Here is a 72,089-nt window from a genome sequence, read left to right as displayed (position 1 = left end):
ATGATGTGAAATTGTGCTTCATGCAACATAATTCTGGGTGCCATTTACAAACCATTAGTTCTATTGACTCCATTCCTTTTTGTGGTTGTATGGGCTGTTGATTGGAGAACACTACAACAAACCTAACCTCTCTAGGACATTCAGAAGCCAAGTTATAAGCCCACAAATGTGTAACTGGACTACTTCTTTAAAGTGACACCAGATCTGGTGACCTTTGGGACATGGTTTGACCCCCTTAGGAAAGTGCTATCATCATGAAACGTTCAGATCACTTACAACTCAATAGATTCTACCTTCCTGTAACGTTTCAGCCTGATTGGACCTTGTTTTCACACAAATGAACCCAGAATGATGTGAAATTGTGCTTAGTGCAGCATAATTCTGGGTGACATTTAAAAACCATAAGTGCTAATGACTCCATTCCTTTTTGAGGTTGTAGGGGATGTTGATTGGAGTACACTAAAACAAACCTGACCTCTTTAGGACATTCAGAAGCCAAGTTATAAGCCCACAAAGGTGTAACTGGACTACTTCTTTAAAGTGACACCAGGCCCGGTGACCTTTGGGACATGGTTTTACCCCCTATAGGAATGTGCGATCATCTTGAAACGTTCAGATCACTTACAACTCAATAGATTCTACCTTCTTGTAGCGTTTCAGCCTGATTGGACCTTGTTTTCACACAAATGGAACCAGAATGATATGAAATTGTGCTTCGTGCAACATAATTCTGGGTGCCATTTACAAACCATAAGTGCTAATGACTCCATTCCTTTTTGTGGTTGTAGGGGCTGTTGATTGGAGAACACTAAAACAAACCTAACCTCTCTAGGACATTCAGAAGCCAAGTTATAAGCCCACAAAGGTGTAACTGGACTACTTCTTTAAAGTGACACCAGGCCAGGTGACCTTTGGGACATGGTTTTACCCCCTATAGGAATGTGCGATCATCTTGAAACGTTCAGATCACTTACAACTCAATAGATTCTACCTTCTTGTAGCGTTTCAGCCTGATTGGACCTTGTTTTCACACAAACGAACCCAGAATGATGTGAAATTGTGCTTCGTGCAACATAATTCTGGGTGCCATTTAAAAACCATAAGTGCTAATGACTCCATTCCTTTTTGAGGTTGTAGGGGATGTTGATTGGAGTACACTAAAACAAACCTGATCTCTCTAGGACATTCAGAAGCCAAGTTATAAGCCCACAAATGTGTAACTGGACTACTTCTTTAAATTGACACCAGATCCGGTGACCTTTGGGACATGGTTTGACCCCCTTAGGAAAGTGCTATCATCATGAAACGTTCAGATCACTTACAACTCAATAGTTTCTACCTTCCTGTAACGTTTCAGCCTGATTGGCCCTTGTTTTCACACAAATGAACCCAGAATGATGTGAAATTGTGCTTCGTGCAACATAATTCTGGGTGCCATTTACAAACCATAAGTGCTAATGACTCCATTCCTTGTTGTGGTTGTAGGGGCTGTTGATTGGAGTACACTAAAACAAACCTGACCTCTCTAGGACATTCAGAAGCCAAGTTATAAGCCCACAAAGGTGTAACTGGACTACTTCTTTAAAGTGACATCAGGCCCGGTGACCTTTGGGACATGGTTTTACCCCCTATAGGAATGTGCGATCATCTTGAAACGTTCAAATCACTTACAACTCAATAGATTCTACCTTCTTGTAGCGTTTCAGCCTGATTGGACCTTGTTTTCACACAAATGGACCCAGAATGATGTGAAATTGTGCTTCGTGCAACATAATTCTGGGTGCCATTTACAAACCATAAGTGCTAATGACTCCATTCCTTTTTGTGGTTGTAGGGGCTGTTGATTGGCGTACACTAAAACAAACCTGATCTCTCTAGGACATTCAGAAGCCAAGTTATAAGCCCACAAATGTGTAACTGGACTACTTCTTTAAATTGACACCAGATCCGGTGACCTTTCGAACATGGTTTGACCCCCTTAGGAATGTGCAATCATCTTGAAACGTTCAGATCACTTACAACTCAATAGATTCTACCTTCTTGTAACAGTTCAGCCTGATTGGACCTTGTTTTCACACAAGTGGACCCAGAATGATGTGAAATTGTGCTTCGTGCAACAGAATTCTGGGTGCCATTTACAAACCATAAGTGCTAATGACTCCATTCCTTTTTGTGGTTGTAGGGGCTGTTGGTTGGAGTACATTAAAACAAACCTGATCTCTCTAGGACATCCAGAAGCCAAGTTATAAGCCCACAAATGTGTAACTGGACTACTTCTTTAAATTGACACCAGATCCGGTGACCTTTGGGACATGGTTTGACCCCCTTAGGAAAGTGCTATCATCATGAAACGTTCAGATCACTTACAACTCAATAGATTCTACCTTCCTGTAACGTTTCAGCCTGATTGGACCTTGTTTTCACACAAATGAACCCAGAATGATGTGAAATTGTGCTTAGTGCAGCATAATTCTGGGTGACATTTAAAAACCATAAGTGCTAATGACTCCATTCCTTTTTGAGGTTGTAGGGGATGTTGATTGGAGTACACTAAAACAAACCTGACCTCTTTAGGACATTCAGAGGCCAAGTTATAAGCCCACAAAGGTGTAACTGGACTACTTCTTTAAAGTGACACCAGGCCCGGTGACCTTTGGGACATGGTTTTACCCCCTATAGGAATGTGCGATCATCTTGAAACGTTCAGATCACTTACAACTCAATAGATTCTACCTTCTTGTAGCGTTTCAGCCTGATTGGACCTTGTTTTCACACACATGGAACCAGAATGATATGAAATTGTGCTTCGTGCAACATAATTCTGGGTGCCATTTACAAACCATAAGTGCTAATGACTCCATTCCTTTTTGTGGTTGTAGGGGCTGTTGATTGGAGTACACTAAAACAAACCTGACCTCTCTAGGACATTCAGAAGCCAAGTTATAAGCCCACAAAGGTGTAACTGGACTACTTCTTTAAAGTGACATCAGGCCCGGTGACCTTTGGGACATGGTTTTACCCACTATAGGAATGTGCCATCATCATGAAACGTTCAGATGACTTACAACTCAATAGATTCTACCTTCTTGTAGCGTTTCAGCCTGATTGGACCTTGTTTTCACACAAATGGACCCAGAATGATGTGAAATTGTGCTTCGTGCAACATAATTCTGGGTGCCATTTACAAACCATAAGTGCTAATGACTCCATTCCTTTTTGTGGTTGTAGGGGCTGTTGATTGGAGTACACTAAAACAAACCTGATCTCTCTAGGACATTCAGAAGCCAAGTTATAAGCCCACAAATGTGTAACTGGACTACTTCTTTAAATTGACACCAGATCCGGTGACCTTTCGGACATGGTTTGACCCCCTTAGGAAAGTGCTATCATCATGAAACGTTCAGATCACTTACAACTCAATAGATTCTACCTTCCTGTAACGTTTCAGCCTGATTGGACCTTGTTTTCACACAAATGAACCCAGAATGATGTGAAATTGTGCTTCGTGCAACATAATTCTGGGTGCCATTTACAAACCATAAGTGCTAATGACTCCATTCCTTTTTGTGGTTGTAGGGGCTGTTGATTGGAGAACACTAAAACAAACCTAACCTCTCTAGGACATTCAGAAGCCAAGTTATAAGCCCACAAAGGTGTAACTGGACTACTTCTTTAAAGTGACACCAGGCCAGGTGACCTTTGGGACATGGTTTTACCCCCTATAGGAATGTGCGATCATCTTGAAACGTTCAGATCACTTACAACTCAATAGATTCTACCTTCTTGTAGCGTTTCAGCCTGATTGGACCTTGTTTTCACACAAACGAACCCTGAATGATGTGAAATTGTGCTTCGTGCAACATAATTCTGGGTGCCATTTAAAAACCATAAGTGCTAATGACTCCATTCCTTTTTGAGGTTGTAGGGAATGTTGATTGGAGTACACTAAAACAAACCTGATCTCTCTAGGACATTCAGAAGCCAAGTTATAAACCCACAAATGTGTAACTGGACTACTTCTTTAAATTGACACCAGATCCGGTGACCTTTGGGACATGGTTTGACCCCCTTAGGAAAGTGCTATCATCATGAAACGTTCAGATCACTTACAACTCAATAGATTCTACCTTCCTGTAACGTTTCAACCTGATTGGACCTTGTTTTCACACAAATGAACCCAGAATGATGTGAAATTGTGCTTCGTGCAACATAATTCTGGGTGCCATTTACAAACCATAAGTGCTAATGACTCCATTCCTTGTTGTGGTTGTAGGGGCTGTTGATTGGAGTACACTAAAACAAACCTGACCTCTCTAGGACATTCAGAAGCCAAGTTATAAGCCCACAAAGGTGTAACTGGACTACTTCTTTAAAGTGACATCAGGCCCGGTGACCTTTGGGACATGGTTTTACCCCCTATAGGAATGTGCGATCATCTTGAAACGTTCAAATCACTTACAACTCAATAGATTCTACCTTCTTGTAGCGTTTCAGCCTGATTGGACCTTGTTTTCACACAAATGGACCCAGAATGATGTGAAATTGTGCTTCGTGCAACATAATTCTGGGTGCCATTTACAAACCATAAGTGCTAATGACTCCATTCCTTTTTGTGGTTGTAGGGGCTGTTGATTGGAGTACACTAAAACAAACCTGATCTCTCTAGGACATTCAGAAGCCAAGTTATAAGCCCACAAATGTGTAACTGGATTACTTCTTTAAATTGACACCAGATCCGGTGACCTTTCGAACATGGTTTGAACCCCTTAGGAATGTGCGATCATCTTGAAACGTTCAGATCACTTACAACTCAATAGATTCTACCTTCTTGTAACAGTTCAGCCTGATTGGACCTTGTTTTCACACAAGTGGACCCAGAATGATGTGAAATTGTGCTTCGTGCAACAGAATTCTGGGTGCCATTTACAAACCATAAGTGCTAATGACTCCATTCCTTTTTGTGGTTGTAGGGGCTGTTGGTTGGAGTACATTAAAACAAACCTGATCTCTCTAGGACATCCAGAAGCCAAGTTATAAGCCCACAAATGTGTAACTGGACTACTTCTTTAAATTGACACCAGATCCGGTGACCTTTGGGACATGGTTTGACCCCCTTAGGAAAGTGCTATCATCATGAAACGTTCAGATCACTTACAACTCAATAGATTCTACCTTCCTGTAACGTTTCAGCCTGATTGGACCTTGTTTTCACACAAATGAACCCAGAATGATGTGAAATTGTGCTTAGTGCAGCATAATTCTGGGTGACATTTAAAAACCATAAGTGCTAATGACTCCATTCCTTTTTGAGGTTGTAGGGGATGTTGATTGGAGTACACTAAAACAAACCTGACCTCTTTAGGACATTCAGAGGCCAAGTTATAAGCCCACAAAGGTGTAACTGGACTACTTCTTTAAAGTGACACCAGGCCCGGTGACCTTTGGGACATGGTTTTACCCCCTATAGGAATGTGCGATCATCTTGAAACGTTCAGATCACTTACAACTCAATAGATTCTACCTTCTTGTAGCGTTTCAGCCTGATTGGACCTTGTTTTCACACAAATGGAACCAGAATGATATGAAATTGTGCTTCGTGCAACATAATTCTGGGTGCCATTTACAAACCATAAGTGCTAATGACTCCATTCCTTTTTGAGGTTGTAGGGGCTGTTGATTGGAGTACACTAAAACAAACCTGACCTCTCTAGGACATTCAGAAGCCAAGTTATAAGCCCACAAAGGTGTAACTGGACTACTTCTTTAAAGTGACATCAGGCCCGGTGACCTTTGGGACATGGTTTTACCCACTATAGGAATGTGCGATCATCTTGAAACGTTCAGATGACTTACAACTCAATAGATTCTACCTTCTTGTAGCGTTTCAGCCTGATTCGACCTTGTTTTCACACAAATGGACCCAGAATGATGTGAAATTGTGCTTCGTGCAACATAATTCTGGGTGCCATTTACAAACCATAAGTGCTAATGACTCCATTCCTTTTTGTGGTTGTAGGGGCTGCTGATTGGAGTACACTAAAACAAACCTGACCTCTCTAGGACATTCAGAAGCCAAGTTATAAGCCCACAAAGGTGTAACTGGACTACTTCTTTAAAGTGACATCAGGCCCGGTGACCTTTGGGACATGGTTTTACCCACTATACGAATGTGCGATCATCTTGAAACGTTCAGATGACTTACAACTCAATAGATTCTACCTTCTTGTAGCGTTTCAGCCTGATTGGACCTTGTTTTCACACAAATGGACCCAGAATGATGTGAAATTGTGCTTCGTGCAACATAATTCTGGGTGCCATTTACAAACCATAAGTGCTAATGACTCCATTCCTTTTTGTGGTTGTAGGGGCTGTTGATTGGAGTACACTAAAACAAACCTGATCTCTCTAGGACATTCAGAAGCCAAGTTATAAGCCCACAAATGTGTAACTGGACTACTTCTTTAAATTGACACCAGATCCGGTGACCTTTCGGACATGGTTTGACCCCCTTAGGAAAGTGCTATCATCATGAAACGTTCAGATCACTTACAACTCAATAGATTCTACCTTCCTGTAACGTTTCAGCCTGATTGGACCTTGTTTTCACACAAATGAACCCAGAATGATGTGAAATTGTGCTTCGTGCAACATAATTCTGGGTGCCATTTACAAACCATAAGTGCTAATGACTCCATTCCTTTTTGTGGTTGTAGGGGCTGTTGATTGGAGAACACTAAAACAAACCTAACCTCTCTAGGACATTCAGAAGCCAAGTTATAAGCCCACAAAGGTGTAACTGGACTACTTCTTTAAAGTGACACCAGGCCAGGTGACCTTTGGGACATGGTTTTACCCCCTATAGGAATGTGCGATCATCTTGAAACGTTCAGATCACTTACAACTCAATAGATTCTACCTTCTTGTAGCGTTTCAGCCTGATTGGACCTTGTTTTCACACAAACGAACCCAGAATGATGTGAAATTGTGCTTCGTGCAACATAATTCTGGGTGCCATTTAAAAACCATAAGTGCTAATGACTCCATTCCTTTTTGAGGTTGTAGGGGATGTTGATTGGAGTACACTAAAACAAACCTGATCTCTCTAGGACATTCAGAAGCCAAGTTATAAGCCCACAAATGTGTAACTGGACTACTTCTTTAAATTGACACCAGATCCGGTGACCTTTGGGACATGGTTTGACCCCCTTAGGAAAGTGCTATCATCATGAAACGTTCAGATCACTTACAACTCAATAGATTCTACCTTCCTGTAACGTTTCAGCCTGATTGGACCTTGTTTTCACACAAATGAACCCAGAATGATGTGAAATTGTGCTTCGTGCAACATAATTCTGGGTGCCATTTACAAACCATAAGTGCTAATGACTCCATTTCTTGTTGTGGTTGTAGGGGCTGTTGATTGGAGTACACTAAAACAAACCTGACCTCTCTAGGACATTCAGAAGCCAAGTTATAAGCCCACAAAGGTGTAACTGGACTACTTCTTTAAAGTGACATCAGGCCCGGTGACCTTTGGGACATGGTTTTACCCCCTATAGGAATGTGCGATCATCTTGAAACGTTCAAATCACTTACAACTCAATAGATTCTACCTTCTTGTAGCGTTTCAGCCTGATTGGACCTTGTTTTCACACAAATGGACCCAGAATGATGTGAAATTGTGCTTCGTGCAACATAATTCTGGGTGCCATTTACAAACCATAAGTGCTAATGACTCCATTCCTTTTTGTGGTTGTAGGGGCTGTTGATTGGAGTACACTAAAACAAACCTGATCTCTCTAGGACATTCAGAAGCCAAGTTATAAGCCCACAAATGTGTAACTGGACTACTTCTTTAAATTGACACCAGATCCGGTGACCTTTCGAACATGGTTTGAACCCCTTAGGAATGTGCGATCATCTTGAAACGTTCAGATCACTTACAACTCAATAGATTCTACCTTCTTGTAACAGTTCAGCCTGATTGGACCTTGTTTTCACACAAGTGGACCCAGAATGATGTGAAATTGTGCTTCGTGCAACAGAATTCTGGGTGCCATTTACAAACCATAAGTGCTAATGACTCCATTCCTTTTTGTGGGTGTAGGGGCTGTTGATGGGAGTACAATAAAACAAACCTGATCTCTCTAGGACATTCAGAAGCCAAGTTATATGCCCACAAAGGTGTAACTGGACTACTTCTTTAAAGTGACACCAGGCCCGGTGACCTTTGGGACATGGTTTGACCCCCTATAGGAATTTGCGATCATCAAGAAACGTTCAGATCACTTACAACTCAATAGATTCTACCTTCTTGTAGCGTTTCAGCCTGATTGGACCTTGTTTTCACACAAATGGACCCAGAATGATGTGAAATTGTGCTTCGTGCAACATAATTCTGGGTGCCATTTACAAACCATAAGTGCTAATGACTCCATTCCTTTTTGTGGTTGTAGGGGCTGTTGATTGGCGTACACTAAAACAAACCTGATCTCTCTAGGACATTCAGAAGCCAAGTTATAAGCCCACAAATGTGTAACTGGACTACTTCTTTAAATTGACACCAGATCCGGTGACCTTTCGGACATGGTTTGACCCCCTTTGGAAAGTGCTATCATCATGAAACGTTCAGATCACTTACAACTCAATAGATTCTACCTTCCTGTAACGTTTCAGCATGATTGGACCTTGTTTTCACACAAATGAACCCAGAATGATGTGAAATTGTGCTTCGTGCAACATAATTCTGGGTGCCATTTAAAAACCATAAGTGCTAATGACTCCATTCCTTTTTTTGGTTGTAGGGGCTGTTGATTGGAGTAAACTAAAACAATTCTGATTTCTCTAGGACATTCAGAGGCCAAGTTATAAGCCCACAAAGGTGTAACTGGACTACTTCTTTAAATTGACACCAGATCCGGTGACCTTTGGGACATGGTTTGACACCCTTAGGAAAGTGCTATCATCATGAAACGTTCAGATCACTTACAACTCAATAGATTCTACCTTCCTGTAACATTTCAGCCTGATTGGACCTTGTTTTCACACAAATGAACCCAGAATGATGTGAAATTGTGCTTCGTGCAACATAATTCTGGGTGCCATTTAAAAACCATACGTGCTAATGACTCCATTCCTTTTTGAGGTTGTAGGGGCTGTTGATTGGAGTACACTAAAACAAACCTGATCTCTCTAGGACATTCAGAAGCCAAGTTATAAGCCCTCAAAGGTGTAACTGGACTACTTCTTTAAAGTGACACCAGGCCCGGTGACCTTTGGGACATGGTTTGACCCCCTATAGGAATGTGCGATCATCATGAAACGTTCAGATCACTTACAACTCAATAGATTCTACCTTCCTGTAACGTTTCAGCCTGATTGGACCTTGTTTTCACACAAATGAACCCAGAATGATGTGAAATTGTGCTTCGTGCAACATAATTCTGGGTGCTATTTACAAACCATAAGTGCTAATGACTCCATTCCTTTTTGTGGTTGTAGGGGCTGTTGATTGGAGTACACTAAAACAAACCTGATCTCTCTAGGACATTCAGAAGCCAAGTTATAAGCCCACAAATGTGTAACTGGACTACTTCTTTAAATTGACACCAGATCCGGTGACCTTTCGGACATGGTTTGACCCCCTTAGGAAAGTGTTATCATCATGAAACGTTCAGATCACTTACAACTCAATCGATTCTACCTTCCTGTAACGTTTCAGCCTGATTGGACCTTGTTTTCACACAAATGAACCCAGAATGATGTGAAATTGTGCTTCGTGCAACATAATTCTGGGTGCCATTTAAAAACCATAAGTGCTAATGACTCCATTCCTTTTTGTGGTTGTAGGGGCTGTTGATTGGAGTATACTAAAACAAACCTGATCTCTCTAGGACATTCAGAAGCCAAGTTATAAGCCCACAAAGGTGTAACTGGACTACTTCTTTAAATTGACACCAGATCCGGTGACCTTTGGGACATGGTTTGACCCCCTTAGGAAAGTGCTATCATCATGAAACGTTCAGACCACTTACAACTCAATAGATTTTACCTTCCTGTAACATTTCAGCCTGATTGGACCTTGTTTTCACACAAATGAACCCAGAATGATGTGAAATTGTGCTTCGTGCAACATAATTCTGGGTGCCATTTAAAAACCATACGTGCTAATGACTCCATTCCTTTTTGAGGTTGTAGGGGCTGTTGATTGGAGTACACTAAAACAAACCTGATCTCTCTAGGACATTCAGAAGCCAAGTTATAAGCCCACAAAGGTGTAACTGGACTACTTCTTTAAAGTGACATCAGGCCCGGTGACCTTTGGGACATGGTTTTACCCCCTATAGGAATGTGCGATCATCTTGAAACATTCAGATCACTTACAACTCAATAGATTCTACCTTCTTGTAGCGTTTCAGCCTGATTGGACCTTGTTTTCACACAAATGGACCCAGAATGATGTGAAATTGTGCTTCGTGCAACATAATTCTGGGTGCCATTTACAAACCATAAGTGCTAATGACTCCATTCCTTTTTGTGGTTGTAGGGGCTGTTGATTGGAGTACACTAAAACAAACCTGATCTCTCTAGGACATTCAGAAGCCAAGTTATAAGCCCACAAATGTGTAACTGGACTACTTCTTTTAATTGACACCAGATCCGGTGACCTTTCGGACATGGTTTGACCCCCTTTGGAAAGTGCTATCATCATGAAACGTTCAGATCACTTACAACTCAATAGATTCTACCTTCCTGTAACGTTTCAGCCTGATTGGACCTTGTTTTCACACAAATGATCCCAGAATGATGTGAAATTGTGCTTCGTGCAACATAATTCTGGGTGCCATTTAAAAACCATAAGTGCCAATGACTCCATTCCTTTTTTGGTTGTAGGGGCTGTTGATTGGAGTATACTAAAACAATCTGATCTCTCTAGGACATTCAGAAGCCAAGTTATAAGCCCACAAAGGTGTAACTGGACTACTTCTTTAAATTGACACCAGATCCGGTGAGCTTTGGGACATGGTTTGACCCCCTTAGGAAAGTGCTATCATCATGAAACGTTCAGATCACTTACAACTCAATAGATTCTACCTTCCTGTAACGTTTCAGCCTGATTGGACCTTGTTTTCACACAAATGAACCCAGAATGATGTGAAATTGTGCTTCGTGCAACATAATTCTGGGTGCCATTTAAAAACCATACGTGCTAATGACTCCATTCCTTTTTGAGGTTGTAGGGGCTGTTGATTGGAGTACACTAAAACAAACCTGATCTCTCTAGGACATTCAGAAGCCAAGTTATAAGCCCTCAAAGGTGTAACTGGACTACTTCTTTAAAGTGACACCAGATCCGGTGACCTTTGGGACATGGTTTGACCCCCTATAGGAATGTGCGATCATCATGAAACGTTCAGATCACTTACAACTCAATAGATTCTACCTTCCTGTAACGTTTCAGCCTGATTGGACCTTGTTTTCACACAAATGAACCCAGAATGATGTGAAATTGTGCTTAGTGAAGCATAATTCTGGGTGCCATTTAAAAACCATAAGTGCTAATGACTCCATTCCTTTTTGAGGTTGTAGGGGATGTTGATTGGAGTACATTAAAACAAACCTGATCTCTCTAGGACATTCAGAAGCCAAGTTATAAGCCCACAAATGTGTAACTGGACTACTTCTTTAAATTGACACCAGATCCGGTGACCTTTGGGACATGGTTTGACCCCCTTAGGAAAGTGCTATCATCATGAAACTTTCAGATCACTTACAACTCAATAGATTATACCTTCCTGTAACGTTTCAGCCTGATTGGACCTTGTTTTCACACAAATGAACCCAGAATGATGTGAAATTGTGCTTCGTGCAACATAATTCTGGGTGCCATTTACAAACCATAAGTGCTAATGACTCCATTCCTTTTTGTGGTCGTAGGGGCTGTTGGTTGGAGTACATTAAAACAAACCTGATCTCTCTAGGACATTCAGAAGCCAAGTTATAAGCCCACAAATGTGTAACTGGACTACTTCTTTAAATTGACACCAGATCCGGTGACCTTTGGGACATGGTTTGACCCCCTTAGGAAAGTGCTATCATCATGAAACGTTCAGGTCACTTACAACTCAATAGATTCTACCTTCCTGTAATGTTTCAGCCTGATTGGACCTTGTTTTCACACAAATGAACCCAGAATGATGTGAAATTGTGCTTCGTGCAACATAATTCTGGGTGCCATTTACAAACCATAAGTGCTAATGACTCCATTCCTTTTTGTGGTTGTAGGGGCTGTTGGTTGGAGTACATTAAAACAAACCTGATCTCTCTGGGACATTCAGAAGCCAAGTTATAAGCCCACAAATGTGTAACTCGACTACTTCTTTAAATTGACACCAGATCCGGTGACCTTTGGGACATGGTTTGACCCCCTTAGGAAAGGGCTATCATCATGAAATGTTCAGATCACTTACAACTCAATAGATTCTACCTTCCTGTAACGTTTCAGCCTGATTGGACCTTGTTTTCACACAAATGAAGCCAGAATGATGTGAAATTGTGCTTAGTGCAGCATAATTCTGGGTGCCATTTAAAAACCATAAGTGCTAATGACTCCATTCCTTTTTGAGGTTGTAGGGGATGTTGATTGGAGTACACTAAAACAAACCTGACCTCTCTAGGACATTCAGAAGCCAAGTTATAAGCCCACAAAGGTGTAACTGGACTACTTCTTTAAAGTGACACCAGGCCCGGTGACCTTTGGGACATGGTTTTACCCCCTATAGGAATGTGCGATCATCTTGAAACGTTCAGATCACTTACAACTCAATAGATTCTACCTTCTTGTAGCGTTTCAGCCTGATTGGACCTTGTTTTCACACAAATGGACCCAGAATGATGTGAAATTGTGCTTCGTGCAACATAATTTTGGGTGCCATTTACAAACCATAAGTGCTAATGACTCCATTCCTTGTTGTGGTTGTAGGGGCTGTTGATTGGAGTACACTAAAACAAACCTGACCTCTCTAGGACATTCAGAAGCCAAGTTATAAGCCCACAAAGGTGTAACTGGACTACTTCTTTAAAGTGACATCAGGCCCGGTGACCTTTGGGACATGGTTTTACCCCCTATAGGAATGTGCAATCATCTTGAAACGTTCAGATCACTTACAACTCAATAGATTCTACCTTCTTGTAGCGTTTCAGCCTGATTGGACCTTGTTTTCACACAAATGGACCCAGAATGATGTGAAATTGTGCTTCGTGCAACATAATTCTGGGTGCCATTTACAAACCATAAGTGCTAATGACTCCATTCCTTTTTGTGGTTGTAGGGGCTGTTGATTGGAGTACACTAAAACAAACCTGACCTCTCTAGGACATTCAGAAGCCAAGTTATAAGCCCACAAAGGCTTAACTGGACTACTTCTTTAAATTGACACCAGATCCGGTGACCTTTGGGACATGGTTTGACCCCCTTAGGAAAGTGCTATCATCATGAAACGTTCAGATCACTTACAACTCAATAGATTCTACCTTCCTGTAACATTTCAGCCTGATTGGACCTTGTTTTCACACAAATGAACCCAGAATGATGTGAAATTGTGCTTAGTGCAGCATAATTCTGGGTGCCATTTAAAAACCATAAGTGCTAATGACTCCATTCCTTTTTGAGGTTGTAGGGGATGTTGATTGGAGTACACTAAAACAAACCTGATCTCTCTAGGACATTCAGAAGCCAAGTCATATGCCCACAAATGTGTAACTGGACTACTTCTTTAAATTGACACCAGATCCGGTGACCTTTGGGACATGGTTTGACCCCCTTAGGAAAGTGCTATCATCATGAAACGTTCAGATAACTTACAACTCAATAGATTCTACCTTCATGTAACGTTTCAGCCTGATTGGACCTTGTTTTCACACAAACGAACCCAGAATGATGTGAAATTGTGCTTCGTGCAACATAATTCTGGGTGCCATTTACAAACCATAAGTGCTAATGACTCCATTCCTTTTTGTGGTTGTAGGGGCTGTTGATTGGAGTACACTAAAACAAACCTGATCTCTCTAGGACATTCAGAAGCCAAGTTACAAGCCCACAAATGTGTAACTGGACTACTTCTTTTAATTGACACCAGTTCCGGTGACCTTTGGGACATGGTTTGACCCCCTTAGGAAAGTGCTATCATCATGAAACGTTCAGATCACTTACAACTCAATAGATTCTACATTCCTTTAACGTTTCAGCCTGATTGGACCTTGTTTTCACACAAATGAACCCAGAATGATGTGAAATTGTGCTTCGTGCAACATAATTCTGGGTGCCATTTAAAAACCATAAGTGCTAATGACTCCATTCCTTTTTGTGGTTGTAGGGGCTGTTGATTGGAGTATACTAAAACAAACCTGATCTCTCTAGGACATTCAGAAGCCAAGTTATAAGCCCACAAAGGTGTAACTGGACTACTTCTTTAAATTGACACCAGATCCAGTGACCTTTGGGACATGGTTTGACCCCCTTAGGAATGTGCTATCATCATGAAACGTTCAGATCACTTACAACTCAATAGATTCTACCTTCCTGTAATGTTTCAGCCTGATTGGACCTTGTTTTCACTCAAATGAACCCAGAATGATGTGAAATTGTGCTTCGTGCAACATAATTCTGGGTGCCATTTAAAAACCATAAGTGCTAATGACTCCATTCCTTTTTGTGGTTGTAGGGGCTGTTGATTGGAGTATACTAAAACAAACCTGATCTCTCTAGGACATTCAGAAGCCAAGTTATAAGCCCACAAAGGTGTAACTGGACTACTTCTTTAAATTGACACCAGATCCGGTGACCTTTGGGACATGGTTTGACCCCCTTAGGAAAGTGCTATCATCATGAAACGTTCAGATCACTTACAACTCAATAGATTCTACCTTCCTGTAACATTTCAGCCTGATTGGACCTTGTTTTCACACAAATGAACCCAGAATGATGTGAAATTGTGCTTCGTGCAACATAATTCTGGGTGCCATTTAAAAACCATAAGTGCTAATGACTTCATTCCTTTTTGTGGTTGTAGGGGCTGTTGATTGGAGTACATTAAAACAAACCTGATCTCTCTAGGACATTCAGAAGCCAAGTTATAAGCCCTCAAAGGTGTAACTGGACTACTTCTTTAAAGTGACACCAGGCCCGGTGACCTTTGGGACATTGTTTGACGCCCTTTAGGAATCTGCGATCATCATGAAACGTTCAGATCACTTACAACTCAATAGATTCTACCTTCTTGTAACGTTTCAGCCTGATTGGACCTTGTTTTCACACAAATGGACCCAGAATGATGTGAAATTGTGCTTCGTGCAACATAATTCTGGGTGCCATTTACAAACCATAAGTGCTAATGACTCCATTCCTTTTTGTGGTTGTAGGGGCTGTTGGTTGGAGTACATTAAAACAAACCTGATCTCTCTAGGACTTTCAGAAGCCAAGTTATAAGCCCACAAATGTGTAACTGGACTACTTCTTTAAAGTGACACCAGTCCCGGTGACCTTTGGGACATGGTTTTACCCCCTATAGGAATGTGCGATCATCTTGAAACGTTCAGATCACTTAAAACTCAATAGATTCTACCTTCTTGTAGCGTTTCAGCCTGATTGGACCTTGTTTTCCCACGAATGGACCCAGAATGATGTGAAATTGTGCTTCGTGCAACATAATTCTGGGTGGCATTTACAAACCATAAGTGCTAATGACTCCATTCCTTTTTGTGGTTGTAGGGGCTGTTGATTGGAGTACATTAAAACAAACCTGATCTCTCTAGGACATTCAGAAGCCAAGTTATAAGCCCACAAATGTGTAACTGGACTACTTCTTTAAAGTGACACCAGGCCCGGTGACCTTTGGGACATGGTTTTACCCCCTATAGGAATGTGCGATCATCTTGAAACGTTCAGATCACTTACAACTCAATAGATTCTACCTTCTTGTAGGGTTTCAGCCTGATTGGACCTTGTTTTCACACAAATGGACCCAGAATGATGTGAAATTGTGCTTCGTGCAACATTATTCTGGGTGCCATTTACAAACCATAAGTGCTAATGACTCCATTCCTTTTTGAGGTTGTAGGGGCTGTTGATTGGAGTACACTAAAACAAACCTGATCTCTCTAGGACATTCAGAAGCCAAGTTATAAGCCCTCGAAGGTGTAACTGGACTACTTCTTTAAAGTGACACCAGGCCCGGTGACCTTTGGGACATGGTTTGACCCCCTATAGGAATGTGCGATCATCATGAAATGTTCAGATCACTTACAACTCAATAGATTCTACCTTCCTGTAACGTTTCAGCCTGATTGGACCTTGTTTTCACACAAATGAACCCAGAATGATGTGAAATTGTGCTTCGTGCAGCATAATTCTGGGTGCCATTTAAAAACCATAAGTGCTAATGACTCCATTCCTTTTTGAGGTTGTAGGGGATGTTGATTGGAGTACACTAAAACAAACCTGACCTCTCTAGGACATTCAGAAGCCAAGTTATAAGCCCACAAAGGTGTAACTGGACTACTTCTTTAAAGTGACACCAGGCCCGGTGACCTTTGGGACATGGTTTTACCCCCTATAGGAATGTGCGATCATCTTGAAACGTTCAGATCACTTACAACTCAATGGATTCTACATTCTTGTAGCGTTTCAGCCTGATTGGACCTTGTTTTCACACAAATGGACCCAGAATGATGTGAAATTGTCCTTCGTGCAACATAATTCTGGGTGCCATTTACAAACCATAAGTGCTAATGACTCCATTCCTTTTTGGGGTTGTAGGGGATGTTGATTGGAGTACACTAAAACAAACCTGATCTCTCTAGGACATTCAGAAGCCAAGTTATAAGCCAACAAATGTGTAACTGGACTACTTCTTTAAATTGACACCAGATCCAGTGACCTTTGGGACATGGTTTGACCCCCTTAGGTAAGTGCTATCATCATGAAACGTTCAGATCACTTACAACTCAATAGATTCTACCTTCCTGTAACATTTCAGCCTGATTGGACCTTGTTTTCACACAAATGAACCCAGAATGATGTGAAATTGTGCTTAGTGCAGCATAAATCTGGGTGCCATTTAAAAACCATAAGTGCTAATGACTCCATTCCTTTTTGAGGTTGTAGGGGATGTTGATTGGAGTACACTAAAACAAACCTGATCTCTCTAGACATTCAGAAGCCAAGTTATAAGCCCACAAATGTGTAACTCGACTACTTCTTTAAATTGACACCAGATCCGGTGACCTTTGGGACATGGTTTGACCCCCTTAGGAAAGTGCTATCATCATGAAACGTTCAGATAACTTACAACTCAATAGATTCTACCTTCCTGTAACGTTTCAGCCTGATTGGACCTTGTTTTCACACAAATGAACCCAGAATTATGTGAAATTGTGCTTTGTGCAACATAATTCTGGGTGCCATTTACAAACCATAAGTGCTAATCACTCCATTCCTTGTTGTGGTTGTAGGGGCTGTTGATTGGAGTACACTAAAACAAACCTGACCTCTCTAGGACATTCAGAAGCCAAGTTGTAAGCCCACAAAGGTGTAACTGGACTACTTCTTTAAAGTTACACCAGGCCCGGTTACCTTTGGGACATGGTTTTACCCCCTATAGGAATGTGCGATCATCTTGAAACGTTCAGATCACTTACAACTCAATAGATTCTACCTTCTTGTAGCGTTTCAGCCTGATTGGACCTTGTTTTCACACAAATGGACCCAGAATGATGTGAAATTGTTCTTCGTGCAACATAATTCTGGGTGCCATTTACAAACCATAAGTGCTAATGACTCCATTCCTTTTTGTGGTTGTAGGGGCTGTGTATTGGAGTACACTAAAACAAACCTGATCTCTCTAGGACATTCAGAAGCCAAGTTATAAGCCCACAAATGTGTAACTGGACTACTTCTTTTAATTGACACCAGATCCGGTGACCTTTGGGACATGGTTTGACCCCCTATAGGAATGTGCGATCATCTTGAAACGTTCAGATCACTTACAACTCAATAGATTCTACCTTCTTGTAGCGTTTCAGCCTGATTGGACCTTGTTTTCAAACAAATGGACCCAGAATGATGTGAAATTGTGCTTCGTGCAACATAATTCTGGGTGCCATTTACAAACCATAAGTGCTAATGACTCCATTCCTTTTGTGGTTGTAGGGGATGTTGATTGGAGTATTCTAAAACAAACCTGATCTCTCTAGGACATTCAGAAGCCAAGTTATAAGCCCACAAAGTGTAACTGGACTACTTCTTTAAATTGACACCAGATCCAGTGACCTTTGGGACATGGTTTGACCCCCTTAGGAAAGTGCTATCATCATGAAACGTTCAGATCACTTACAACTCAATAGATTCTACCTTCCTGTAACATTTCAGCCTGATTGGACCTTGTTTTCACACAAATGAACCCAGAATGATGTGAAATTGTGCTTAGTGCAGCATAAATCTGGGTGCCATTTAAAAACCATAAGTGCTAATGACTCCATTCCTTTTTGTGGTTGTAGGGGCTGTTGATTGGAGTATACTAAAACAAACATGATCTCTCTAGGACATTCAGAAGCCAAGTTATAAGCCCACAAAGGTGTAACTGGACTACTTTAAATTGACACCAGATCCGGTGACCTTTGGGACATGGTTTGACCCCCTTAGGAAAGTGCTATCATCATGAAACGTTCAGATCACTTACAACTCAATAGATTCTACCTTCCTGTAACATTTCAGCCTGATTGGACCTTGTTTTCACACAAATGAACCCAGAATGATGTGAAATTGTGCTTAGTGCAGCATAAATCTGGGTGCCATTTAAAAACCATAAGTGCTAATGACTCCATTCCTTTTTGAGGTTGTAGGGGATGTTGACTGGAGTACACTAAAACAAACCTGATCTCTCTAGGACATTCAGAAGCCAAGTTATAAGCCCACAAATGTGTAACTGGACTACTTCTTTAAATTGACACCAGATCCGGTGACCTTTGGGACATGGTTTGACCCCCTTAGGAAAGTGCTATCATCATGAAACGTTCAGATAACTTACAACTCAATAGATTCTACCTTCCTGTAACGTTTCAGCCTGATTGGACCTTGTTTTCACACAAATGAACCCAGAATTATGTGAAATTGTGCTTTGTGCAACATAATTCTGGGTGCCATTTACAAACCATAAGTGCTAATCACTCCATTCCTTGTTGTGGTTGTAGGGGCTGTTGATTGGAGTACACTAAAACAAACCTGACCTCTCTAGGACATTCAGAAGCCAAGTTATAAGCCCACAAAGGTGTAACTGGACTACTTCTTTAAAGTGACACCAGGCCCGGTTACCTTTGGGACATGGTTTTACCCCCTATAGGAATGTGTGATCATCATGAAACGTTCAGATCACTTACAACTCAATAGATTCTACCTTCTTGTAGCGTTTCAGCCTGATTGGACCTTGTTTTCACACAAATGGACCCAGAATGATGTGAAATTGTTCTTCGTGCAACATAATTCTGGGTGCCATTTACAAACCATAAGTGCTAATGACTCCATTCCTTTTTGTGGTTGTAGGGGCTGTGTATTGGAGTACACTAAAACAAACCTGATCTCTCTAGGACATTCAGAAGCCAAGTTATAAGCCCACAAATGTGTAACTGGACTACTTCTTTTAATTGACACCAGATCCGGTGACCTTTGGGACATGGTTTGACCCCCTATAGGAATGTGCGATCATCTTGAAACGTTCAGATCACTTACAACTCAATAGATTCTACCTTCTTGTAGCGTTTCAGCCTGATTGGACCTTGTTTTCAAACAAATGGACCCAGAATGATGTGAAATTGTGCTTCGTGCAACATAATTCTGGGTGCCATTTACAAACCATAAGTGCTAATGACTCCATTCCTTTTGTGGTTGTAGGGGATGTTGATTGGAGTATTCTAAAACAAACCTGATCTCTCTAGGACATTCAGAAGCCAAGTTATAAGCCCACAAAGTGTAACTGGACTACTTCTTTAAATTGACACCAGATCCAGTGACCTTTGGGACATGGTTTGACCCCCTTAGGAATGTGCTATCATCATGAAACGTTCAGATCACTTACAACTCAATAGATTCTACCTTCCTGTAATGTTTCAGCCTGATTGGACCTTGTTTTCACTCAAATGAACCCAGAATGATGTGAAATTGTGCTTCGTGCAACATAATTCTGGGTGCCATTTACAAACCATAAGTGCTAATGACTCCATTCCTTTTTGTGGTTGTAGGGGCTGTTGATTGGAGTACACTAAAACAAACCTGATCTCTCTAGGACATTCAGAATACAAGTTATAAGCCCACAAATGTGTAACTGGACTACTTCTTTTAATTGACACCAGATCCGGTGACCTTTGGGACATGGTTTGACCCCCTTAGGAAAGTGCGATCATCATGAAACGTTCAGATCACTTACAACTCAATAGATTCTACCTTCCTGTAACGTTTCAGCCTGATTGGACCTTGTTTTCACACAAATGAACCCAGAATGATGTGAAATTGTGATTCGTGCAACATAATTCTGGGTGCCATTTAAAAACCATAAGTGCTAATGACTCCATTCCTTTTTGTGGTTGTAGGGGCTGTTGATTGGAGTACACTAAAACAAACCTGATCTCTCTAGGACATTCAGAAGCCAAGTTACAAGCCCACAAATGTGTAACTGGACTACTTCTTTTAATTGACACCAGTTCCGGTGACCTTTGGGACATGGTTTGACCCCCTTAGGAAAGTGCTATCATCATGAAACGTTCAGATCACTTACAACTCAATAGATTCTACATTCCTTTAACGTTTCAGCCTGATTGGACCTTGTTTTCACTCAAATGAACCCAGAATGATGTGAAATTGTGCTTCGTGCAACATAATTCTGGGTGCCATTTAAAAACCATAAGTGCTAATGACTCCATTCCTTTTTGTGGTTGTAGGGGCTGTTGATTGGAGTATACTAAAACAAACCTGATCTCTCTAGGACATTCAGAAGCCAAGTTATAAGCCCACAAAGGTGTAACTGGACTACTTCTTTAAATTGACACCAGATCCAGTGACCTTTGGGACATGGTTTGACCCCCTTAGGAATGTGCTATCATCATGAAACGTTCAGATCACTTACAACTCAATAGATTCTACCTTCCTGTAATGTTTCAGCCTGATTGGACCTTGTTTTCACTCAAATGAACCCAGAATGATGTGAAATTGTGCTTCGTGCAACATAATTCTGGGTGCCATTTAAAAACCATAAGTGCTAATGACTCCATTCCTTTTTGTGGTTGTAGGGGCTGTTGATTGGAGTATACTAAAACAAACCTGATCTCTCTAGGACATTCAGAAGCCAAGTTATAAGCCCACAAAGGTGTAACTGGACTACTTCTTTAAATTGACACCAGATCCGGTGACCTTTGGGACATGGTTTGACCCCCTTAGGAAAGTGCTATCATCATGAAACGTTCAGATCACTTACAACTCAATAGATTCTACCTTCCTGTAACATTTCAGCCTGATTGGACCTTGTTTTCACACAAATGAACCCAGAATGATGTGAAATTGTGCTTCGTGCAACATAATTCTGGGTGCCATTTAAAAACCATAAGTGCTAATGACTCCATTCCTTTTTGTGGTTGTAGGGGCTGTTGATTGGAGTACATTAAAACAAACCTGATCTCTCTAGGACATTCAGAAGCCAAGTTATAAGCCCTCAAAGGTGTAACTGGACTACTTCTTTAAAGTGACACCAGGCCCGGTGACCTTTGGGACATTGTTTGACGCCCTTTAGGAATCTGCGATCATCATGAAACGTTCAGATCACTTACAACTCAATAGATTCTACCTTCTTGTAACGTTTCAGCCTGATTGGACCTTGTTTTCACACAAATGGACCCAGAATGATGTGAAATTGTGCTTCGTGCAACATAATTCTGGGTGCCATTTACAAACCATAAGTGCTAATGACTCCATTCCTTTTTGTGGTTGTAGGGGCTGTTGGTTGGAGTACATTAAAACAAACCTGATCTCTCTAGGACTTTCAGAAGCCAAGTTATAAGCCCACAAATGTGTAACTGGACTACTTCTTTAAAGTGACACCAGTCCCGGTGACCTTTGGGACATGGTTTTACCCCCTATAGGAATGTGCGATCATCTTGAAACGTTCAGATCACTTAAAACTCAATAGATTCTACCTTCTTGTAGCGTTTCAGCCTGATTGGACCTTGTTTTCCCACGAATGGACCCAGAATGATGTGAAATTGTGCTTCGTGCAACATAATTCTGGGTGGCATTTACAAACCATAAGTGCTAATGACTCCATTCCTTTTTGTGGTTGTAGGGGCTGTTGATTGGAGTACATTAGAACAAACCTGATCTCTCTAGGACATTCAGAAGCCAAGTTATAAGCCCACAAATGTGTAACTGGACTACTTCTTTAAAGTGACACCAGGCCCGGTGACCTTTGGGACATGGTTTTACCCCCTATAGGAATGTGCGATCATCTTGAAACGTTCAGATCACTTACAACTCAATAGATTCTACCTTCTTGTAGGGTTTCAGCCTGATTGGACCTTGTTTTCACACAAATGGACCCAGAATGATGTGAAATTGTGCTTCGTGCAACATTATTCTGGGTGCCATTTACAAACCATAAGTGCTAATGACTCCATTCCTTTTTGAGGTTGTAGGGGCTGTTGATTGGAGTACACTAAAACAAACCTGATCTCTCTAGGACATTCAGAAGCCAAGTTATAAGCCCTCGAAGGTGTAACTGGACTACTTCTTTAAAGTGACACCAGGCCCGGTGACCTTTGGGACATGGTTTGACCCCCTATAGGAATGTGCGATCATCATGAAATGTTCAGATCACTTACAACTCAATAGATTCTACCTTCCTGTAACGTTTCAGCCTGATTGGACCTTGTTTTCACACAAATGAACCCAGAATGATGTGAAATTGTGCTTAGTGCAGCATAATTCTGGGTGCCATTTAAAAACCATAAGTGCTAATGACTCCATTCCTTTTTGAGGTTGTAGGGGATGTTGATTGGAGTACACTAAAACAAACCTGACCTCTCTAGGACATTCAGAAGCCAAGTTATAAGCCCACAAAGGTGTAACTGGACTACTTCTTTAAAGTGACACCAGGCCCGGTGACCTTTGGGACATGGTTTTACCCCCTATAGGAATGTGCGATCATCTTGAAACGTTCAGATCACTTACAACTCAATGGATTCTACCTTCTTGTAGCGTTTCAGCCTGATTGGACCTTGTTTTCACACAAATGGACCCAGAATGATGTGAAATTGTGCTTCGTGCAACATAATTCTGGGTGCCATTTACAAACCATAAGTGCTAATGACTCCATTCCTTTTTGGGGTTGTAGGGGATGTTGATTGGAGTACACTAAAACAAACCTGATCTCTCTAGGACATTCAGAAGCCAAGTTATAAGCCAACAAATGTGTAACTGGACTACTTCTTTAAATTGACACCAGATCCGGTGACCTTTGGGACATGGTTTGACCCCCTTAGGAAAGTGCTATCATCATGAAACGTTCAGATCACTTACAACTCAATAGATTCTACCTTCCTGTAACATTTCAGCCTGATTGGACCTTGTTTTCACACAAATGAACCCAGAATGATGTGAAATTGTGCTTAGTGCAGCATAAATCTGGGTGCCATTTAAAAACCATAAGTGCTAATGACTCCATTCCTTTTTGAGGTTGTAGGGGATGTTGATTGGAGTACACTAAAACAAACCTGATCTCTCTAGACATTCAGAAGCCAAGTTATAAGCCCACAAATGTGTAACTCGACTACTTCTTTAAATTGACACCAGATCCGGTGACCTTTGGAACATGGTTTGACCCCCTTAGGAAAGTGCTATCATCATGAAACGTTCAGATAACTTACAACTCAATAGATTCTACCTTCCTGTAACGTTTCAGCCTGATTGGACCTTGTTTTCACACAAATGAACCCAGAATTATGTGAAATTGTGCTTTGTGCAACATAATTCTGGGTGCCATTTACAAACCATAAGTGCTAATCACTCCATTCCTTGTTGTGGTTGTAGGGGCTGTTGATTGGAGTACACTAAAACAAACCTGACCTCTCTAGGACATTCAGAAGCCAAGTTATAAGCCCACAAAGGTGTAACTGGACTACTTCTTTAAAGTGACACCAGGCCCGGTTACCTTTGGGACATGGTTTTACCCCCTATAGGAATGTGCGATCATCTTGAAACGTTCAGATCACTTACAACTCAATAGATTCTACCTTCTTGTAGCGTTTCAGCCTGATTGGACCTTGTTTTCACACAAATGGACCCAGAATGATGTGAAATTGTTCTTCGTGCAACATAATTCTGGGTGCCATTTACAAACCATAAGTGCTAATGACTCCATTCCTTTTTGTGGTTGTAGGGGCTGTGTATTGGAGTACACTAAAACAAACCTGATCTCTCTAGGACATTCAGAAGCCAAGTTATAAGCCCACAAATGTGTAACTGGACTACTTCTTTTAATTGACACCAGATCCGGTGACCTTTGGGACATGGTTTGACCCCCTATAGGAATGTGCGATCATCTTGAAACGTTCAGATCACTTACAACTCAATAGATTCTACCTTCTTGTAGCGTTTCAGCCTGATTGGACCTTGTTTTCAAACAAATGGACCCAGAATGATGTGAAATTGTGCTTCGTGCAACATAATTCTGGGTGCCATTTACAAACCATAAGTGCTAATGACTCCATTCCTTTTGTGGTTGTAGGGGATGTTGATTGGAGTATTCTAAAACAAACCTGATCTCTCTAGGACATTCAGAAGCCAAGTTATAAGCCCACAAAGTGTAACTGGACTACTTCTTTAAATTGACACCAGATCCAGTGACCTTTGGGACATGGTTTGACCCCCTTAGGAATGTGCTATCATCATGAAACGTTCAGATCACTTACAACTCAATAGATTCTACCTTCCTGTAATGTTTCAACCTGATTGGACCTTGTTTTCACTCAAATGAACCCAGAATGATGTGAAATTGTGCTTTGTGCAACATAATTCTGGGTGCCATTTACAAACCATAAGTGCTAATGACTCCATTCCTTTTTGTGGTTGTAGGGGCTGTTGATTGGAGTACACTAAAACAAACCTGATCTCTCTAGGACAGTCAGAAGCCAAGTTATAAGCCCACAAATGTGTAACTGGACTACTTCTTTTAATTGACACCAGATCCGGTGACCTTTGGGACATGGTTTGACCCCCTTAGAAAAGTGCTATCATCATGAAACGTTCAGATCACTTACAACTCAATAGATTCTACCTTCCTGTAACGTTTCAGCCTGATTGGACCTTGTTTTCACACAAATGAACCCAGAATGATGTGAAATTGTGCTTCGTGCAACATAATTCTGGGTGCCATTTAAAAACCATAAGTGCTAATGACTCCATTCCTTTTTGTGGTTGTAGGGGCTGTTGATTGGAGTATACTAAAACAAACATGATCTCTCTAGGACATTCAGAAGCCAAGTTATAAGCCCACAAAGGTGTAACTGGACTACTTTAAATTGACACCAGATCCGGTGACCTTTGGGACATGGTTTGACCCCCTTAGGAAAGTGCTATCATCATGAAACGTTCAGATCACTTACAACTCAATAGATTCTACCTTCCTGTAACATTTCAGCCTGATTGGACCTTGTTTTCACACAAATGAACCCAGAATGATGTGAAATTGTGCTTAGTGCAGCATAAATCTGGGTGCCATTTAAAAACCATAAGTGCTAATGACTCCATTCCTTTTTGAGGTTGTAGGGGATGTTGACTGGAGTACACTAAAACAAACCTGATCTCTCTAGGACATTCAGAAGCCAAGTTATAAGCCCACAAATGTGTAACTGGACTACTTCTTTAAATTGACACCAGATCCGGTGACCTTTGGGACATGGTTTGACCCCCTTAGGAAAGTGCTATCATCATGAAACGTTCAGATAACTTACAACTCAATAGATTCTACCTTCCTGTAACGTTTCAGCCTGATTGGACCTTGTTTTCACACAAATGAACCCAGAATTATGTGAAATTGTGCTTTGTGCAACATAATTCTGGGTGCCATTTACAAACCATAAGTGCTAATCACTCCATTCCTTGTTGTGGTTGTAGGGGCTGTTGATTGGAGTACACTAAAACAAACCTGACCTCTCTAGGACATTCAGAAGCCAAGTTATAAGCCCACAAAGGTGTAACTGGACTACTTCTTTAAAGTGACACCAGGCCCGGTTACCTTTGGGACATGGTTTTACCCCCTATAGGAATGTGTGATCATCATGAAACGTTCAGATCACTTACAACTCAATAGATTCTACCTTCTTGTAGCGTTTCAGCCTGATTGGACCTTGTTTTCACACAAATGGACCCAGAATGATGTGAAATTGTTCTTCGTGCAACATAATTCTGGGTGCCATTTACAAACCATAAGTGCTAATGACTCCATTCCTTTTTGTGGTTGTAGGGGCTGTGTATTGGAGTACACTAAAACAAACCTGATCTCTCTAGGACATTCAGAAGCCAAGTTATAAGCCCACAAATGTGTAACTGGACTACTTCTTTTAATTGACACCAGATCCGGTGACCTTTGGGACATGGTTTGACCCCCTATAGGAATGTGCGATCATCTTGAAACGTTCAGATCACTTACAACTCAATAGATTCTACCTTCCTGTAATGTTTCAGCCTGATTGGACCTTGTTTTCACTCAAATGAACCCAGAATGATGTGAAATTGTGCTTCGTGCAACATAATTCTGGGTGCCATTTACAAACCATAAGTGCTAATGACTCCATTCCTTTTTGTGGTTGTAGGGGCTGTTGATTGGAGTACACTAAAACAAACCTGATCTCTCTAGGACATTCAGAATACAAGTTATAAGCCCACAAATGTGTAACTGGACTACTTCTTTTAATTGACACCAGATCCGGTGACCTTTGGGACATGGTTTGACCCCCTTAGGAAAGTGTGATCATCATGAAACGTTCAGATCACTTACAACTCAATAGATTCTACCTTCCTGTAACGTTTCAGCCTGATTGGACCTTGTTTTCACACAAATGAACCCAGAATGATGTGAAATTGTGCTTAGTGCAGCATAATTCTGGGTGACATTTAAAAACCATAAGTGCTAATGACTCCATTCCTTTTTGAGGTTGTAGGGGATGTTGATTGGAGTACACTAAAACAAACCTGACCTCTCTAGGACATTCAGAAGCCAAGTTATAAGCCCACAAAGCTGTAACTGGACTACTTCTTTAAATTGACACCAGATCCGGTGACCTTTGGGACATGGTTTGACCCCCTTAGGAAAGTGCTATCATCATGAAACGTTCAGATAACTTACAACTCAATAGATTCTACCTTCATGTAACGTTTCAGCCTGATTGGACCTTGTTTTCACACAAACGAACCCAGAATGATGTGAAATTGTGCTTCGTGCAACATAATTCTGGGTGCCATTTACAAACCATAAGTGCTAATGACTCCATTCCTTTTTGTGGTTGTAGGGGCTGTTGATTGGAGTACACTAAAACAAACCTGATCTCTCTAGGACATTCAGAAGCCAAGTTACAAGCCCACAAATGTGTAACTGGACTACTTCTTTTAATTGACACCAGTTCCGGTGACCTTTGGGACATGGTTTGACCCCCTTAGGAAAGTGCTATCATCATGAAACGTTCAGATCACTTACAACTCAATAGATTCTACATTCCTTTAACGTTTCAGCCTGATTGGACCTTGTTTTCACACAAATGAACCCAGAATGATGTGAAATTGTGCTTCGTGCAACATAATTCTGGGTGCCATTTAAAAACCATAAGTGCTAATGACTCCATTCCTTTTTGTGGTTGTAGGGGCTGTTGATTGGAGTATACTAAAACAAACCTGATCTCTCTAGGACATTCAGAAGCCAAGTTATAAGCCCACAAAGGTGTAACTGGACTACTTCTTTAAATTGACACCAGATCCAGTGACCTTTGGGACATGGTTTGACCCCCTTAGGAATGTGCTATCATCATGAAACGTTCAGATCACTTACAACTCAATAGATTCTACCTTTCTGTAATGTTTCAGCCTGATTGGACCTTGTTTTCACTCAAATGAACCCAGAATGATGTGAAATTGTGCTTCGTGCAACATAATTCTGGGTGCCATTTAAAAACCATAAGTGCTAATGACTCCATTCCTTTTTGTGGTTGTAGGGGCTGTTGATTGGAGTATACTAAAACAAACCTGATCTCTCTAGGACATTCAGAAGCCAAGTTATAAGCCCACAAAGGTGTAACTGGACTACTTCTTTAAATTGACACCAGATCCGGTGACCTTTGGGACATGGTTTGACCCCCTTAGGAAAGTGCTATCATCATGAAACGTTCAGATCACTTACAACTCAATAGATTCTACCTTCCTGTAACATTTCAGCCTGATTGGACCTTGTTTTCACACAAATGAACCCAGAATGATGTGAAATTGTGCTTCGTGCAACATAATTCTGGGTGCCATTTAAAAACCATAAGTGCTAATGACTTCATTCCTTTTTGTGGTTGTAGGGGCTGTTGATTGGAGTACATTAAAACAAACCTGATCTCTCTAGGACATTCAGAAGCCAAGTTATAAGCCCTCAAAGGTGTAACTGGACTACTTCTTTAAAGTGACACCAGGCCCGGTGACCTTTGGGACATTGTTTGACGCCCTTTAGGAATCTGCGATCATCATGAAACGTTCAGATCACTTACAACTCAATAGATTCTACCTTCTTGTAAAGTTTCAGCCTGATTGGACCTTGTTTTCACACAAATGGACCCAGAATGATGTGAAATTGTGCTTCGTGCAACATAATTCTGGGTGCCATTTACAAACCATAAGTGCTAATGGCTCCATTCCTTTTTGTGGTTGTAGGGGCTGTTGGTTGGAGTACATTAAAACAAACCTGATCTCTCTAGGACTTTCAGAAGCCAAGTTATAAGCCCACAAATGTGTAACTGGACTACTTCTTTAAAGTGACACCAGTCCCGGTGACCTTTGGGACATGGTTTTACCCCCTATAGGAATGTGCGATCATCTTGAAACGTTCAGATCACTTAAAACTCAATAGATTCTACCTTCTTGTAGCGTTTCAGCCTGATTGAACCTTGTTTTCCCACGAATGGACCCAGAATGATGTGAAATTGTGCTTCGTGCAACATAATTCTGGGTGGCATTTACAAACCATAAGTGCTAATGACTCCATTCCTTTTTGTGGTTGTAGGGGCTGTTGATTGGAGTACATTAAAACAAACCTGATCTCTCTAGGACATTCAGAAGCCAAGTTATAAGCCCACAAATGTGTAACTGGACTACTTCTTTAAAGTGACACCAGGCCCGGTGACCTTTGGGACATGGTTTTACCCCCTATAGGAATGTGCGATCATCTTGAAACGTTCAGATCACTTACAACTCAAGAGATTCTACCTTCTTGTAGGGTTTCAGCCTGATTGGACCTTGTTTTCACACAAATGGACCCAGAATGATGTGAAATTGTGCTTCGTGCAACATAATTCTGGGTGCCATTTACAAACCATACGTGCTAATGACTCCATTCCTTTTTGGGGTTGTAGGGGATGTTGATTGGAGTACACTAAAACAAACCTGATCTCTCTAGGACATTCAGAAGCCAAGTTATAAGCCAACAAATGTGTAACTGGACTACTTCTTTAAATTGACACCAGATCCGGTGACCTTTGGGACATGGTTTGACCCCCTTAGGAAAGTGCTATCATCATGAAACGTTCAGATCACTTACAACTCAATAGATTCTACCTTCCTGTAACATTTCAGCCTGATTTGACCTTGTTTTCACACAAATGAACCCAGAATGATGTGAAATTGTGCTTAGTGCAGCATAAATCTGGGTGCCATTTAAAAACCATAAGTGCTAATGACTCCATTCCTTTTTGAGGTTGTAGGGGATGTTGATTGGAGTACACTAAAACAAACCTGATCTCTCTAGACATTCAGAAGCCAAGTTATAAGCCCACAAATGTGTAACTCGACTACTTCTTTAAATTGACACCAGATCCGGTGACCTTTGGGACATGGTTTGACCCCCTTAGGAAAGTGCTATCATCATGAAACGTTCAGATAACTTACAACTCAATAGATTCTACCTTCCTGTAACGTTTCAGCCTGATTGGACCTTGTTTTCACACAAATGAACCCAGAATTATGTGAAATTGTGCTTTGTGCAACATAATTCTGGGTGCCATTTACAAACCATAAGTGCTAATCACTCCATTCCTTGTTGTGGTTGTAGGGGCTGTTGATTGGAGTACACTAAAACAAACCTGACCTCTCTAGGACATTCAGAAGCCAAGTTATAAGCCCACAAAGGTGTAACTGGACTACTTCTTTAAAGTGACACCAGGCCCGGTTACCTTTGGGACATGGTTTTACCCCCTATAGGAATGTGCGATCATCTTGAAACGTTCAGATCACTTACAACTCAATAGATTCTACCTTCTTGTAGCGTTTCAGCCTGATTGGACCTTGTTTTCACACAAATGGACCCAGAATGATGTGAAATTGTTCTTCGTGCAACATAATTCTGGGTGCCATTTACAAACCATAAGTGCTAATGACTCCATTCCTTTTTGTGGTTGTAGGGGCTGTGTATTGGAGTACACTAAAACAAACCTGATCTCTCTAGGACATTCAGAAGCCAAGTTATAAGCCCACAAATGTGTAACTGGACTACTTCTTTTAATTGACACCAGATCCGGTGACCTTTGGGACATGGTTTGACCCCCTATAGGAATGTGCGATCATCTTGAAACGTTCAGATCACTTACAACTCAATAGATTCTACCTTCTTGTAGCGTTTCAGCCTGATTGGACCTTGTTTTCAAACAAATGGACCCAGAATGATGTGAAATTGTGCTTCGTGCAACATAATTCTGGGTGCCATTTACAAACCATAAGTGCTAATGACTCCATTCCTTTTGTGGTTGTAGGGGATGTTGATTGGAGTATTCTAAAACAAACCTGATCTCTCTAGGACATTCAGAAGCCAAGTTATAAGCCCACAAAGTGTAACTGGACTACTTCTTTAAATTGACACCAGATCCAGTGACCTTTGGGACATGGTTTGACCCCCTTAGGAATGTGCTATCATCATGAAACGTTCAGATCACTTACAACTCAATAGATTCTACCTTCCTGTAATGTTTCAGCCTGATTGGACCTTGTTTTCACTCAAATGAACCCAGAATGATGTGAAATTGTGCTTCGTGCAACATAATTCTGGGTGCCATTTACAAACCATAAGTGCTAATGACTCCATTCCTTTTTGTGGTTGTAGGGGCTGTTGATTGGAGTACACTAAAACAAACCTGATCTCTCTAGGACAGTCAGAAGCCAAGTTATAAGCCCACAAATGTGTAACTGGACTACTTCTTTTAATTGACACCAGATCCGGTGACCTTTGGGACATGGTTTGACCCCCTTAGAAAAGTGCTATCATCATGAAACGTTCAGATCACTTACAACTCAATAGATTCTACCTTCCTGTAACGTTTCAGCCTGATTGGACCTTGTTTTCACACAAATGAACCCAGAATGATGTGAAATTGTGCTTCGTGCAACATAATTCTGGGTGCCATTTAAAAACCATAAATGCTAATGACTCCATTCCTTTTTGTGGTTGTAGGGGCTGTTGATTGGAGTATACTAAAACAAACATGATCTCTCTAGGAAATTCAGAAGCCAAGTTATAAGCCCACAAAGGTGTAACTGGACTACTTCTTTAAATTGACACCAGATCCGGTGACCTTTGGGACATGGTTTGACCCCCTTAGGAAAGTGCTATCATCATGAAACGTTCAGATCACTTACAACTCAATAGATTCTACCTTCCTGTAACATTTCAGCCTGATTGGACCTTGTTTTCACACAAATGAACCCAGAATGATGTGAAATTGTGCTTAGTGCAGCATAAATCTGGGTGCCATTTAAAAACCATAAGTGCTAATGACTCCATTCCTTTTTGAGGTTGTAGGGGATGTTGACTGGAGTACACTAAAACAAACCTGATCTCTCTAGGACATTCAGAAGCCAAGTTATAAGCCCACAAAGGTGTAACTGGACTACTTCTTTAAAGTGACACCAGGCCCGGTTACCTTTGGGACATGGTTTTACCCCCTATAGGAATGTGTGATCATCATGAAACGTTCAGATCACTTACAACTCAATAGATTCTACCTTCTTGTAGCGTTTCAGCCTGATTGGACCTTGTTTTCACACAAATGGACCCAGAATGATGTGAAATTGTTCTTCGTGCAACATAATTCTGGGTGCCATTTACAAACCATAAGTGCTAATGACTCCATTCCTTTTTGTGGTTGTAGGGGCTGTGTATTGGAGTACACTAAAACAAACCTGATCTCTCTAGGACATTCAGAAGCCAAGTTATAAGCCCACAAATGTGTAACTGGACTACTTCTTTTAATTGACACCAGATCCGGTGACCTTTGGGACATGGTTTGACCCCCTATAGGAATGTGCGATCATCTTGAAACGTTCAGATCACTTACAACTCAATAGATTCTACCTTCTTGTAGCGTTTCAGCCTGATTGGACCTTGTTTTCAAACAAATGGACCCAGAATGATGTGAAATTGTGCTTCGTGCAACATAATTCTGGGTGCCATTTACAAACCATAAGTGCTAATGACTCCATTCCTTTTGTGGTTGTAGGGGATGTTGATTGGAGTATTCTAAAACAAACCTGATCTCTCTAGGACATTCAGAAGCCAAGTTATAAGCCCACAAAGTGTAACTGGACTACTTCTTTAAATTGACACCAGATCCAGTGACCTTTGGGACATGGTTTGACCCCCTTAGGAATGTGCTATCATCATGAAACGTTCAGATCACTTACAACTCAATAGATTCTACCTTCCTGTAATGTTTCAGCCTGATTGGACCTTGTTTTCACTCAAATGAACCCAGAATGATGTGAAATTGTGCTTCGTGCAACATAATTCTGGGTGCCATTTACAAACCATAAGTGCTAATGACTCCATTCCTTTTTGTGGTTGTAGGGGCTGTTGATTGGAGTACACTAAAACAAACCTGATCTCTCTAGGACATTCAGAATACAAGTTATAAGCCCACAAATGTGTAACTGGACTACTTCTTTTAATTGACACCAGATCCGGTGACCTTTGGGACATGGTTTGACCCCCTTAGGAAAGTGCGATCATCATGAAACGTTCAGATCACTTACAACTCAATAGATTCTACCTTCCTGTAACGTTTCAGCCTGATTGGACCTTGTTTTCACACAAATGAACCCAGAATGATGTGAAATTGTGCTTAGTGCAGCATAATTCTGGGTGACATTTAAAAACCATAAGTGCTAATGACTCCATTCCTTTTTGAGGTTGTAGGGGATGTTGATTGGAGTACACTAAAACAAACCTGACCTCTCTAGGACATTCAGAAGCCAAGTTATAAGCCCACAAAGCTGTAACTGGACTACTTCTTTAAATTGACACCAGATCCGGTGACCTTTGGGACATGGTTTGACCCCCTTAGGAAAGTGCTATCATCATGAAACGCTCAGATCACTTACAACTCAATAGACTCTACCTTCCTGTAACGTTTCAGGCTGACTGGACCTTGTTTTCACACAAATGAACCCAGAATGATGTGAAATTGTGCTTCGTGCAACATAATTCTGGGTGCCATTTACAAACCATAAGTGCTAATGACTCCATTCCTTTTTGAGGTTGTAGGGGCTGTTGATTGGAGTACACTAAAACAAACCTGACCTCTCTAGGACATTCAGAAGCCAAGTTATAAGCCCGCAAAGGTGTAACTGGACTACTTCTTTAAAGTGACAGCAGGCCCGGTGACCTTTGGGACATGGTTTTACCCCCTATAGGAATGTGCGATCATCTTGAAACATTCAGATCACTTACAACTCAATAGATTCTACCTTCTTGTAGCGTTTCAGCCTGATTGGACCTTGTTTTCACACAAATGAACCCAGAATGATGTGAAATTGTGCTTAGTGCAGCATAATTCTGGGTGACATTTAAAAACCATAAGTGCTAATGACTCTATTCCTTTTTGAGGTTGTAGGGGATGTTGATTGGAGTACACTAAAACAAACCTGACCTCTCTAGGACATTCAGAAGCCAAGTTATAAGCCCACAAAGCTGTAACTGGACTACTTCTTTAAATTGACACCAGATCCGGTGACCTTTGGGACATGGTTTGACCCCCTTAGGAAAGTGCTATCATCATGAAACGTTCAGATCACTTACAACTCAATAGATACTACCTTCCTGTAACATTTCAGCCTGATAGGACCTTGTTTTCACACAAATGAACCCAGAATGATGTGAAATTGTGCTTAGTGCAGTATAATTCTGGGTGCCATTTAAAAACCATAAGTGCTAATGACTCCATTCCTTTTTGAGGTTGTAGGGGATGTTGATTGGAGTACACTAAAACAAACCTGATCTCTCTAGGACATTCAGAAGCCAAGTTATATGCCCACAAATGTGTAACTGGACTACTTCTTTAAATTGACACCAGATCCGGTGACCTTTGGGACATGGTTTGACCCCCTTAGGAAAGTGCTATCATCATGAAACGTTCAGATAACTTACAACTCAATATATTCTACCTGTCTGTAACGTTTCAGCCTGATTGGACCTTGTTTTCACACAAATGAACCAAGAATGATGTGAAATTGTGCTTTGTGCAACATAATTCTGGGTGCCATTTACAAACCATAAGTGCTAAAGACTCCATTCCTTGTTGTGGTTGTAGGGGCTGTTGATTGGAGTACACTAAAACAAACCTGACCTCTCTAGGACATTCAGAAACCAAGTTATAAGCCCTCAAAGGTGTAACTGGTCTACTTCTTTAAAGTGACACCAGGCCCGGTGACCTTTGGGACATGGTTTGACCCCCTATAGGAATCTGCGATCATCATGAAACGTTCAGATCACTTACAACTCAATAGATTCTACCTTCTTGTAACGTTTCAGCCTGATTGGACCTTGTTTTCACACAAATGGACCCAGAATGATGTGAAATTGTGCTTCGTGCAACATAATTCTGGGTGCCATTTACAAACCATAAGTGCTAATGACTCCAGTCCTTTTTGTGGTTGTAGGGGCTGTCTATTGGAGTACATTAAAACAAACCTGATCTCTCTAGGACATTCAGAAGCCAAGTTATAAGCCCACAAATGTGTAACTGGACTACTTCTTTAAATTGACACCAGATCCGGTGACCTTTGGGACATGGTTTGACCCCCTTAGGAAAGTGCTATCATCATGAAACGTTCAGATCACTTACAACTCAATAGATTCTACCTTCCTGTAACGTTTCAGCCTGATTGGACCTTGTTTTCACACAAATGAACCCAGAATGATGTGAAATTGTGCTTCGTGCAACATAATTCTTGGTGCCATTTACAAACCATAAGTGCTAATGACTCCATTCCTTTTTGTGGTAGTAGGGGCTTTTGATTGGAGAACACTAAAACAAACCTAACCTCTCTAGGACATTCAGAAGCCAAGTTATAAGCCCACAAAGGTGTAACTGGACTACTTCTTTAAAGTGACACCAGGCCCGGTGACCTTTGGGACATGGTTTTACCCCCTATAGGAATGTGCGATCATCTTGAAACGTTCAGATCACTTACAACTCAATAGATTCTACCTTCTTGTAGCGTTTCAGCCTGATTGGACCTTGTTTTCACACAAATGGACCCAGAATGATGTGAAATTGTTCTTCGTGCAACATAATTCTGGGTGCGATTTACAAACCATAAGTGCTAATGACTCCATTCCTTTTTGTGGTTGTAGGGGCTGTTGATTGGAGTACACTAAAACAAACCTGACCTCTCTAGGACATTCAGAAGCCAAGTTATAAGCCCACAAAGCTGTAACTGGACTACTTCTTTAAATTGACACCAGATCCGGTGACCTTTGGGACATGGTTTGACCCCCTTAGGAAAGTGCTATCATCATGAAACGTTCAGATCACTTACAACTCAATATATTCTACCTGTCTGTAACGTTTCAGCCTGATTGGACCTTGTTTTCACACAAATGAACCAAGAATGATGTGAAATTGTGCTTTGTGCAACATAATTCTGGGTGCCATTTACAAACCATAAGTGCTAAAGACTCCATTCCTTGTTGTGGTTGTAGGGGCTGTTGATTGGAGTACACTAAAACAAACCTGACCTCTCTAGGACATTCAGAAACCAAGTTATAAGCCCTAGAAGGTGTAACTGGTCTACTTCTTTAAAGTGACACCAGGCCCGGTGACCTTTGGGACATGGTTTGACCCCCTATAGGAATCTGCGATCATCATGAAACGTTCAGATCACTTACAACTCAATAGATTCTACCTTCTTGTAACGTTTCAGCCTGATTGGACCTTGTTTTCACACAAATGGACCCAGAATGATGTGAAATTGTGCTTCGTGCAACATAATTCTGGGTGCCATTTACAAACCATAAGTGCTAATGACTCCAGTCCTTTTTGTGGTTGTAGGGGCTGTCTATTGGAGTACATTAAAACAAACCTGATCTCTCTAGGACATTCAGAAGCCAAGTTATAAGCCCACAAATGTGTAACTGGACTACTTCTTTAAATTGACACCAGATCCGGTGACCTTTGGGACATGGTTTGACCCCCTTAGGAAAGTGCTATCATCATGAAACGTTCAGATCACTTACAACTCAATAGATTCTACCTTCCTGTAACGTTTCAGCCTGATTGGACCTTGTTTTCACACAAATGAACCCAGAATGATGTGAAATTGTGCTTCGTGCAACATAATTCTTGGTGCCATTTACAAACCATAAGTGCTAATGACTCCATTCCTTTTTGTGGTAGTAGGGGCTTTTGATTGGAGAACACTAAAACAAACCTAACCTCTCTAGGACATTCAGAAGCCAAGTTATAAGCCCACAAAGGTGTAACTGGACTACTTCTTTAAAGTGACACCAGGCCCGGTGACCTTTGGGACATGGTTTTACCCCCTATAGGAATGTGCGATCATCTTGAAACGTTCAGATCACTTACAACTCAATAGATTCTACCTTCTTGTAGCGTTTCAGCCTGATTGGACCTTGTTTTCACACAAATGGACCCAGAATGATGTGAAATTGTTCTTCGTGCAACATAATTCTGGGTGCGATTTACAAACCATAAGTGCTAATGACTCCATTCCTTTTTGTGGTTGTAGGGGCTGTTGATTGGAGTACATTAAAACAAACCTGATCTCTCTAGGACATTCAGAAGCCAAGTTATAAGCCCACAAATGTGTAACTGGACTACTTCTTTAAATTGACACCAGATCCGGTGACCTTTGGGACATGGTTTGACCCCCTTAGGAAAGTGCTATCATCATGAAACGTTCAGATCACTTACAACTCAATAGATTCTACCTTCCTGTAACGTTTCAGTCTGATTGGACCTTGTTTTCACACAAATGAACCCAGAATGATGTGAAATTGTGCTTCGTGCAACATAATTCTGGGTGCCATTTACAAACCATAAGTGCTAATGACTCCATTCCTTTTTGTGGTCGTAGGGGCTGTTGGTTGGAGTACATTAAAACAAACCTGATCTCTCTAGGACATTCAGAAGCCAAGTTATAAGCCCACAAATGTGTAACTGGACTACTTCTTTAAATTGACACCAGATCCGGTGACCTTTGGAACATGGTTTGACCCCCTTAGGAAAGTGCTATCATCATGAAACGTTCAGGTCACTTACAACTCAATAGATTCTACCTTCCTGTAATGTTTCAGCCTGATTGGACCTTGTTTTCACACAAATGAACCCAGAATGATTTGAAATTGTGCTTCGTGCAACATAATTCTGGGTGCCATTTACAAACCATAAGTGCTAGAGACTCCATTCCTTTTTGTGGTTGTAGGGGCTGTTGGTTGGAGTACATTAAAACAAACCTGATCTCTCTAGGACATTCAGAAGCCAAGTTATAAGCCCACAAATGTGTAACTCGACTACTTCTTTAAATTGACACCAGATCCGGTGACCTTTGGGACATGGTTTGACCACCTTAGGAAAGGGCTATCATCATGAAACGTTCAGATCACTTACAACTCAATAGATTCTACCTTCCTGTAACGTTTCAGCCTGATTGGACCTTGTTTTCACACAAATGAAGCCAGAATGATGTGAAATTGTGCTTAGTGCAGCATAATTCTGGGTGCCATTTAAAAACCATAAGTGCTAATGACTCCATTCCTTTTTGAGGTTGTAGAGGATGTTGATTGGAGAAAACTAAAACAAACCTGACCTCTCTAGGACATTCAGAAGCCAAGTTATAAGCCCACAAAGGTGTAACTGGACTACTTCTTTAAAGTGACACCAGGCCCGGTGACCTTTGGGACATGGTTTTACCCCCTATAGGAATGTGCGATCATCTTGAAACGTTCAGATCACTTACAACTCAATAGATTCTACCTTCTTGTAGCGTTTCAGCCTGATTGGACCTTGTTTTCACACAAATGGACCCAGAATGATGTGAAATTGTGCTTCGTGCAACATAATTTTGGGTGCCATTTACAAACCATTAGTGCTAATGACTCCATTCCTTGTTGTGGTTGTAGGGGCTGTTGATTGGAATACACTAAAACAAACCTGACCTCTCTAGGACATTCAGAAGCCAAGTTATAAGCCCACAAAGGTGTAACTGGACTACTACTTTAAAGTGACATCAGGCCCGGTGACCTTTGGGACATGGTTTGACCCCCTATAGGAATGTGCGATCATCTTGAAACGTTCAGATCACTTGCAACTCAATAGATTCTACCTTCTTGTAGCGTTTCAGCCTGATTGGACCTTGTTTTCACACAAATGGACCCAGAATGATGTGAAATTGTGCTTCGTGCAACATAATTCTGGGTGCCATTTACAAACCATAAGTGCTAATGACTCCATTCCTTTTTGTGGTTGTAGGGGCTGTTGATTGGAGTACACTAAAACAAACCTGACCTCTCTAGGACATTCAGAAGCCAAGTTATAAGCCCACAAAGGTGTAACTGGACTACTTCTTTAAATTGACACCAGATCCGGTGACCTTTGGGACATGGTTTGACCCCCTTAGGAAAGTGCTATCATCATGAAACGTTCAGATCACTTACAACTCAATAGATTCTACCTTCCTGTAACATTTCAGCCTGATTGGACCTTGTTTTCACACAAATGAACCCAGAATGATGTGAAATTGTGCTTAGTGCAGCATAATTCTGGGTGCCATTTAAAAACCATAAGTGCTAATGACTCCATTCCTTTTTGAGGTTGTAGGGGATGTTGATTGGAGTACACTAAAACAAACCTGATCTCTCTAGGACATTCAGAAGCCAAGTTATATGCCCACAAATGTGTAACTGGACTACTTCTTTAAATTGACACCAGATCCGGTGACCTTTGGGACATGGTTTGACCCCCTTAGGAAAGTGCTATCATCATGAAACGTTCAGATAACTTACAACTCAATAGATTCTACCTTCCTGTAACGTTTCAGCCTGATTGGACCTTGTTTTCACACAAACGAACCCAGAATGATGTGAAATTGTGCTTCATGCAACATAATTCTGGGTGCCATTTACAAACCATAAGTGCTAATGACTCCATTCCTTGTTGTGGTTGTAGGTGCTGTTGATTGGAGTACACTAAAACAAACCTGACCTCTCTAGGACATTCAGAAGCCAAGTTATAAGCCCACAAAGGTGTAACTGGACTACTTCTTTAAAGTGACACCAGGCCCGGTGTCCTTTGGGACATGGTTTTACCCCCTATAGGAATGTGCGATCATCTTGAAACGTTCAGATCACTTACAACTCAATAGATTCTACCTTCTTGTAGCGTTTCAGCCTGATTGGACCTTGTTTTCACACAAATGGACCCAGAATGATGTGAAATTGTGCTTCATGCAACATAATTCTGGGTGCCATTTACAAACCATAAGTGCTAATGACTCCATTCCTTTTTGTGGTTGAAGGGGCTGTTGATTGGAGTACACTAAAACAAACCTGATCTCTCTAGGACATTCAGAAGCCAAGTTACAAGCCCACAAATGTGTAACTGGACTACTTCTTTTAATTGACACCAGTTCCGGTGACCTTTGGGACATGGTTTGACCCCCTTAGGAAAGTGCTATCATCATGAAACGTTCAGATCACTTACAACTCAATAGATACTACATTCATGTAACGTTTCAGCCTGATTGGACCTTGTTTTCACACAAATTAACCCAGAATGATGTGAAATTGTGCTTCGTGCAACATAATTCTAGGTGCCATTTAAAAACCATAAGTGCTAATGACTCCATTCCTTTTTGTGGTTGTAGGGGCTGTTGATTGGAGTATACTAAAACAAACCTGATCTCTCTAGGACATTCAGAAGCCAAGTTATAAGCCCACAAAGGTGTAACTGGACTACTTCTTTAAATTGACACCAGATCCAGTGACCTTTGGGACATGGTTTGACCCCCTTAGGAATGTGCTATCATCATGAAACGTTCAGATCACTTACAACTCAATAGATTCTACCTTCCTGTAATATTTCAGCCTGATTGGACCTTGTTTTCATTCAAATGAACCCAGAATGATGTGAAATTGTGCTTCGTGCAACATAATTCTGGGTGCCATTTAAAAACCATAAGTGCTAATGACTCCATTCCTTTTTGTGGTTGTAGGGGCTGTTGATTGGAGTATACTAAAACAAACCTGATCTCTCTAGGACATTCAGAAGCCAAGTTATAAGCCCACAAAGGTGTAACTGGACTACTTCTTTAAATTGACATCAGGCCCGGTGACCTTTGGGACATGGTTTTACCCCCTATAGGAATGTGCGATCATCTTGAAACGTTCAGATCACTTACAACTCAATAGATTCTACCTTCTTGTAGCGTTTCAGCCTGATTGGACCTTGTTTTCACACAAATGGACCCAGAATGATGTGAAATTGTGCTTCGTGCAACATAATTCTGGGTGCCATTTACAAACTATAAGTGCTAATGACTCCATTCCTTTTTGTGGTTGTAGGGGCTGTTGATTGGAGTACACTAAAACAAACCTGACCTCTCTAGGACAGTGGTTCCCGAACTTATTTAGCCGCGCACCCCCTTCTATGTCCCGACCATGTCGACGCACCCCCCAGCCCCCACATCAGGGCATGTATATATATATATATATATATATATATATATATATATATATATATATATATATATATATATATATATATATATATATATATATATATATATATATACATATATCTCAGACGTCAAGCTAAACAGACAGGGTTAAAAATATGATCGACCTTTTCCCCATCACTTTCATTTTTTAAATAGTAATTAATAAACATTCGATACCATTTATTTCCTTTGATTTAATTTTAAAGAAATATTTAGAGTGCCCAGGTAGCACATCAAAAATGCAATTTAATGGTTTTCTTAAAGTAGAAATGTTTAACCTGTGCGGCCAGAGCGCTCTCCTTCCTTCTGCTCTGCGTAAACCTGAGCTGATCACCTACTTGTGCGTAATCAAATGTCAATAGGGGAAAATATGGAAATCTAACAATGAGGTTCACTTTTGCCTCAGACTGACTTATTGCTGTTTTCTGGTGTGGCTGAATCTGCAATCAGCTGCCACGCGGACTGGAACAACAAATGCTGCAGGTTCGGAGTCACTGGCTGGAGCGGACCCGATAATACGTCATCCCAAAATAGAAGCTAATATCTTAATTTGACCTGGAATTAAAAATGTTGTTATAAAACCTCTTAAAACTTTTTATCACAGTGGAGGCAGCGCTCATCTCTGCATTCAGTCTGACGGCACAGCGCCGGAGTTCGTGTGTGTGTGTGTGTGCGCGCGCGCGTGCGCGCCATAGCTCCGTGAGCCGCTCCAGTGACCGCGTCTCGTTATTTGGCGCTATTTAAACCAATGTTGTAAAATTACTTCTGCCCAGCCCAGATGTGCTCACTTGTGCACCCTTGAGCCGTGGTTCCGCTGGAACACGTCTGACTGACAGACGCGCTCTGAATTTCAGATCTTCAGTGCGCTGTTAAAAGAATAATTTCTTGATTTATTTTGTTACATCCACACTGTTCTGTGTGTGAGGTTTACAATGTCAGAACACCTGCATGAGACAGGTGTTAATTACAATCTGCCAGAATGACTCGCCACCTTCAGATTTCTCCAACACCGTTAAAAATGATCAAATACGGACCATATCGGCGTGCGCAGGCCAGAGTGCTGAAGTTCGGCCATTGTTATTATGAAGCTAGGGCACATGTGGAGGACACACACACACACGCGGAAAAAAATATACTTGTTTTCAATTGCATTTATTGGGCCCACTTACGTTTTCTTAGGCCCACCCACAAATGAGTTTCTGGCAACGCTAATGGTGACATATGACAGACTTCTCTGAGCTCGGCAGCCATTACACTTTTGACGTTGCGCACCCCCTAGCGGCAGCTCGCGCACCCCTGGGGGTGCGCACACCACACTTTGGGAATCCCTGCTCTAGGACATTCAGAAGCCAAGTTATAAGCCCACAAAGGTGTAACTGGACTACTTCTTTAAATTGACACCAGATCCGGTGACCTTTGGGACATGGTTTGACCCCCTTAGGAAAGTGCTATCATCATGAAACGTTCAGATCACTTACAACTCAATAGATTCTACCTTCCTGTAACATTTCAGCCTGATTGGACCTTGTTTTCACACAAATGAACCCAGAATGATGTGAAATTGTGCTTAGTGCAGCATAATTCTGGGTGCCATTTAAAAACCATAAGTGCTAATGACTCCATTCCTTTTTGAGGTTGTAGGGGATGTTGATTGGAGTACACTAAAACAAACCTGATCTCTCTAGGACATTCAGAAGCCAAGTTATATGCCCACAAATGTGTAACTGGACTACTTCTTTAAATTGACACCAGATCCGGTGACCTTTGGGACATGGTTTGACCCCCTTAGGAAAGTGCTATCATCATGAAACGTTCAGATAACTTACAACTCAATAGATTCTACCTTCCTGTAACGTTTCAGCCTGATTAGACCTTGTTTTCACACAAACGAACCCAGAATGATGTGAAATTGTGCTTCGTGCAACATAATTCTGGGTGCCATTTACAAACCATAAGTGCTAATGACTCCATTCCTTGTTGTGGTTGTAGGTGCTGTTGATTGGAGTACACTAAAACAAACCTGACCTCTCTAGGACATTCAGAAGCCAAGTTATAAGCCCACAAAGGTGTAACTGGACTACTTCTTTAAAGTGACACCAGGCCCGGTGACCTTTGGGACATGGTTTTACCCCCTATAGGAATGTGCGATCATCTTGAAACGTTCAGATCACTTACAACTCAATAGATTCTACCTTCTTGTAGCGTTTCAGCCTGATTGGACCTTGTTTTCACACAAATGGACCATGAATGATGTGAAATTGTGCTTTGTGCAACATAATTCTGGGTGCCATTTACAAACCATAAGTGCTAATGACTCCATTCCTTTTTGTGGTTGTAGGGGCTGTTGATTGGAGTACACTAAAACAAACCTGATCTCTCTAGGACATTCAGAAGCCAAGTTACAAGCCCACAAATGTGTAACTGGACTACTTCTTTTAATTGACACCAGTTCCGGTGACCTTTGGGACATGGTTTGACCCCCTTAGGAAAGTGCTATCATCATGAAACGTTCAGATCACTTACAACTCAATAGATTCTACATTCCTGTAACGTTTCAGCCTGATTGGACCTTGTTTTCACACAAATGAACCCAGAATGATGTGAAATTGTGATTCGTGCAACATAATTCTGGGTGCCATTTAAAGACCATAAGTGCTAATGACTCCATTCCTTTTTGTGGTTGTAGGGGCTGTTGATTGGAGTATACTAAAACAAACCTGATCTCTCTAGGACATTCAGAAGCCAAGTTATAAGCCCACAAAGGTGTAACTGGACTACTTCTTTAAATTGACACCAGATCCAGTGACCTTTGGGACATGGTTTGACCCCCTTAGGAATGTGCTATCATCATGAAACATTCAGATCACTTACAACTCAATAGATTCTACCTTCCTGTAATGTTTCAGCCTGATTGGACCTTGTTTTCACTCAAATGAACCCAGAATGATGTGAAATTGTGCTTCGTGCAACATAATTCTGGGTGCCATTTAAAAACCATAAGTGCTAATGACTCCATTCCTTTTTGTGGTTGTAGGGGCTGTTGATTGGAGTATACTAAAACAAACCTGATCTCTCTAGGGCATTCAGAAGCCAAGTTATAAGCCCACAAAGGTGTAACTGGACTACTTCTTTAAATTGACACAAGATCCGGTGACCTTTGGGACATGGTTTGACCCCCTTAGGAAAGTGCTATCATCATGAAACGTTCAGTTCACTTACAACTCAATAGATTCTACCTTCCTGTAACATTTCAGCCTGATTGGACCTTGTTTTCACACAAATGAACCCAGAATGATGTGAAATTGTGCTTTGTGCAACATAATCCTGTGTGCCATTTAAAAACCATAAGTGCTAATGACTCCATTCCTTTTTGTGGTTGTAGGGGCTGTTGATTGGAGTACATTAAAACAAACCTGATCTCTCTAGGACATTCAGAAGCCAAGTTATAAGCCCTCAAAGGTGTAACTGGACTACTTCTTTAAAGTGACACCAGGCCCGGTGACCTTTGGGACATGGTTTGACGCCCTTTAGGAATCTGCGATCATCATGAAACTTTCAGATCACTTACAACTCAATAGAGTCTACCTTCTTGTAACGTTTCAGCCTGATTGGACCTTGTTTTCACACAAATGGACCCAGAATGATGTGAAATTGTGCTTCGTGCAACATAATTCTGGGTGCCATTTACAAACCATAAGTGCTAATGACTCCATTCCTTTTTGTGGTTGTAGGGGCTGTTGGTTGGAGTACATTAAAACAAACCTGATCTCTCTAGGACATTCAGAAGCCAACTTATAAGCCCACAAATGTGTAACTGGACTACTTCTTTAAAGTGACACCAGTCCCGGTGACCTTTGGGACATGGTTTTACCCCCTATAGGAATGTGCGATCATCTTGAAACAATCAGATCACTTACAACTCAATAGATTCTACCTTCTTGTAGCGTTTCAGCCTGATTGGACCTTGTTTTCCCACGAATGGACCCAGAATGATGTGAAATTGTGCTTCGTGCAACATAATTCTGGGTGCCATTTACAAACCATAAGTGCTAATGACTCCATTCCTTTTTGTGGTTGTAGGGGCTGTTGATTGGAGTACATTAAAACAAACCTGATCTCTCTAGGACATTCAGAAGCCAAGTTATAAGCCCACAAATGTGTAACTGGACTACTTCTTTAAAGTGACACCAGTCCCGGTGACCTTTGGGACATGGTTTTACCCCCTATAGGAATGTGCGATCATCTTGAAACGTTCAGATCACTTACAACTCAATAGATTCTACCTTCTTGTAGCGTTTCAGCCTGATTGGACCTTGTTTTCACACAAATGGACCCAGAATGATTTGAAATTGTGCTTCGTGCAACATAATTCTAGGTGCCATTTAAAAACCATAAGTGCTAATGACTCCATTCCTTTTTGAGGTTGTAGGGGATGTTGATTGGAGTACACTAAAACAAACCTGACCTCTCTAGGACATTCAGAAGCCAAGTTATAAGCCCACAAATGGTGTAACTGGACTACTTCTTTAAAGTGACACCAGGCCCGGTGACCTTTGGGACATGGTTTTTCCCCCTATAGGAATGTGCGATCATCTTGAAACGTTCAGATCACTTACAACTCAATAGATTCTACCTTCTTGTAGCGTTTCAGCCTGATTGGACCTTGTTTTCACACAAATGGACCCAGAATGATGTGAAATTGTGCTTTGTGCAACATAATTCTGGGTGCCATTTACAAACCATAAGTGCTAATGACTCCATTCCTTTTTGAGGTTGAAGGGGATGTTGATTGGAGTACACTAAAACAAACCTGATCTCTCTAGGACATTCAGAAGCCAAGTTATAAGCCCACAAATGTGTAACTGGACTACTTCTTTAAATTGACACCAGATCCGGTGACCTTCGGGACATGGTTTGACCCCCTTAGGAAAGTGCTATCATCATGAAACGTTCAGATCACTTACAACTCAATAGATTCTACCTTCCTGTAACATTTCAGCCTGATTGGACCTTGTTTTCACACAAATGAACCCAGAATGATGTGAAATTGTGCTTAGTGCAGCATAAATCTGGGTGCCATTTAAAAACCATAAGTGCTAATGACTCCATTCCTTTTTGAGGTTGTAGGGGATGTTGATAGGAGTACACTAAAACAAACCTGATCTTTCTAGGACATTCAGAAGCCAAGTTACAAGCCCACAAATGTGTAACTGGACTACTTATTTTAATTGACACCAGTTCCGGTGACCTTTGGGACATGGTTTGACCCCCTTAGGAAAGTGCTATCATCATGAAACGTTCAGATCACTTACAACTCAATAGATTCTACATTCCTGTAACGTTTCAGCCTGATTGGACCTTGTTTTCACACAAATGAACCCAGAATGATGTGAAATTGTGCTTCGTGCAACATAATTCTGGGTGCCATTTAAAAACCATAAGTGCTAATGACTCCATTCCTTTTTGTGGTTGTAGGGGCTGTTGATTGGAGTATACTAAAACAAACCTGATCTCTCTAGGACATTCAGAAGCCAAGTTATAAGCCCACAAAGGTGTAACTGGACTACTTCTTTAAATTGACACCAGATCCAGTGACCTTTGGGACATGGTTTGACCCCCTTAGGAATGTGCTATCATCATGAAACGTTCAGATCACTTACAACTCAATAGATTCTACCTTCCTGTAACATTTCAGCCTGATTGGACCTTGTTTTCACACAAATGAACCCAGAATGATGTGAAATTGTGCTTAGTGCAGCATAATTCTGGGTGCCATTTAAAAACCATAAGTGCTAATGACTCCATTCCTTTTTGAGGTTGTAGGGGATGTTGATTGGAGTACACTAAAACAAACATGATCTCTCTAGGACATTCAGAAGCCAAGTTATATGCCCACAAATGTGTAACTGGACTACTTCTTTAAATTGACACCAGATCCGGTGACCTTTGGGACATGGTTTGACCCCCTTAGGAAAGTGCTATCATCATGAAACGTTCAGATAACTTACAACTCAATAGATTCTACCTTCCTGTAACGTTTCAGCCTGATTGGACCTTGTTTTCACACAAACGAACCCAGAATGATGTGAAATTGTGCTTCGTGCAACATAATTCTGGGTGCCATTTACAAACCATAAGTGCTAATGACTCCATTCCTTGTTGTGGTTGTAGGTGCTGTTGATTGGAGTACACTAAAACAAACCTGACCTCTCTAGGACATTCAGAAGCCAAGTTATATGCCTACAAAGGTGTAACTGGACTACTTCTTTAAAGTGACACCAGGCCCGGTGACCTTTGGGACATGGTTTTACCCCCTATAGGAATGTGCGATCATCTTGAAACGTTCAGATCACTTACAACTCAATAGATTCTACCTTCTTGTAGCGTTTCAGCCTGATTGGACCATGTTTTCACACAAATGGACCCAGAATGATGTGAAATTGTGCTTTGTGCAACATAATTCTGGGTGCCATTTACAAACCATAAGTGCTAATGACTCCATTCCTTTTTTTTTTGGTTGTAGGGGCTGTTGATTGGAGTATACTAAAACAAACCTGATCTCTCTAGGACATTCAGAAGCCAAGTTATAAGCCCACAAAGGTGTAACTGGACTACTTCTTTAAATTGACACCAGATCCAGTGACCTTTGGGACATGGTTTGACCCCCTTAGGAATGTGCTATCATCATGAAACATTCAGATCACTTACAACTCAATAGATTCTACCTTCCTGTAATGTTTCAGCCTGATTGGACCTTGTTTTCACTCAAATGAACCCAGAATGATGTGAAATTGTGCTTCGTGCAACATAATTCTGGGTGCCATTTAAAAATCATAAGTGCTAATGACTCCATTCCTTTTTGTGGTTGTAGGGGCTGTTGATTGGAGTATACTAAAACAAACCTGATCTCTCTAGGACATTCAGAAGCCAAGTTATAAGCCCACAAAGGTGTAACTGGACTACTTCTTTAAATTGACACCAGATCCGGTGACCTTTGGGACATGGTTTGACCCCCTTAGGAAAGTGCTATCATCATGAAACGTTCAGTTCACTTACAACTCAATAGATTCTACCTTCCTGTAACATTTCAGCCTGATTGGACCTTGTTTTCACACAAATGAACCCAGAATGATGTGAAATTGTGCTTCGTGCAACATAATCCTGGGTGCCATTTAAAAACCATAAGTGCTAATGACTCCATTCCTTTTTGTGGTTGTAGGGGCTGTTGATTGGAGTACATTAAAACAAACCTGATCTCTCTAGGACATTCAGAAGCCAAGTTATAAGCCCTCAAAGGTGTAACTGGACTACTTCTTTAAAGTGACACCAGGCCCGGTGACCTTTGGGACATGGTTTGACGCCCTTTAGGAATCTGCGATCATCATGAAACTTTCAGATCACTTACAACTCAATAGAGTCTACCTTCTTGTAACGTTTCAGCCTGATTGGACCTTGTTTTCACACAAATGGACCCAGAATGATGTGAAATTGTGCTTCGTGCAACATAATTCTGGGTGCCATTTACAAACCATAAGTGCTAATGACTCCATTCCTTTTTGTGGTTGTAGGGGCTGTTGGTTGGAGTACATTAAAACAAACCTGATCTCTCTAGGACATTCAGAAGCCAACTTATAAGCCCACAAATGTGTAACTGGACTACTTCTTTAAAGTGACACCAGTCCCGGTGACCTTTGGGACATGGTTTTACCCCCTATAGGAATGTGCGATCATCTTGAAACAATCAGATCACTTACAACTCAATAGATTCTACCTTCTTGTAGCGTTTCAGCCTGATTGGACCTTGTTTTCCCACGAATGGACCCAGAATGATGTGAAATTGTGCTTCGTGCAACATAATTCTGGGTGCCATTTACAAACCATAAGTGCTAATGACTCCATTCCTTTTTGTGGTTGTAGGGACTGTTGATTGGAGTACATTAAAACAAACCTGATCTCTCTAGGACATTCAGAAGCCAAGTTATAAGCCCACAAATGTGTAACTGGACTACTTCTTTAAAGTGACACCAGTCCCGGTGACCTTTGGGACATGGTTTTACCCCCTATAGGAATGTGCGATCATCTTGAAATGTTCAGATCACTTACAACTCAATAGATTCTACCTTCTTGTAGCGTTTCAGCCTGATTGGACCTTGTTTTCACACAAATGGACCCAGAATGATTTGAAATTGTGCTTCGTGCAACATAATTCTAGGTGCCATTTAAAAACCATAAGTGCTAATGACTCCATTCCTTTTTGAGGTTGTAGGGGATGTTGATTGGAGTACACTAAAACAAACCTGACCTCTCTAGGACATTCAGAAGCCAAGTTATAAGCCCACAAATGGTGTAACTGGACTACTTCTTTAAAGTGACACCAGGCCCGGTGACCTTTGGGACATGGTTTTTCCCCCTATAGGAATGTGCGATCATCTTGAAACGTTCAGATCACTTACAACTCAATAGATTCTACCTTCTTGTAGCGTTTCAGCCTGATTGGACCTTGTTTTCACACAAATGGACCCAGAATGATGTGAAATTGTGCTTCGTGCAACATAATTCTGGGTGCCATTTACAAACCATAAGTGCTAATGACTCCATTCCTTTTTGAGGTTGTAGGGGATGTTGATTGGAGTACACTAAAACAAACCTGATCTCTCTAGGACATTCAGAAGCCAAGTTATAAGCCCACAAATGTGTAACTGGACTACTTCTTTAAATTGACACCAGATCCGGTGACCTTTGGGACATGGTTTGACCCCCTTAGGAAAGTGCTATCATCATGAAACGTTCAGATCACTTACAACTCAATAGATTCTACCTTCCTGTAACATTTCAGCCTGATTGGACCTTGTTTTAACACAAATGAACCCAGAATGATGTGAAATTGTGCTTAGTGCAGCATAAATCTGGGTGCCATTTAAAAACCATAAGTGCTAATGACTCCATTCCTTTTTGAGGTTGTAGGGGATGTTGATTGGAGTACACTAAAACAAACCTGATCTCTCTAGGACATTCAGAAGCCAAGTTACAAGCCCACAAATGTGTAACTGGACTACTTCTTTTAATTGACACCAGTTCCGGTGACCTTTGGGACATGGTTTGACCCCCTTAGGAAAGTGCTATCATCATGAAACGTTCAGATCACTTACAACTCAATAGATTCTACATTCCTGTAACGTTTCAGCCTGATTGGACCTTGTTTTCACACAAATGAACCCAGAATGATGTGAAATTGTGCTTCGTGCAACATAATTCTGGGTGCCATTTAAAAACCATAAGTGCTAATGACTCCATTCCTTTTTGTGGTTGTAGGGGCTGTTGATTGGAGTATACTAAAACAAACCTGATCTCTCTAGGACATTCAGAAGCCAAGTTATAAGCCCACAAAGGTGTAACTGGACTACTTCTTTAAATTGACACCAGATCCAGTGACCTTTGGGACATGGTTTGACCCCCTTAGGAATGTGCTATCATCATGAAACGTTCAGATCACTTACAACTCAATAGATTCTACCTTCCTGTAACATTTCAGCCTGATTGGACCTTGTTTTCACACAAATGAACCCAGAATGATGTGAAATTGTGCTTAGTGCAGCATAATTCTGGGTGCCATTTAAAAACCATAAGTGCTAATGACTCCATTCCTTTTTGAGGTTGTAGGGGATGTTGATTGGAGTACACTAAAACAAACCTGATCTCTCTAGGACATTCAGAAGCCAAGTTATATGCCCACAAATGTGTAACTGGACTACTTCTTTAAATTGACACCAGATCCGGTGACCTTTGGGACATGGTTTGACCCCCTTAGGAAAGTGCTATCATCATGAAACGTTCAGATAACTTACAACTCAATAGATTCTACCTTCCTGTAACGTTTCAGCCTGATTGGACCTTGTTTTCACACAAACGAACCCAGAATGATGTGAAATTGTGCTTCGTGCAACATAATTCTGGGTGCCATTTACAAACCATAAGTGCTAATGACTCCATTCCTTGTTGTGGTTGTAGGTGCTGTTGATTGGAGTACACTAAAACAAACCTGACCTCTCTAGGACATTCAGAAGCCAAGTTATAAGCCCACAAAGGTGTAACTGGACTACTTCTTTAAAGTGACACCAGGCCCGGTGACCTTTGGGACATGGTTTTACCCCCTATAGGAATGTGCGATCATCTTGAAACGTTCAGATCACTTACAACTCAATAGATTCTACCTTCTTGTAGCGTTTCAGCCTGATTGGACCTTGTTTTCACACAAATGGACCCAGAATGATGTGAAATTGTGCTTTGTGCAACATAATTCTGGGTGCCATTTACAAACCATAAGTGCTAATGACTCCATTCCTTTTTGTGGTTGTAGGGGCTGTTGATTGGAGTATACTAAAACAAACCTGATCTCTCTAGGACATTCAGAAGCCAAGTTATAAGCCCACAAAGGTGTAACTGGACTACTTCTTTAAATTGACACCCGATCCAGTGACCTTTGGGACATGGTTTGACCCCCTTAGGAATGTGCTATCATCATGAAACATTCAGATCACTTACAACTCAATAGATTCTACCTTCCTGTAATGTTTCAGCCTGATTGGACCTTGTTTTCACTCAAATGAACCCAGAATGATGTGAAATTGTGCTTCGTGCAACATAATTCTGGGTGCCATTTAAAAACCATAAGTGCTAATGACTCCATTCCTTTTTGTGGTTGTAGGGGCTGTTGATTGGAGTATACTAAAACAAACCTGATCTCTCTAGGACATTCAGAAGCCAAGTTATAAGCCCACAAAGGTGTAACTGGACTACTTCTTTAAATTGACACCAGATCCGGTGACCTTTGGGACATGGTTTGACCCCCTTAGGAAAGTGCTATCATCATGAAACGTTCAGTTCACTTACAACTCAATAGATTCTACCTTCCTGTAACATTTCAGCCTGATTGGACCTTGTTTTCACACAAATGAACCCAGAATGATGTGAAATTGTGCTTCGTGCAACATAATCCTGGGTGCCATTTAAAAACCATAAGTGCTAATGACTCCATTCCTTTTTGTGGTTGTAGGGGCTGTTGATTGGAGTACATTAAAACAAACCTGATCTCTCTAGGACATTCAGAAGCCAAGTTATAAGCCCTCAAAGGTGTAACTGGACTACTTCTTTAAAGTGACACCAGGCCCGGTGACCTTTGGGACATGGTTTGACGCCCTTTAGGAATCTGCGATCATCATGAAACTTTCAGATCACTTACAACTCAATAGATTCTACCTTCTTGTAACGTTTCAGCCTGATTGGACCTTGTTTTCACACAAATGAACCCAGAATGATGTGAAATTGTGCTTCGTGCAACATAATTCTGGGTGCCATTTAAAAACCATAAGTGCTAATGACTCCATTCCTTTTTGTGGTTGTAGGGGCTGTTGGTTGGAGTACATTAAAACAAACCTGATCTCTCTAGGACATTCAGAAGCCAAGTTATAAGCCCACAAATGTGTAACTGGACTACTTCTTTAAAGTGACACCAGTCCCGGTGACCTTTGGGACATGGTTTTACCCCCTATAGGAATGTGCGATCATCTTGAAACAATCAGATCACTTACAACTCAATAGATTCTACCTTCTTGTAGCGTTTCAGCCTGATTGGACCTTGTTTTCCCACGAATGGACCCAGAATGATGTGAAATTGTGCTTCGTGCAACATAATTCTGGGTGCCATTTACAAACCATAAGTGCTAATGACTCCATTCCTTTTTGTGGTTGTAGGGGCTGTTCATTGGAGTACATTAAAACAAACCTGATCTCTCTAGGACATTCAGAAGCCAAGTTATAAGCCCACAAATGTGTAACTGGACTACTTCTTTAAAGTGACACCAGGCCCGGTGACCTTTGGGACATGGTTTTACCCCCTATAGGAATGTGCGATCATCTTGAAACGTTCAGATCACTTACAACTCAATAGATTCTACCTTCTTGTAGCGTTTCAGCCTGAATGGACCTTGTTTTCACACAAATGGACCCAGAATGATTTGAAATTGTGCTTCGTGCAACATAATTCTAGGTGCCATTTAAAAACCATAAGTGCTAATGACTCCATTCCTTTTTGAGGTTGTAGGGGATGTTGATTGGAGTACACTAAAACAAACCTGACCTCTCTAGGACATTCAGAAGCCAAGTTATAAGCCCACAAAGGTGTAACTGGACTACTTCTTTAAAAAGACACCAGGCCCGGTGACCTTTGGGACATGGTTTTACCCCCTATAGGAATGTGCGATCATCTTGAAACGTTCAGATCACTTACAACTCAATAGATTCTACCTTCTTGTAGCGTTTCAGCCTGATTGGACCTTGTTTTCACACAAATGGACCCAGAATGATGTGAAATTGTGCTTCGTGCAACATAATTCTGGGTGCCATTTACAAACCATAAGTGCTAATGACTCCATTCCTTTTTGAGGTTGTAGGGGATGTTGATTGGAGTACACTAAAACAAACCTGATCTCTCTAGGACATTCAGAAGCCAAGTTATAAGCCCACAAATGTGTAACTGGACTACTTCTTTAAATTGACACCAGATCCGGTGACCTTTGGGACATGGTTTGACCCCCTTAGGAAAGTGCTATCATCATGAAACGTTCAGATCACTTACAACTCAATAGATTCTACCTTCCTGTAACATTTCAGCCTGATTGGACCTTGTTTTCACACAAATGAACCCAGAATGATGTGAAATTGTGCTTAGTGCAGCATAAATCTGGGTGCCATTTAAAAACCATAAGTGCTAATGACTCCATTCCTTTTTGAGGTTGTAGGGGATGTTGATTGGAGTACACTAAAACAAACCTGATCTCTCTAGGACATTCAGAAGCCAAGTTACAAGCCCACAAATGTGTAACTGGACTACTTCTTTTAATTGACACCAGTTCCGGTGACCTTTGGGACATGGTTTGACCCCCTTAGGAAAGTGCTATCATCATGAAACGTTCAGATCACTTACAACTCAATAGATTCTACATTCCTGTAACGTTTCAGCCTGATTGGACCTTGTTTTCACACAAATGAACCCAGAATGATGTGAAATTGTGCTTCGTGCAACATAATTCTGGGTGCCATTTAAAAACCATAAGTGCTAATGACTCCATTCCTTTTTGTGGTTGTAGGGGCTGTTGATTGGAGTATACTAAAACAAACCTGATCTCTCTAGGACATTCAGAAGCCAAGTTATAAGCCCACAAAGGTGTAACTGGACTACTTCTTTAAATTGACACCAGATCCAGTGACCTTTGGGACATGGTTTGACCCCCTTAGGAATGTGCTATCATCATGAAACGTTCAGATCACTTACAACTCAATAGATTCTACCTTCCTGTAATGTTTCAGCCTGATTGGACCTTGTTTTCACTCAAATGAACCCAGAATGATGTGAAATTGTGCTTCGTGCAACATAATTCTGGGTGCCAATTAAAAACCATAAGTGCTAATGACTCCATTCCTTTTTGTGGTTGTAGGGGCTGTTGATTGGAGTATACTAAAACAAACCTGATCTCTCTAGGACATTCAGAAGCCAAGTTATAAGCCCACAAAGGTGTAACTGGACTACTTCTTTAAATTGACACCAGATCCGGTGACCTTTGGGACATGGTTTACCCCCTTAGGAAAGTGCTATCATCATGAAACGTTCAGATCACTTACAACTCAATAGATTCTACCTTCCTGTAACATTTCAGCCTGATTGGACCTTGTTTTCACACAAATGAACCCAGAATGATGTGAAATTGTGCTTCGTGCAACATAATTCTGGGTGCCATTTAAAAACCATAAGTGCTAATGACTCCATTCCTTTTTGTGGTTGTAGGGGCTGTTGATTGGAGTACATTAAAACAAACCTGATCTCTCTAGGACATTCAGAAGCCAAGTTATAAGCCCTCAAAGGTGTAACTGGACTACTTCTTTAAAGTGACACCAGGCCCGGTGACCTTTGGGACATGGTTTGACGCCCTTTAGGAATCTGCGATCATCATGAAACTTTCAGATCACTTACAACTCAATAGATTCTACCTTCTTGTAACGTTTCAGCCTGATTGGACCTTGTTTTCACACAAATGGACCCAGAATGATGTGAAATTGTGCTTCGTGCAACATAATTCTGGGTGCCATTTACAAACCATAAGTGCTAATGACTCCATTCCTTTTTGTGGTTGTAGGGGCTGTTGGTTGGAGTACATTAAAACAAACCTGATCTCTCTAGGACATTCAGAAGCCAAGTTATAAGCCCACAAATGTGTAACTGGACTACTTCTTTAAAGTGACACCAGTCCCGGTGACCTTTGGGACATGGTTTTACCCCCTATAGGAATGTGCGATCATCTTGAAACAATCAGATCACTTACAACTCAATAGATTCTACCTTCTTGTAGCGTTTCAGCCTGATTGGACCTTGTTTTCCCACGAATGGACCCAGAATGATGTGAAATTGTGCTTCGTGCAACATAATTCTGGGTGCCATTTACAAACCATAAGTGCTAATGACTCCATTCCTTTTTGTGGTTGTAGGGGCTGTTGATTGGAGTACATTAAAACAAACCTGATCTCTCTAGGACATTCAGAAGCCAAGTTATAAGCCCACAAATGTGTAACTGGACTACTTCTTTAAAGTGACACCAGGCCCGGTGACCTTTGGGACATGGTTTTACCCCCTATAGGAATGTGCGATCATCTTGAAACGTTCAGATCACTTACAACTCAATAGATTCTACCTTCTTGTAGCGTTTCAGCCTGATTGGACCTTGTTTTCACACAAATGGACCCAGAATGATTTGAAATTGTGCTTCGTGCAACATAATTCTAGGTGCCATTTACAAACCATAAGTGCTAATGACTCCATTCCTTTTTAAGGTTGTAGGGGCTGTTGATTGGAGTACACTAAAACAAACCTGATCTCTCTAGGACATTCAGAAGCCAAGTTATAAGCCCACAAATGTGTAACTGGACTACTTCTTTAAAGTGACACCAGTCCCGGTGACCTTTGGGACATGGTTTTACCCCCTATAGGAATGTGCGATCATCTTGAAACAATCAGATCACTTACAACTCAATAGATTCTACCTTCTTGTAGCGTTTCAGCCTGATTGGACCTTGTTTTCCCACGAATGGACCCAGAATGATGTGAAATTGTGCTTCGTGCAACATAATTCTGGGTGCCATTTACAAACCATAAGTGCTAATGACTCCATTCCTTTTTGTGGTTGTAGGGGCTGTTGATTGGAGTACATTAAAACAAACCTGATCTCTCTAGGACATTCAGAAGCCAAGTTATAAGCCCACAAATGTGTAACTGGACTACTTCTTTAAAGTGACACCAGGCCCGGTGACCTTTGGGACATGGTTTTACCCCCTATAGTAATGTGCGATCATCTTGAAACGTTCAGATCACTTACAACTCAATAGATTCTACCTTCTTGTAGCGTTTCAGCCTGATTGGACCTTGTTTTCACACAAATGGACCCAGAATGATTTGAAATTGTGCTTCGTGCAACATAATTCTAGGTGCCATTTACAAACCATAAGTGCTAATGACTCCATTCCTTTTTAAGGTTGTAGGGGCTGTTGATTGGAGTACACTAAAACAAACCTGATCTCTCTAGGACATTCAGAAGCCAAGTTATAAGCCCTCAAAGGTATAACTGGACTACTTCTTTAAAGTGACACCAGGCCCGGTGACCTTTGGGACATGGTTTGACCCCCTATAGGAATGTGCGATCATCATGAAATGTTCAGATCACTTACAACTCAATAGATTCTACCTTCCTGTAACGTTTCAGCCTGATTGGACCTTGTTTTCACACAAATGAACCCAGAAATGTGAAATTGTGCTTCGTGCAGCATAATTCTGGGTGCCATTTAAAAACCATAAGTGCTAATGACTCCATTCCTTTTTGAGGTTGTAGGGGATGTTGATTGGAGTACACTAAAACAAACCTGACCTCTCTAGGACATTCAGAAGCCAAGTTATAAGCCCACAAATGGTGTAACTGGACTACTTCTTTAAAGTGACACCAGGCCCGGTGACCTTTGGGACATGGTTTTACCCCTATAGGAATGTGCGATCATCTTGAAACGTTCAGATCACTTACAACTCAATAGATTCTACCTTCTTGTAGCGTTTCAGCCTGATTGGACCTTGTTTTCACACAAATGGACCCAGAATGATGTGAAATTGTGCTTCGTGCAACATAATTCTGGGTGCCATTTACAAACCATAAGTGCTAATGACTCCATTCCTTTTTGAGGTTGCAGGGGATGTTGATTGGAGTACACTAAAACAAACCTGATCCCTCTAGGACATTCAGAAGCCAAGTTATAAGCCCACAAATGTGTAACTGGACTACTTCTTTAAATTGACACCAGATCCGGTGACCTTTGGGACATGGTTTGACCCCCTTAGGAAAGTGCTATCATCATGAAACGTTCAGATCACTTACAACTCAATAGATTCTACCTTACTGTAACATTTCAGCCTGATTGGACCTTGTTTTCACACAAATGAACCCAGAATGATGTGAAATTGTGCTTAGTGCAGCATAAATCTGGGTGCCATTTAAAAACCATAAGTGCTAATGACTCCATTCCTTTTTGAGGTTGTAGGGGATGTTGATTGGAGTACACTAAAACAAACCTGATCTCTCTAGGACATTCAGAAGCCAAGTTATATGCCCACAAATGTGTAACTGGACTACTTCTTTAAATTGACCCCAGATCCGGTGACCTTTGGGACATGGTTTGACCCCCTTAGGAAAGTGCTATCATCATGAAACGTTCAGATAACTTACAACTCAATAGATTCTACCTTCCTGTAACGTTTCAGCCTGATTGGACCTTTTTTTCACACAAATGAACCCAGAATTATGTGAAATTGTGCTTTGTGCAACATAAATCTGGGTGCCATTTACAAACCATAAGTGCTAATCACTCCATTCCTTGTTGTGGTTGTAGGGGCTGTTGATTGGAGTACACTAAAACAAACCTGACCTCTCTAGGACATTCAGAAGCCAAGTTATAAGCCCACAAAGGTGTAACTGGACTACTTCTTTAAAGTGACACCAGGCCCGGTTACCTTTGGGACATGGTTTTACCCCCTATAGGAATGTGCGATCATCTTGAAACGTTCAGATCACTTACAACTCAATAGATTCTACCTTCTTGTAGCGTTTCAGCCTGATTGGACCTTGTTTTCACACAAATGGACCCAGAATGATGTGAAATTGTGCTTCGTGCAACATAATTCTGGGTGCCATTTACAAACCATAAGTGCTAATGACTCCATTCCTTTTTGTGGTTGTAGGGGCTGTTGATTGGAGTATACTAAAACAAACCTGATCTCTCTAGGACATTCAGAAGCCAAGTTATAAGCCCACAAAGGTGTAACTGGACTACTTCTTTAAATTGACACCAGATCCGGTGACCTTTGGGACATGGTTTGACCCCCTTAGGAAAGTGCTATCATCATGAAACGTTCAGATCACTTACAACTCAATAGATTCTACCTTCCTGTAACATTTCAGCCTGATTGGACCTTGTTTTCACACAAATGAACCCAGAATGATGTGAAATTGTGCTTCGTGCAACATAATTCTGGGTGCCATTTAAAAACCATAAGTGCTAATGACTCCATTCCTTTTTGTGGTTGTAGGGGCTGTTGATTGGAGTACATTAAAACAAACCTGATCTCTCTAGGACATTCAGAAGCCAAGTTATAAGCCCTCAAAGGTGTAACTGGACTACTTCTTTAAAATGACACCAGGCCCGGTGACCTTTGGGACATGGTTTGACGCCCTTTAGGAATCTGCGATCATCATGAAACTTTCAGATCACTTACAACTCAATAGATTCTACCTTCTTGTAACGTTTCAGCCTGATTGGACCTTGTTTTCACACAAATGGACCCAGAATGATGTGAAATTGTGCTTCGTGCAACATAATTCTGGGTGCCATTTACAAACCATAAGTGCTAATGACTCCATTCCTTTTTGTGGTTGTAGGGGCTGTTGGTTGGAGTACATTAAAACAAACCTGATCTCTCTAGGACATTCAGAAGCCAAGTTATAAGCCCACAAATGTGTAACTGGACTACTTCTTTAAAGTGACACCAGTCCCGGTGACCTTTGGGACATGGTTTTACCCCCTATAGGAATGTGCGATCATCTTGAAACAATCAGATCACTTACAACTCAATTGATTCTCCCTTCTTGTAGCGTTTCAGCCTGATTGGACCTTGTTTTCCCACGAATGGACCCAGAATGATGTGAAATTGTGCTTCGTGCAACATAATTCTGGGTGCCATTTACAAACCATAAGTGCTAATGACTCCATTCCTTTTTGTGGTTGTAGGGGCTGTTGATTGGAGTACATTAAAACAAACCTGATCTCTCTAGGACATTCAGAAGCCAAGTTATAAGCCCACAAATGTGTAACTGGACTACTTCTTTAAAGTGACACCAGGCCCGGTGACCTTTGGGACATGGTTTTACCCCCTATAGGAATGTGCGATCATCTTGAAACGTTCAGATCACTTACAACTCAATAGATTCTACCTTCTTGTAGCGTTTCAGCCTGATTGGACCTTGTTTTCACACAAATGGACCCAGAATGATTTGAAATTGTGCTTCGTGCAACATAATTCTAGGTGCCATTTACAAACCATAAGTGCTAATGACTCCATTCCTTTTTGAGGTTGTAGGGGCTGTTGATTGGAGTACACTAAAACAAACCTGATCTCTCTAGGACATTCAGAAGCCAAGTTATAAGCCCACAAATGTGTAACTGGACTGCTTCTTTAAATTGACACCAGATCCGGTGACCTTTCGGACATGGTTTGACCCCCTATAGGAATGTGCGATCATCATGAAATGTTCAGATCACTTACAACTCAATAGATTCTACCTTCCTGTAACGTTTCAGCCTGATTGGACCTTGTTTTCACACAAATGAACCCAGAATGATGTGAAATTGTGCTTCGTGCAGCATAATTCTGGGTGCCATTTAAAAACCATACGTGCTAATGACTCCATTCCTTTTTGAGGTTGTAGGGGATGTTGATTGGAGTACACTAAAACAAACCTGACCTCTCTAGGACATTCAGAAGCCAAGTTATAAGCCCACAAATGGTGTAACTGGACTACTTCTTTAAAGTGACACCAGGCCCTGTGACCTTTGGGACATGGTTTTACCCCCTATAGGAATGTGCGATCATCTTGAAACGTTCAGATCACTTACAACTCAATAGATTCTACCTTCTTGTAGCGTTTCAGCCTGATTGGACCTTGTTTTCACACAAATGGACCCAGAATGATGTGAAATTGTGCTTCGTGCAACATAATTCTGGGTGCCATTTACAAACCATAAGTGCTAATGACTCCATTCCTTTTTGAGGTTGTAGGGGCTGTTGATTGGAGTACACTAAAACAAATCTGATCTCTCTAGGACATTCAGAAGCCAAGTTACAAGCCCACAAATGTGTAACTGGACTACTTCTTTAAATTGACACCAGATCCGGTGACCTTTGGGACATGGTTTGACCCCCTTAGGAAAGTGCTATCATCATGAAACGTTCAGATCACTTACAACTCAATAGATTCTACCTTCCTGTAACATTTCAGCCTGATTGGACCTTGTTTTCACACAAATGAACCCAGAATGATGTGAAATTGTGCTTAGTGCAGCATAAATCTGGGTGCCATTTAAAAACCATAAGTGCTAATGACTCCATTCCTTTTTGAGGTTGTAGGGGATGTTGATTGGAGTACACTAAAACAAACCTGATCTCTCTAGGACATTCAGAAGCCAAGTTATATGCCCACAAATGTGTAACTGGACTACTTCTTTAAATTGACCCCAGATCCGGTGACCTTTGGGACATGGTTTGACCCCCTTAGGAAAGTGCTATCATCATGAAACGTTCAGATAACTTACAACTCAATAGATTCTACCTTCCTGTAACGTTTCAGCCTGATTGGACCTTTTTTTCACACAAATGAACCCAGAATTATGTGAAATTGTGCTTTGTGCAACATAATTTTGGGTGCCATTTACAAACCATAAGTGCTAATCACTCCATTCCTTGTTGCGGTTGTAGGGGCTGTTGATTGGAGTACACTAAAACAAACCTGACCTCTCTAGGACATTCAGAAGCCAAGTTATAAGCCCACAAAGGTGTAACTGGACTACTTCTTTAAAGTGACACCAGGCCCGGTTACCTTTGGGACATGGTTTTACCCCCTATAGGAATGTGCGATCATCTTGAAACGTTCAGATCACTTACAACTCAATAGATTCTACCTTCTTGTAGCGTTTCAGCCTGATTGGACCTTGTTTTCACACAAATGGACCCAGAATGATGTGAAATTGTGCTTCGTGCAACATAATTCTGGGTGCCATTTACAAACCATAAGTGCTAATGACTCCATTCCTTTTTGTGGTTGTAGGGGCTGTTGATTGGAGTACACTAAAACAAACCTGATCTCTCTAGGACATTCAGAAGCCAAGTTATAAGCCCACAAATGTGTAACTGGACTACTTCTTTTAATTGACACCAGATCCGGTGACCTTTGGGACATGGTTTGACCCCCTATAGGAATGTGCGATCATCTTGAAACATTCAGATCACTTACAACTCAATAGATTCTACCTTCTTGTAGCGTTTCAGCCTGATTGGACCTTGTTTTCACACAAATGGACCCAGAATGATGTGAAATTGTGCTTCGTGCAACATAATTCTGGGTGCCATTTACAAACCATAAGTGCTAATGACTCCATTCCTTTTTGTGGTTGTAGGGGCTGTTGGTTGGAGTACATTAAAACAAACCTGATCTCTCTAGGACATTCAGAAGCCAAGTTATAAGCCCACAAATGTGTAACTGGACTACTTCTTTAAAGTGACACCAGTCCCGGTGACCTTTGGGACATGGTTTTACCCCCTATAGGAATGTGCGATCATCTTGAAACAATCAGATCACTTACAACTCAATAGATTCTACCTTCTTGTAGCGTTTCAGCCTGATTGGACCTTGTTTTCCCACGAATGGACCCAGAATGATGTGAAATTGTGCTTCGTGCAACATAATTCTGGGTGCCATTTACAAACCATAAGCGCTAATGACTCCATTCCTTTTTGTGGTTGTAGGGGCTGTTGATTGGAGTACATTAAAACAAACCTGATCTCTCTAGGACATTCAGAAGCCAAGTTATAAGCCCACAAATGTGTAACTGGACTACTTCTTTAAAGTGACACCAGGCCCGGTGACCTTTGGGACATGGTTTTACCCCCTATAGGAATGTGCGATCATCTTGAAACGTTCAGATCACTTACAACTCAATAGATTCTACCTTCTTGTAGCGTTTCAGCCTGATTGGACCTTGTTTTCACACAAATGGACCCAGAATGATTTGAAATTGTGCTTCGTGCAACATAATTCTAGGTGCCATTTAAAAACCATAAGTGCTAATGACTCCATTCCTTTTTGAGGTTGTAGGGGATGTTGATTGGAGTACACTAAAACAAACCTGACCTCTCTAGGACATTCAGAAGCCAAGTTATAAGCCCACAAATGGTGTAACTGGACTACTTCTTTAAAAAGACACCAGGCCCGGTGACCTTTGGGACATGGTTTTACCCCCTATAGGAATGTGCGATCATCTTGAAACGTTCAGATCACTTACAACTCAATAGATTCTACCTTCTTGTAGCGTTTCAGCCTGATTGGACCTTGTTTTCACACAAATGGACCCAGAATGATGTGAAATTGTGCTTCGTGCAACATAATTCTGGGTGCCATTTACAAACCATAAGTGCTAATGACTCCATTCCTTTTTGAGGTTGTAGGGGATGTTGATTGGAGTACACTAAAACAAACCTGATCTCTCTAGGACATTCAGAAGCCAAGTTATAAGCCCACAAATGTGTAACTGGACTACTTCTTTAAATTGACACCAGATCCGGTGACCTTTGGGACATGGTTTGACCCCCTTAGGAAAGTGCTATCATCATGAAACGTTCAGATCACTTACAACTCAATAGATTCTACCTTCCTGTAACATTTCAGCCTGATTGGACCTTGTTTTCACACAAATGAACCCAGAATGATGTGAAATTGTGCTTAGTGCAGCATAAATCTGGGTGCCATTTAAAAACCATAAGTGCTAATGACTCCATTCCTTTTTGAGGTTGTAGGGGATGTTGATTGGAGTACACTAAAACAAACCTGATCTCTCTAGGACATTCAGAAGCCAAGTTACAAGCCCACAAATGTGTAACTGGACTACTTCTTTTAATTGACACCAGTTCCGGTGACCTTTGGGACATGGTTTGACCCCCTTAGGAAAGTGCTATCATCATGAAACGTTCAGATCACTTACAACTCAATAGATTCTACATTCCTGTAACGTTTCAGCCTGATTGGACCTTGTTTTCACACAAATGAACCCAGAATGATGTGAAATTGTGCTTCGTGCAACATAATTCTGGGTGCCATTTAAAAACCATAAGTGCTAATGACTCCATTCCTTTTTGTGGTTGTAGGGGCTGTTGATTGGAGTATACTAAAACAAACCTGATCTCTCTAGGACATTCAGAAGCCAAGTTATAAGCCCACAAAGTTGTAACTGGACTACTTCTTTAAATTGACACCAGATCCAGTGACCTTTGGGACATGGTTTGACCCCCTTAGGAATGTGCTATCATCATGAAACGTTCAGATCACTTACAACTCAATAGATTCTACCTTCCTGTAATGTTTCAGCCTGATTGGACCTTGTTTTCACTCAAATGAACCCAGAATGATGTGAAATTGTGCTTCGTGCAACATAATTCTGGGTGCCAATTAAAAACCATAAGTGCTAATGACTCCATTCCTTTTTGTGGTTGTAGGGGCTGTTGATTGGAGTATACTAAAACAAACCTGATCTCTCTAGGACATTCAGAAGCCAAGTTATAAGCCCACAAAGGTGTAACTGGACTACTTCTTTAAATTGACACCAGATCCGGTGACCTTTGGGACATGGTTTGACCCCCTTAGGAAAGTGCTATCATCATGAAACGTTCAGATCACTTACAACTCAATAGATTCTACCTTCCTGTAACATTTCAGCCTGATTGGACCTTGTTTTCACACAAATGAACCCAGAATGATGTGAAATTGTGCTTCGTGCAACATAATTCTGGGTGCCATTTAAAAACCATAAGTGCTAATGACTCCATTCCTTTTTGTGGTTGTAGGGGCTGTTGATTGGAGTACATTAAAACAAACCTGATCTCTCTAGGACATTCAGAAGCCAAGTTATAAGCCCTCAAAGGTGTAACTGGACTACTTCTTTAAAGTGACACCAGGCCCGGTGACCTTTGGGACATGGTTTGACGCCCTTTAGGAATCTGCGATCATCATGAAACTTTCAGATCACTTACAACTCAATAGATTCTACCTTCTTGTAACGTTTCAGCCTGATTGGACCTTGTTTTCACACAAATGGACCCAGAATGATGTGAAATTGTGCTTCGTGCAACATAATTCTAGGTGCCATTTACAAACCATAAGTGCTAATGACTCCATTCCTTTTTGTGGTTGTAGGGGCTGTTGGTTGGAGTACATTAAAACAAACCTGATCTCTCTAGGACATTCAGAAGCCAAGTTATAAGCCCACAAATGTGTAACTGGACTACTTCTTTAAAGTGACACCAGTCCCGGTGACCTTTGGGACATGGTTTTACCCCCTATAGGTATGTGCGATCATCTTGAAACAATCAGATCACTTACAACTCAATAGATTCTACCTTCTTGTAGCGTTTCAGCCTGATTGGACCTTGTTTTCCCACGAATGGACCCAGAATGATGTGAAATTGTGCTTCGTGCAACATAATTCTGGGTGCCATTTACAAACCATAAGTGCTAATGACTCCATTCCTTTTTGTGGTTGTAGGGGCTGTTGATTGGAGTACATTAAAACAAACCTGATCTCTCTAGGACATTCAGAAGCCAAGTTATAAGCCCACAAATGTGTAACTGGACTACTTCTTTAAAGTGACACCAGGCCCGGTGACCTTTGGGACATGGTTTTACCCCCTATAGGAATGTGCGATCATCTTGAAACGTTCAGATCACTTACAACTCAATAGATTCTACCTTCTTGTAGCGTTTCAGCCTGATTGGACCTTGTTTTCACACAAATGGACCCAGAATGATGTGAAATTGTGCTTCGTGCAACATAATTCTGGGTGCCATTTACAAACCATAAGTGCTAATGACTCCATTCCTTTTTGTGGTTGTAGGGGCTGTTGATTGGAGTACATTAAAACAAACCTGATCTCTCTAGGACATTCAGAAGCCAAGTTATAAGCCCACAAATGTGTAAGTGGACTACTTCTTTAAAGTGACACCAGGCCCGGTGACCTTTGGGACATGGTTTTACCCCCTATAGGAATGTGCGATCATCTTGAAACGTTCAGATCACTTACAACTCAATAGATTCTGCCTTCTTGTAGCGTTTCAGCCTGATTGGACCTTGTTTTCACACAAATGGACCCAGAATGATTTGAAATTGTGCTTCGTGCAACATAATTCTAGGTGCCATTTACAAACCATAAGTGCTAATGACTCCATTCCTTTTTAAGGTTGTAGGGGCTGTTGATTGGAGTACACTAAAACAAACCTGATCTCTCTAGGACATTCAGAAGCCAAGTTATAAGCCCTCAAAGGTGTAACTGGACTACTTCTTTAAAGTGACACCAGGCCCGGTGACCTTTGGGACATGGTTTGACCCCCTATAGGAATGTGCGATCATCATGAAATGTTCAGATCACTTACAACTCAATAGATTCTACCTTCCTGTAACGTTTCAGCCTGATTGGACCTTGTTTTCACACAAATGAACCCAGAATGATGTGAAATTGTGCTTCGTGCAGCATAATTCTGGGTGCCATTTAAAAACCATAAGTGCTAATGACTCCATTCCTTTTTGAGGTTGTAGGGGATGTTGATTGGAGTACACTAAAACAAACCTGACCTCTCTAGGACATTCAGAAGCCAAGTTATAAGCCCACAAATGGTGTAACTTGACTACTTCTTTAAAGTGACACCAGGCCCGGTGACCTTTGGGACATGGTTTTACCCCCTATAGGAATGTGCGATCATCTTGAAACGTTCAGATCACTTACAACTCAATAGATTCTACCTTCTTGTAGCGTTTCAGCCTGATTGGACCTTGTTTTCACACAAATGGACCCAGAATGATGTGAAATTGTGCTTCGTGCAACATAATTCTGGGTGCCATTTACAAACCATAAGTGCTAATGACTCCATTCCTTTTTGAGGTTGCAGGGGATGTTGATTGGAGTACACTAAAACAAACCTGATCTCTCTAGGACATTCAGAAGCCAAGTTATAAGCCCACAAATGTGTAACTGGACTACTTCTTTAAATTGACACCAGATCCGGTGACCTTTGGGACATGGTTTGACCCCCTTAGGAAAGTGCTATCATCATGAAACGTTCAGATCACTTACAACTCAATAGATTCTACCTTCCTGTAACATTTCAGCCTGATTGGACCTTGTTTTCACACAAATGAACCCAGAATGATGTGATATTGTGCTTAGTGCAGCATAAATCTGGGTGCCATTTAAAAACCATAAGTGCTAATGACTCCATTCCTTTTTGAGGTTGTAGGGGATGTTGATTGGAGTACACTAAAACAAACCTGATCCCTCTAGGACATTCAGAAGCCAAGTTATATGCCCACAAATGTGTAACTGGACTACTTCTTTAAATTGACCCCAGATCCGGTGACCTTTGGGACATGGTTTGACCCCCTTAGGAAAGTGCTATCATCATGAAACGTTCAGATAACTTACAACTCAATAGATTCTACCTTCCTGTAACGTTTCAGCCTGATTGGACCTTTTTTTCACACAAATGAACCCAGAATTATGTGAAATTGTGCTTTGTGCAACATAAATCTGGGTGCCATTTACAAACCATAAGTGCTAATCACTCCATTCCTTGTTGTGGTTGTAGGGGCTGTTGATTGGAGTACACTAAAACAAACCTGACCTCTCTAGGACATTCAGAAGCCAAGTTATAAGCCCACAAAGGTGTAACTGGACTACTTCTTTAAAGTGACACCAGGCCCGGTTACCTTTGGGACATGGTTTTACCCCCTATAGGAATGTGCGATCATCTTGAAACGTTCAGATCACTTACAACTCAATAGATTCTACCTTCTTGTAGCGTTTCAGCCTGATTGGACCTTGTTTTCACACAAATGGACCCAGAATGATGTGAAATTGTGCTTCGTGCAACATAATTCTGGGTGCCATTTACAAACCATAAGTGCTAATGACTCCATTCCTTTTTGTGGTTGTAGGGGCTGTTGATTGGAGTATACTAAAACAAACCTGATCTCTCTAGGACATTCAGAAGCCAAGTTATAAGCCCACAAAGGTGTAACTGGACTACTTCTTTAAATTGACACCAGATCCGGTGACCTTTGGGACATGGTTTGACCCCCTTAGGAAAGTGCTATCATCATGAAACGTTCAGATCACTTACAACTCAATAGATTCTACCTTCCTGTAACATTTCAGCCTGATTGGACCTTGTTTTCACACAAATGAACCCAGAATGATGTGAAATTGTGCTTCGTGCAACATAATTCTGGGTGCCATTTAAAAACCATAAGTGCTAATGACTCCATTCCTTTTTGTGGTTGTAGGGGCTGTTGATTGGAGTACATTAAAACAAACCTGATCTCTCTAGGACATTCAGAAGCCAAGTTATAAGCCCTCAAAGGTGTAACTGGACTACTTCTTTAAAGTGACACCAGGCCCGGTGACCTTTGGGACATGGTTTGACGCCCTTTAGGAATCTGCGATCATCATGAAACTTTCAGATCACTTACAACTCAATAGATTCTACCTTCTTGTAACGTTTCAGCCTGATTGGACCTTGTTTTCACACAAATGGACCCAGAATGATGTGAAATTGTGCTTCGTGCAACATAATTCTGGGTGCCCTTTACAAACCATAAGTGCTAATGACTCCATTCCTTTTTGTGGTTGTAGGGGCTGTTGGTTGGAGTACATTAAAACAAACCTGATCTCTCTAGGACATTCAGAAGCCAAGTTATAAGCCCACAAATGTGTAACTGGACTACTTCTTTAAAGTGACACCAGTCCCGGTGACCTTTGGGACATGGTTTTACCCCCTATAGGAATGTGCGATCATCTTGAAACAATCAGATCACTTACAACTCAATTGATTCTCCCTTCTTGTAGCATTTCAGCCTGATTGGACCTTGTTTTCCCACGAATGGACCCAGAATGATGTGAAATTGTGCTTCGTGCAACATAATTCTGGGTGCCATTTACAAACCATAAGTGCTAATGACTCCATTCCTTTTTGTGGTTGTAGGGGCTGTTGATTGGAGTACATTAAAACAAACCTGATCTCTCTAGGACATTCAGAAGCCAAGTTATAAGCCCACAAATGTGTAACTGGACTACTTCTTTAAAGTGACACCAGGCCCGGTGACCTTTGGGACATGGTTTTACCCCCTATAGGAATGTGCGATCATCTTGAAACGTTCAGATCACTTACAACTCAATAGATTCTACCTTCTTGTAGCGTTTCAGCCTGATTGGACCTTGTTTTCACACAAATGGACCCAGAATGATTTGAAATTGTGCTTCGTGCAACATAATTCTAGGTGCCATTTACAAACCATAAGTGCTAATGACTCCATTCCTTTTTGAGGTTGTAGGGGCTGTTGATTGGAGTACACTAAAACAAACCTGATCTCTCTAGGACATTCAGAAGCCAAGTTATAAGCCCACAAATGTGTAACTGGACTGCTTCTTTAAATTGACACCAGATCCGGTGACCTTTCGGACATGGTTTGACCCCCTATAGGAATGTGCGATCATCATGAAATGTTCAGATCACTTACAACTCAATAGATTCTACCTTCCTGTAACGTTTCAGCCTGATTGGACCTTGTTTTCACACAAATGAACCCAGAATGATGTGAAATTGTGCTTCGTGCAGCATAATTCTGGGTGCCATTTAAAAACCATACGTGCTAATGACTCCATTCCTTTTTGAGGTTGTAGGGGATGTTGATTGGAGTACACTAAAACAAACCTGACCTCTCTAGGACATTCAGAAGCCAAGTTATAAGCCCACAAATGGTGTAACTGGACTACTTCTTTAAAGTGACACCAGGCCCTGTGACCTTTGGGACATGGTTTTACCCCCTATAGGAATGTGCGATCATCTTGAAACGTTCAGATCACTTACAACTCAATAGATTCTACCTTCTTGTAGCGTTTCAGCCTGATTGGACCTTGTTTTCACACAAATGGACCCAGAATGATGTGAAATTGTGCTTCGTGCAACATAATTCTGGGTGCCATTTACAAACCATAAGTGCTAATGACTCCATTCCTTTTTGAGGTTGTAGGGGCTGTTGATTGGAGTACACTAAAACAAATCTGATCTCTCTAGGACATTCAGAAGCCAAGTTACAAGCCCACAAATGTGTAACTGGACTACTTCTTTAAATTGACACCAGATCCGGTGACCTTTGGGACATGGTTTGACCCCCTTAGGAAAGTGCTATCATCATGAAACATTCAGATCACTTACAACTCAATAGATTCTACCTTCCTGTAACATTTCAGCCTGATTGGACCTTGTTTTCACACAAATGAACCCAGAATGATGTGAAATTGTGCTTAGTGCAGCATAAATCTGGGTGCCATTTAAAAACCATAAGTGCTAATGACTCCATTCCTTTTTGAGGTTGTAGGGGATGTTGATTGGAGTACACTAAAACAAACCTGATCTCTCTAGGACATTCAGAAGCCAAGTTATATGCCCACAAATGTGTAACTGGACTACTTCTTTAAATTGACCCCAGATCCGGTGACCTTTGGGACATGGTTTGACCCCCTTAGGAAAGTGCTATCATCATGAAACGTTCAGATAACTTACAACTCAATAGATTCTACCTTCCTGTAACGTTTCAGCCTGATTGGACCTTTTTTTCACACAAATGAACCCAGAATTATGTGAAATTGTGCTTTGTGCAACATAATTTTGGGTGCCATTTACAAACCATAAGTGCTAATCACTCCATTCCTTGTTGTGGTTGTAGGGGCTGTTGATTGGAGTACACTAAAACAAACCTGACCTCTCTAGGACATTCAGAAGCCAAGTTATAAGCCCACAAAGGTGTAACTGGACTACTTCTTTAAAGTGACACCAGGCCCGGTTACCTTTGGGACATGGTTTTACCCCCTATAGGAATGTGCGATCATCTTGAAACGTTCAGATCACTTACAACTCAATAGATTCTACCTTCTTGTAGCGTTTCAGCCTGATTGGACCTTGTTTTCACACAAATGGACCCAGAATGATGTGAAATTGTGCTTCGTGCAACATAATTCTGGGTGCCATTTACAAACCATAAGTGCTAATGACTCCATTCCTTTTTGTGGTTGTAGGGGCTGTTGATTGGAGTACACTAAAACAAACCTGATCTCTCTAGGACATTCAGAAGCCAAGTTATAAGCCCACAAATGTGTAACTGGACTACTTCTTTTAATTGACACCAGATCCGGTGACCTTTGGGACATGGTTTGACCCCCTATAGGAATGTGCGATCATCTTGAAACATTCAGATCACTTACAGCTCAATAGATTCTACCTTCTTGTAGCGTTTCAGCCTGATTGGACCTTGTTTTCACACAAATGGACCCAGAATGATGTGAAATTGTGCTTCGTGCAACATAATTCTGGGTGCCATTTACAAACCATAAGTGCTAATGACTCCATTCCTTTTTGTGGTTGTAGGGGCTGTTGGTTGGAGTACATTAAAACAAACCTGATCTCTCTAGGACATTCAGAAGCCAAGTTATAAGCCCACAAATGTGTAACTGGACTACTTCTTTAAAGTGACACCAGTCCCGGTGACCTTTGGGACATGGTTTTACCCCCTATAGGAATGTGCGATCATCTTGAAACGTTCAGATCACTTACAACTCAATAGATTCTACCTTCTTGTAGCGTCTCAGCCTGATTGGACCTTGTTTTCCCACGAATGGACCCAGAATGATGTGAAATTGTGCTTCGTGCAACATAATTCTGGGTGCCATTTACAAACCATAAGTGCTAATGACTCCATTCCTTTTTGTGGTTGTAGGGGCTGTTGATTGGAGTACATTAAAACAAACCTGATCTCTCTAGGACATTCAGAAGCCAAGTTATAAGCCCACAAATGTGTAACAGGACTACTTCTTTAAAGTGACACCAGGCCCGGTGACCTTTGGGACATGGTTTTACCCCCTATAGGAATGTGCGATCATCTTGAAACGTTCAGATCACTTACAACTCAATAGATTCTACCTTCTTGTAGCGTTTCAGCCTGATTGGACCTTGTTTTCACACAAATGGACCCAGAATGATGTGAAATTGTGCTTCGTGCAACATAATTCTGGGTGCCATTTACAAACCATAAGTGCTAATGACTCCATTCCTTTTTGAGGTTGTAGGGGCTATTGATTGGAGTACACTAAAACAAACCTGATCTCTCTAGGACATTCAGAAGCCAAGTTATAAGCCCTCAAAGGTGTAACTGGACTACTTCTTTAATGTGACACCAGGCCCGGTGACCTTTGGGACATGGTTTGACCCCCTATAGGAATGTGCGATCATCATGA

This window comes from Nothobranchius furzeri, chromosome 16 (assembly GCF_043380555.1).
Source record: "Nothobranchius furzeri strain GRZ-AD chromosome 16, NfurGRZ-RIMD1, whole genome shotgun sequence".
In the NCBI taxonomy this organism is placed as follows: Eukaryota; Metazoa; Chordata; class Actinopteri; order Cyprinodontiformes; family Nothobranchiidae; genus Nothobranchius; species Nothobranchius furzeri.
This window is presented reverse-complemented; position numbering follows the sequence as displayed.